General features: G+C 38.9%; 1 protein-coding gene across 5 annotated transcripts; it reads left to right on the forward strand.

The window, feature by feature from the left end:
• The first annotated feature begins 1,334 nt into the window (after window positions 1-1,334).
• On the forward strand, window positions 1,335-58,852 carry CYRIA (CYFIP related Rac1 interactor A). Of its 5 annotated transcripts, none has more exons than XR_012672875.1 (13): window positions 1,335-1,515; window positions 17,905-17,955; window positions 19,797-19,865; window positions 38,318-38,397; window positions 47,560-47,681; window positions 48,595-48,700; window positions 49,771-49,907; window positions 49,992-50,069; window positions 50,342-50,458; window positions 50,554-50,633; window positions 52,489-52,615; window positions 55,199-55,289; window positions 56,657-58,852. XR_012672875.1 is itself a non-coding variant. In XM_075145025.1 (13 exons), the coding sequence occupies exons 4-13, from the start codon at window positions 38,073-38,075 to the stop codon at window positions 56,718-56,720; spliced, it is 972 nt and encodes a 323-aa protein (XP_075001126.1). In that variant the 5' UTR covers window positions 1,335-1,515; window positions 17,905-17,955; window positions 19,797-19,865; window positions 38,063-38,072; the 3' UTR covers window positions 56,721-58,852. The 5 variants fall into 5 exon arrangements, 4 of the variants coding, with proteins under 4 accessions (XP_075001126.1, XP_075001124.1, XP_075001128.1 ...); XM_075145025.1 differs by lacking the exon at window positions 38,318-38,397 and adding an exon at window positions 38,063-38,142 and having other exon boundaries at window positions 55,219-55,289; XM_075145023.1 differs by having other exon boundaries at window positions 55,219-55,289.
• Window positions 58,853-72,089: the final 13,237 nt, after the last annotated feature.

A 72,089-nucleotide genomic window follows, 5' to 3' on the forward strand; every position in this document is an offset into this window, starting at 1 on the left:
TTTTCCATGTGACTGTTCTTCCCGCTTGAAAGTGGAGCAATGCTATTTACTTTTTTTAAAAGGTACTTTGAGACTTGTGGATAAAAAATGCAAACCAGCAGCTTCGTGTTCTACTACGCTGGGTGCTGTAAGTGTAACTATATTAAATATGTGCTACAGTAACATACACCAAGCCTTTTAATAGACTAAGTATGTCACTCAAATTATTTTCTAACGAGAAAATTTGGAATTTTCAGACCAAAGAAGAACAATTCAAGGACATCTGGGTACAGCCTAGGTAAAGGCAAGAAGTTAAAGCGTGTAAGTGATGCTGCGCTGGGACGCTGGCTCAGTGGGAGTGACAGGCCAGAGGGTCAAGCCAGCAGCAGACGCCATGTGCTCGCAGCTCTACCAAACCGCTCGGCTTCACAGCGCTTCAAAACCTGCCCTATTCATGAGAATCACACCTCTCGGTGCGCACAGGCCCTCTCTTCTACGCGTCTGCCCCAGGCAGAACGCAGCTGTGAACTCTCAGGGTCACTGGCACAGTGCTGTAATGGCTTTGTGGTCAGCATCACGGCTCCTCACATTTAAAGAGCTTGGCAAGCAAAACCCTGGTATGAACAAATAACTAGGTATTTCTATGCTATATTTCCAATATTGTTACTTGTAGGCTTTTTTCTTTTTTTTTTCTCCTTTCTTTCTTCCTGTAAATGACTCACAGGCTGGCTTTTGGGGAAGGGGGAAACCAAGCGCGGCATAGGCACTCTTGCAACTTTAACCTTATTTAACCCTCAAAACAGCAAGAGGAAGTACAAAGTATTTTCATGAGCTGTGAATGGGCTCAGATCTGGTTTTGACGTCTTGAGGAAGTACTGCCTTCTGCAAAGCCAGAAATGCAAAAAATGTATTTGCAGTCCCGCTGAACTCATTTACACACACACTGCCACCCCCCCCCCAAAAAAAAAAAATAAGAGCGCACCGGCGGGAGGAGGGGATGGGATCTCTGCGAAACGGGGCGGATTTGGGTCAGGGCCGATGTCGCCGGGCGCGGTGCAGCACGGGTGACAGCGGCACGTTTCCCTGCCCTTATTTCTAAGCAGACACCCCAGACGCCCCGCCCGCCGGGCTGGGGAGCCCGAGGGTCCCCGCGTAAGGTCTGTGGGGAGAGGGGGGACCCCCCCCTCCTGTTCCCCGCCGCCCCCTCTCCCCGTTCCCCCTGTCCCGAGCCGCGCCCCCCCTTCCCCATCCGCCACCGCCCCGGGGACCCCTCCTCCCGCTCCCGCCCCCGGCGGAGGGCGCCTCGCCCCCCTCAGCCCGCGGCGGCGGGAGGCGGGTCCGAGGGAGCCGCGCCCGCCCGCCCGGGGCCGGCCGCCGGCGGGAGCCGCACGCAGCCACCGCGGGGCGGGCCTGCGAGCGTCGCGCTGGGCCGGGTCGGGCTGGGCCGCGCCGCGCAGCGCAGCGCCGGCGGCTGTCTGTGAGGCGCGGGGGATGGACGAGGGTCCCTGCAGCGGCGAGCGGCGACGGGCGGCCCAGGTAAGCTGGGGGAGGCGCGGCAGGGCCGGGTGCCGCCGCCCGCCCGAGGGCTGCGCGGGGCGGGCGGGCTGAGCCGCCTCTGCCGCTCGCTCCCGCAGCGTCCCCCGCATCAGCCCCGCCGGCAGCGGGGCGGGGACGGGGCGCTGCAGCCCCTGGGCGTTCTCCGCCCGGAGGGCCCCCCGCGCCCCGCTGCCGTCTCCGCTGAGCCCTCGCAGCCGCCTTTGTGCCCGCTCCTCGGTCCCGGGTCACCCCTCCCCGGCCGGCCCGGGCCGCCGGCGGCGCGGCTGCCCTTGCCCCTCGCACCGCCGCCGCGGGGGCGGCCTGGCGGCGGGGCCAGCGTGGGCAGGCGGTGGCGGGGGGGACGCCGGGGGACGCGGCCAACTGTTGCCTGGGAAGGCGCTGGCCCCAGACCGTTGCCAGCTCGGTGAGCGCCGGGGGGGCTCGCTTCGCCTCGGTTACCGGCTGCCTTTGGAACGGCATCGGTTGCGGTGCGAGTCCTCGTGGAGATTCCCCCGTTGGCCTTGCCCCAGCAGGGGGAGACGCGTCCCCCGGGCCCGGGCCCCGCAGCGTGGAAGTCCCTGGGTTTCGTTGCCGGTCGGTGAATGCCGGAGCCGCCGCGGCTGCAGGGGAGGGCAGCGCTGGTGCGGGACCTGCCTCTGTCCGCGCCCGGGCCCGGGGGAGCCTGGCGTACCCCTAAGGCTGGCCGGGGGTACCGCCCGCCGCCCTGCCTTGCTGGGGCGAGTGCGCCTCTGCAGTGGGGGGAAAGAGGGGCGTTAAACTCACAACTTCGGTTATACCGAAAACTTGCTCTTCCCGCTGCTGGTGGCTGCTGGATGCAGGGTGCTGTAAACGCGGTGTTTGCAGAGGGATATACCTAGACACGGGATGAAAAACACGACCTGTAATACTGCATTCATCTCGCTGTTTGAATCTCTGTCCATGTTGAGATGTGTTCTAGTGAACAGTTACCACGCTTGCATCTGTTCTAACTATTATTATTTTTTCCCTAGTTTAATTTCAAGACGGTTTACCTTTAGGTTTATTTATCTGGGTTTTGTTAGGCTAAGGTCTCGGTCATACATGATGCCACTGTGTAAAATCGAATGCTCTGTAATTCACTGGCAGCACAGCAAGACTCTTAACTTCACATGCTTCCAGTGGTGTTGCTAATAACTTGCTGAGGGTGGTGATGTGAGTTGGTTTCCAGCTTGTTCCTGGTAGTCTTTGATTGCCATACAGCCAGTCTTTGCACTCTGTTTTTGTTTACCAGCTCCTAAAGGCACTTCGTGTGGGTATGGGGAAAGGGTAAGTTAAGGGGGATAGGGATGTTTTTGCTTTGCTTCTCCTGTTTTCACCATCTGCAAGGTCTGAAAAAAATGAAAACGACTTTGGCTGTGAACTCTTAGGTGGGGAGATCTGGAATGAAACGCTGTCGTGACATGAGGTTGCCTTGTGGGCAGAGAATTTCACATGCTCAGCACTGCTCTACAAAAATACCCCGACTCATATTACACAGGGAAGAACCAAGCTGATACTTCCCTTTTCTCTGTTATGCTAACTTTCATATTTTTATAACATGTAAGGAAGACTTATACATCAGCAATGTACTTATTTATTTTTTTTAAGGAACAAACTTTGTAATTTCTTGTGTTTGATTCTCCTTTCTACTCTTCTCTAATACCCCTACCCACCCACCCCACCAGGCCCGAATTAAAAACGAATGATAAAGCCCTGCTACTCACTAATTTAGCTTTCGTAGGATAGACTTTAAAAAAATGTTTTAAGGAAATAAAATTACAGATTATGGGAATAGCATGAAGGGTTTGACTTAAATTCATAAAAAGCATAAAGGGGCAAGAATAAAATTTGAACCACCATAGTATAGCTATCTGGTCCTTAAGGTTTACTTAAATGTAAACTATGGCAAGTATAAGAAAGGCTCTCTGTGTTATTTATATGGTTTCTTAATGACTGCCCAATATTTTATTGTATTCTGCTCTGTACTTTTTCACTACCCTCCTGTGCTGTTTTTGCAGCGACGCTTTGTTTTTTCCGTGAACTTCTGTTCTCTATTAAAAACAGAAAATAAACAAACCACAAGTGATTAAAAAGACAATGTATGCCAGTAATTAGAATAAAAAATACTTGGTTAATTCACAGAGGAAAAATGGTGATAATCTTGGATACTACTGCATAGTTACTGTCAGCAGATGTCATTTCGCCATACTAGTGAGTCTATTAGTGAATTTTATAGTGCTGGGAAGATAATTCATTGTTAGTGTGCTTAGCTTGTCTTCATGACATCATTTTTTGACACTGTTTTGTCAGGCTGAAATATCTTGTCCTCAGCAGTATGGTAGTCTCACAAAGACATTGAGGATTTGCATGTGCAGTATGTTGCAGATTTCCACGTTAGGTGTTACACAAAATGAGAGCTCAAAATGTGTGTCGAAAATTATAGTTGTCTTTTAGATGAATAACAATTCCATACTTTAACAGAAATCATATTTTGTAGGTGTACAGATACGATAAATAAGTAAGACCTCTTTAATCGATCATATTTATATGTATTTCCAAATACCCTTTTAATTAGAGTTTTTAGAGAAACTGTAAAGGAGTTTTGTAGAATCACTGGCATTCTTTAGCACTAGGTGCATAATGCATGCAGTAGCACATGAACTTGATCATTCAGTTCACATTTTATACAAAACAGAAAAATATCATTCTATATCCAAAACCTGTATGCAATCCAGACATCATTAGGTCTCCTATTTAAATCCCTGGAGACAAACTGAGCATGTCAATGTGACCTATAACATCAGTGGACAGGGGAATATGCATACTAATAATATATGTTGATTTGAAGGAGCCAGAGCCTCTTAGTGTTTCCTCCATACTGAATTCAGTACGTATTTGGATCTGTTTCAGTATTATCAATCATTCTTTTAGCAGTGCTTTCTACTCATGTTATCTAGGAATGCAAAACAGTAACATTAAATCAGAGAAAACAGTTTGAGAGGCATGAATTAAAATATTTAATATATGGGGCAGCTTGAGAGTTGCAAAAAATGCAGTCATAAATTTGAATTTTGTTGTTTAAATTAAAATTGTAATAGAAGCTGCTATGCACTCGTGTGAATGATGATGAGAGCAATGTGAATGATGTGAGAAGTACAGGTCCTAATTCTTGTGAAGTACTGAATTTACCATTCTTCTACTTTCACAGAATTCCAATTCAGACTTCCAATTAAAATGAGAAACGTGTCTTATTTTCTGTCTTTATATACTGCTTGATACAAGTTCTTGATTTAAACTGGTAGCAGTAGTTGCTTTACAGGAAAAATAACAGTAATAGATATAGGACAAATACCTTTTAGGACAGATATGACCTAGTGCGGCACTGACACCCAGGTGCTTGAAAGATTTTTATTTATTATTGTGGATTTTAAATGTTTAGAAATAATCTCATGGTTGGTATCTTCATGTTTACATTAAGTTAAATATCAGTCAGTCTTACCTTAATTCAGGAATGGCTACTTCGGCATGCTAACGGCTGAAATATTCTTGTCTAATTTATGAACTTGACAACCGACTACATAACCAATGCTCTATGGGACTTCTTTGTGCATTTTATCCTTTTTTTCCTGTCTGTGATAGTACTTGTGTAGGGCTGTTCATAGTGGCAGGTCAACAGGTTGACTTTTAACATTATGGTTTGGATGAACAGCAGTGCAAAAGGTGAAGCTAATGCGTAAGTCCGAGGCTTATTTTTCAGTAAATCTGTGTAAGGAATTTGTAAAGTCTGTAAAATGTGAAAAGTTCATTTTGAAGGTTCCAGTAGCCGTGCAACTTGTGGTGTTATGTGTGCCTATCACAAGTGCTAGTCTGGCTTGGTTGAAGTCTTAAGTTAATAAATGTGATTCATGAATATATGTCCCTCAGACCTGTTGAAGAGCATCAATACGGCATGGGAGTTGCCATGTGTAGAATATGGCATGGAGCATACTGGGATCTTGAGTTTGGTCCCCTGTTTGGGTGTGGTGAGCTCTGGATGACCGAGTCATATCTGGGCATTGGAGTTTGCACAATTTAATAACACTGTGGAGGTGGTTTGGTGTTTTTAAGGGGATGTGTAGACTTACACTGACATTTTAGATAACAGCCATTCTGTACTCTCCTATAGGTCTCTGATATACATAGGTTTAACTTAAAATTTAAGTAGTTGTTAGAAGCTTTTTTATATATAATTTATGGGATTTGGGGGGGGAAATCCTTCTCCCTGTTGAATTACAGCCTGAATTCATAAATTATTTGCATGCCCTATTTTACAATTAGATGCCTCAAAGCTGAGGTTGATGTTCTTAAAACTCATATCTGAAAGCACACTGTTGTCTCTATTTTTTACTGTAAAGAAAATCAGATGCACAGAGCTTCATTTCTTCATCCATCTAGAGCTGTTACCACCATGACCGTTCTGGAGAGTGGTATCTCTCTCCTGCCTAACTGCCTTTGGCATCTGGGGATGGGAATGTTCCCTCAAGATTTGAAAAGCTTGTTTTGCTAAGAAATAAGTAAGGGTAAGCTATTCACTCAAACTCGAGGAAGAAGCATTTGCAATGATGTTTATCTCTCTCCTTCTCCTTATATTTGATGGTGCATTAGTTACATCCCTCACCCGTGAAGTGTGAAGCTTGATTCTCTGTCCCCTTTTCAGCTTGAAGGAACTTGAGCTCACATCCCCCTCTTCCCAGGAGAGTGCAACCAGCAGCATGTCATAAGCTGTCCTTCATTTCACCTGCAACTACTGAAAGAAGTAATTAATTAGGCCAGAGGGAGAGTGACTCCTGCCCTGTGATCAAGGCATTCAGCTGAGTTGAGGGAAACCTGGTTTCTATGGGTGTTTCATTCTTTCATCCAGTAAATATTTTTCCATTTCATAGCTTCAGCAGGAATGGTTAGGACAGAGTATAGTCTGTGGGTTAGGGCACTACCCTGGCACGCAGAGATGTGGTTGTGAGCCAGCCTCTTCGCCTGGAAAGAGCCTACCACCCACTTTTACTTCTTCTGTGGTCGCTTTCCTGATGCTCTTAAATTGCGCGATGGTGCCTGGGGGCACGCTTCTGCCTGCTCATCTGAAACTTCAAAATTACATGACTCCTCATCAGCTTGTGAAAGGGATGACTTTGTACCTTGCTCCTGGGGAGGCCTGAATGGTTTACAACCCTTTTTAATAACATAGGTACCTCTTGAGCTTCTAGGATAGGTGATGTGTAAGGTACAGCTTCACAACTTTGTTTCCTATTAGGTTATATGGCTTCCTGCTTACTATTCCAGTTATTTTAATTGCTGTTATGTACCCAAATTTATTGTAGCCATGTTCAAAATTCTCCTGCGAGTCCATTTTGTGCTTCTAGTCTCATATGGACTAGTAAATCTAAGAAAAGTGTAGATTTTGGGGGGGATGAAGGCCAAACTTTGGGAAGACTGAGGTTCCCGGCAGGACAAAGCCTTTTTTTGGGGTTAGGACACAATTTGAGCCTGGTTTGATTCAGTTGTCCAACATAGGCATCTCATCTTTGCTGAGATGCTTTACGACATCCACTGCGCCTACGCTTGGCTTGCAGATGCAAGATGGCCAGAAGACCCATGTTCTGCTTGGAGTAGCGCCTGCTGGGAAGGTGGGGTATTTTGGGACAGCTTGGTACTATTTGCCTCTGCAACTGAACTGAGCCCAGTAGAGTCCTAAGACTATTGTTGTCTAGACTGAATGTGGTTAGACTGAGAAGCGGGAGGAAGGGGTTGTTTTCTTGTTTTTCAAAGACATTTCAAAGAAAACCTGCTTTCTCTTTTATTTTCTTTATTGCAAGTGTATTTGGTACCTAGCCCGATCATTATAATTTTCATTTTGTAGCCACCCCTGATTAAGTCTGGGAGGTTAGCTTGAGTTAATGGCTTTCTGGGAAAGGGGGGAGAAAGTTCGTCTTCCGGTTTCTCTCATGCATATTAATAGCGGTGTGGAGCTGTGGGGCAAAACTTCATTACTGTCGGTTGTTAGCTGGTACGGAAATGCTGAGTGATGGTGCCACTTACGGAGCTGAATTGGTTTTGGAGAATAAGGAAAATTCTTTGGTAACTGATGCATATGATCCTATCTCCAGTAAATTGATTCCAGAATTGTGCTTGAATAGCCTCCATGAGAGATGTGCAGTGGTATTTATCTGGTACAGATGATTTGCTGGTCCTAATTTTTCGGAGGGGGTTCATTTAATGCTGTGGAAATTGGGGGAGGGAGGCAGTGGTGAGGGGAAAATTTTATAATAATTTTCCTCAGAGTTGTTCAAACCTGTTTAGATTTTAGAAGGCTAGATTGTTAAATTTGTTACGTTTTATTTCCAGGAACAGTCTAATTTTGTCTCAGTTGTACTTTCTCCCACCCACATATACACGGTCTGCCTCCTTGTACTGTATGGCTTTGTAACTGCACAGTGGTTTGCTTCAAGGATCATCTGTCGACTGCTGGTGACTCCTTCAGATAAAGATTTCATGACGGATGTAGGCATCTTTGGAAGCTTCTGGAAAAAAGTCTGTAATCATCTCCCTAATAATTGATGGCGGCAGAGGAAATGGGAGCTGATATTCTGTAATCGTTTTTCCTATGTTTTTATTGTTAAAGCGTAAATGCGCTGTAGGACTGGAACACCTCCCTCGCCCTCTCACAAGGCTGTGCTGCAGCGGAGCTCTGTGATGCCAATTACTGCGGGGATGGTTTGCTGTTCCAAATGAGATCATGATGGGGATGCTGGAAAACGAGTCTCTCTCAAAATGTGTTTCATGCTCTGAATACTTGAGAGATTTTGTTAAGAGTGCGATACTTGGGTCTACGGGGTTCATTGTTTTTAATTAGAGAAAAATTAGTTTAAAAATCCACTTACTATTTTGTATCAACATCTCTTGTATTCAAGAGAAAAACAGAAAATATTTCCTGATCTTGAAGTATTCTCGGAATATGTTGCCTGTTGAACTGATTCGTATTTCTGCAACTAGATAATCTTACTACTTTTATTTATTTTATTTTTTTCCCAAAAGACAGGGAGAGAGCTCACATATTAGAGGCCTTAGAAGTATAGATAATCTGCTTGTCCATTTTTATACTGTGAGACAAAAAATGGTTGGGGTCTGACTACTTACGCCTTTGTTTTGCTGAGGTTTTGATTCATTATGGCACAGACAGTATCATGTTGTCCTTTACTGAACTAAAAGTAAATCCGCCAAAAAAAGTCCCCTTTTGTTCTGCTGCTGAGGAACACTGTGGGCTGCCAAATCCTGGCAGTCTGAGTCACCACAATCGTAATAAAGTGTTTGTACTTTTGCGGTTGCTGTTATTCAGTGTCTTCTAATTTATTCATAAGGCAAAGGGACACCTACAGGTTAAAATACTACTTTTTAAAGAAATATTCCATGTTTATACTGAAATAACATTTGTCAAAAGAGAATTACATACACACTGGTTACACTTCAAAGCTTCCAAGGAGCAAGTGGTAATCTTTAACAGTAAGAAATATATATACACATATATTTAACAAATTCCATTTTCTATGTAAGAGCAACGTTAGACTGCAAAAAATGATGGGATTATTTTAAACTCCTTACTGAACTCTGCTGTTTTGGCAGATCTGACCTGATAATGATCTGATAACCAGGGAGACTGTTTCCTTCCTTAAAAAAAAAAAAAATAATGTTTTAAGGACAGAGACTCTGACCCTGGAAATGCTTATCTGTATTTTAACTTTGATGCGTGGGCTGTGACCCAGCAAGCATAACCCACGTAATTGCATTCAGTTGTTTTCAGGATCGCTCCCAAACAAAGCAGTCAAAGTTGCAATATTCAGATAAAACTCAGAACGATTGCACGTAAGCGACGAGGGAAAGCAAGGTGGTTCTGAATCGGCGATGGGTCCCCGTGAGGCCGGCAGACAGGTTCCCCGACTCCGCAGACGCAGGGTGCGGCGTGCCGCGGGGGCTGCGGGCACCCCGCCGTGCGCTGGCTGATGCGCCGTCGCCCGTGCTGGGGCGGGAGGTGGGCCTTCCCACAAATTCTTGATCCCATCACCTGTGCATGGAGAGGAGGTGGGTTTCCTTATAATTTCTCAATTCTTTAGCTATTTATGGGTAGGATTCCTCACGATTTGGGCTTTTAACTCTAATACCGGTTATTGAGGCAGAAACAATGATTTCTTTCTTTCTGTTGATAAAAGAACAACAAGGCTTTTATTCCTTTTTTGCCTGATACATAGGGAATTCTGTATGTCATTTACCTTTCCCTGGTGTTAAGCTAATGAAATTTCCACAGTTCTCTCAAAAAAAGCCAAATTTGGTCAGTCAGATCATGAGTACCTCTCCCTGACTCTGCCCTGTAGAGCTGCTGAACAAAATGCAGGGGGACTGAGCTGGGTGTGGGTGGTGGGCACCAGGGTGCTGTGGGACACGTATGGAAATACATGAGGCAGAAAGTACTGTAATTTTAATTGCTGCTCTGAGTCATACTGTCATTACAGCTGTTTCCCAAAGAAGAGGTTCTCATGCGATCAACAGGGCATTCACACAAAGAAAGGAGATGGTAGATAAGCAAATGCTCTCTATCCTTTAGTTTTTAATGCATTCTCTAGTGACGAGCTCAGCGTGAGACGCTTGGTGACATGTAATTATATATGCATTAAGTAAATGGCAGTTGATTCATGGTATCCCTCTCTCAGGGTATATATTCTTAATGCACTGAGGTAGGGATGAGTGAGCAGTAGTACAGCTCTGAGCTTCTCGATGCATGTGGCAGTGCAGTCCCGCTCGGGGTGCTGACTTCCTTTCTCCTTTTTTTTTTTGCCCATAAAAGGTGAAAAGTGCTGCCATATGACTCGCTTTAGAGAGAATCACAAGACGAGGATTGGGGGGAGGTTATTCAGGTAGCTTTTTCTCTTGTACACGGTACGAGACATTCTGCTTTCTGTGTTTTATGTGGTATTACTAGCAGAGTATGTGGTAGTATTTCCTTCAGCTGACATTGAAGTAAAACATTTCATTCTTCTAATAATTTCTTTTTTTTTTTTTCTTTTTCTGTATGGATGAGAGATTCTGAAGGGGAGTTGTATATAAATGAGTTCGGAAAGAAGATAAAAAGCCCAGTTCTCGGGGATTAGGCTGTCCTCCAAACCTGCAGACACTTTCCTGGTGGTGGTTAAAGAATGAGTGTGTGTGGTGTTCTCCCTCCTTGAGCCAGTGACTGCAGGTAGGCATGCCTAAGTTTATTGCTTAATTTTGCACTCTTAAAAAAGTTTCATCTCCAGTTTCCCAGAAAACAGACTATTCAGGTGATTCTCTGAAGACTTGCCCAGAAATCAAACTGGGACATCTTGGTGCCTTTCCATGACTGGAGAAGTCCTTGTGCCCGCTTGCTCTGCAGTCTTACAGTGACTTTCAGTGTACAGTAAAGCCTAAAGAGTCACCTGACTTTCTTTACACACTCTGCCAAAAAGCATAGCCCTCCCACTGATGAGGGTCACATTTTCTTCATAGAGCAAAGGCCATTAACAGCTCTAAATAAGTCCCACCCAGCTTCTGCCGTGGGTTACTAGGTGGTGTTCGATGGGCTCCCGATTCGGCATCGGAATGTGCAGGATGGTCTCGAACTGTCAGCTTCAACCATGCTGCCTGCTGATGTCCTCCATGTGCGTTTAAAAGCATCTCTGAGTCAATAATAAGTATTGATCAGCTTGGCTTTAGTCAGCCTTGTACGTTCCCTTTACTTACTGATGCTGTGAAAAGATTTGAGATGAGGGCATGTAAATCAGCTGTCTCTCTTCTTGCCCAGTCCAACACAAGATTTTTAGAAATCGCAGCAGAATGGATCTGCCTGTAGAAACCAGACTTTTCTTCAACAACTGTGAAAAGTAAAGATCTTTGATCCAAACATTTACTTTCTTAGGAAATGAAGCATTTTGTCAAGGGGTCCAAAGGGAGTTGGAGAAAATGAAGATCTTAGTAATGAGCAGTCATCTCCTAGCGTCATCCTTTTCTAGTGTCACCATAGGTATCCTGGGAACAGAGCAAAAGGACCATACTAATTCTGGATCTAAAGTCACATTTTCTTTTCTTTCAAGCTGGTTTATTAATTTTTTTTTCCACACCAGAATAGGATGTAGGCCAAGATCTGTGAGACACAGATGTCTATCTCATGCCAGCAGCGTTATCATTGCTGGGATTTAATAAATTTGTTACTTCGCTCATGTGGGAGGGTTTTTGTTGTGCTGTAGGTTTTGGTTGTTTTTCTTGGCAGATCTTATAGCGAGTTTTCTAGTTAATTGCAGTGATGATCTTTAGGCGAGTGTTGATGTCATGTCACTGTTGGGGTAGATGTGCCATCTTTTCATCTTTTTGAAAGACAGAAAATGTACCTGTAGTTCAAGGGACTGCAATTAAAGTATTCCCAAGTAGCTGGGGTGTGGGAGTTCATCTGGGTCAGAGCAGATGGTTATCAGATGGACTATTAGATGGACTCACTGGACCAGATTGGCAGCCAATACTCCAACAGCTATAAATGATTGGTCAAAGTTTTACAGAATAATATGCAGTTTTGTCAATACTATTACATTTTTAAGACTACTTCAAGGTAAGCAGAGTTGGGAATGGAGAAGCATGTAGTAAGGTTATCTGTAGGTAGGCAGTTGTGAAAGGGATGTATGTTTTTACACTGTCAGTGTAATTTTTTGTTGCCCTGTGACACTGCATAACAAAAGTTTTTAACACAGTAATTCTTACTAATTATAATACTTACATCCAATTTGCCCCAGGGCAGTTGTGTTTTCCTTTGGGAATTTTTTATGTGCCTCTGTTGTGTTTACAAAGACTTATTGCTTGTGTTTCTTTTTGTGCAAATTAAGGGTAAATGTTTTTGATTCAGGTTTGCATGATTTTTTTTTTAAGTAAGTTGGGATTTTTGATTTAGAAGAAACAAACAAATTTGTGAAGACATAGATAAGTTTGTGAATTACTGAAAAAACACAGCAAATTTGTTCCTGAAACACTAATCTTGTAAAGTGTTTGAATTTCTTCCTTGCCCACCACCCCGGTGTGGGTAAAGTTTGGAGAAGTAGAGTCTCAGCTGCTGTGCATTGGGATGCTGTCAGTAGAGTTATGCCCGCTTTATACCAGCTGACAGTCTGGACTAATATTCTATTGGCAGCAATCCAGACTTGCTAAAATGAAGTAGTCAGATGCTCGTCTTCAGTCTGTCTGAACACATTAAAAAAGTCCAAAACCTAGAGAGTGCAAATTTTCACGTGGTGCATGTAATACGTGTAGAAACACAAATGCTCAACGGTTACACGTTTATTTGGTTCTGTTCTCATGATTTGAAAGAAACAATTGCCTAGGTAAGGATGTGATATTAAAGCCAGAAGCTATAATGCCTGGAAAAGGTGACCTGTTAATTCTGAAATGCATGGGCTACTTATGGAATTAACTTCTAAAAATGATGTTCTCCAGAAGCAACTGGGTACTATAATCGTGATGGATGTTCATAGCAGGAACTAACTAAGGAATGGATATGGCACGCGACTGTACTGTTACATTTTTGGTACTGTTTGTGACACAGTTTTGTCCCAGATAATGCCTAAGCGTAGTTCTGGGGTTAGGAGAGACGGTGGACCATTTCCAAAAGGCTGTTTGGATCTGGCCGTGCTGTTTTGGGGGGATAGGATTTTAGTTGTACAGCCATGAGCTGTACCATGCTCACTGGTTCCAAGCCCGGAGCGTGGCTGTGTGCCCTCGTCTGTTTTATTTTCTGACACATGTGTGGCCACAGATCCTGCTTTCCAGGAAGCTGGGATTCAGCAGCTTCTTTGGGAAGGCAACGGCAGGATTGTCTTTGTGTGCTTAGAAGGGTAGGAGGAAAAATTCTATCAAACCTGAAAGTGAGAAGCTTGTTTGGAAAGCTGGAAAAACAATCCAGAGCAACTTAAAATCATAGAATAACTGAGTTTCATATTGTTTTTATAAGAAAAGCCCCAGGGAATACATAGGTATAATTAGCCATTTTGAAAGTGCTAGTTTAAAAAAAAAAATTATGAAGAATCATGGCCTGGCATTTTAAATCAAAATGAATAAATTAAATGTAAGCAGATGGCATGTGCAGTGTCTTCAACCAGAGGATGTATATCCTGGCAGTAGTGTAAAATGTATCCCTGTCCTAAGCTTTGCCTTCTGTTAACTAAAGGAGCGGTAGCAACCTGCCAGTGCAAACCTAAGTTGGCATGATCTTTAGGTTTTCCCTGGGGAATCCCTGTCTCAAGCAGATGTTTCAGCCCTCTTCTAATTGCCTGATTGCCTCCTGTCAAGGAGGTGCAAGTCTAACTTTATATTTAGCAAAAACCGTAGGGCGTGAGGCTTTTTTTTGTGTGTGTGGTTTTTTTATTTTATTTTCTAAGTAGTGTTAAAGCTATTAGTATCCTAATGACTTAACAGAGTCTGGTTCAACAGACAACTCTAGTCCGTGGAGCACTTCCATCGGCCTCACAACCTCTCTTCTGCAGGAGATGAGGAATAGCTCTTGGGATGGCATAGGCTGCCTGCTGAACTGGCCACGTATCCCTCCACCTGGAAGTGGTCCCGCGGTCAGAAACTGAGCTCCCGGTCCCCACGCGGACAGTGACGGTCCAAGTGCCATTCCTGGGCTGGGAATTCCTGGTGTGGTTTGTGGTTTGAGGGCTGTGTGGGGAGAGAATCAAGACTCGGGTCAGGATGCTCTAAGGATGAACTGTCCTGAATTACCTGTATTACCATTAACATCTCTAGCATCTTTCCACACGATATTTAAATAGTACCAGCTTGGTAGTAAAAGCTTTAATGAGCCTGTGCTTTTTCAGTACATACATTGATAAGTGTGTTCTGCTGCTGTTCCTTTTTTTTTCTATATCTTAAATCAAAATACAGATTTGTAACTTCATTTTGGAACATGTACTTTCTACTTTTTGCGTAAAGGACTTCTAAAACATGAAATAATATTGCAGTTACATAGTTAGGATTCAGAGTCTGGCCTCTGACGCACACTTCATCTTATTCAACTCTTCTGTTTCGCCTTTGAACTACAACATTATGTAGTCCATTCTGTAATGCAACTTCACTTAACTCTTTATTTGCAAGTAGAATTAATTTTGCATCTTTGCTATTTACGCTTTATTGAATACTGATCATACAGCCTTAATTATTTCTTACGCAGCGGGAAACTTCCAAAGTAGCAGCTGTGTTTTGCCTGAAGTCAGATTGGTTCTGGACTACGACTGCTCAAATCCCTGAGTGGATAATCAGCTTTACTCCCAGCAGGTCCCCCAGACTCCTGGGCTAAGGGTACTGAACCGAGTTCTGTGTTGCATTGTATAAATGCATTTTAACTAGAGATCAATTGACTTACTGGATGTTACCAAAACAGTAAAAGAGAGTTTTCTCTTCTGCATTAATATGTGATAGCTTGCTTCCTTGTTGACATCCTTCCCTTAAAGCAGCATTAAGGTATTAAGGTTTTTGCTAAGGTTTCCAGAGTTTCTGTTTGTTTCTGTCCAGTTTTATCATGCTGGTGTTCAAGAAATTATCACTTTCCTTTCTTCCCAACTCATGAATTCTCCTGAGGAGAAGAGCATTTGCTCGTAAACATGTTTCTCCACCCTGTGTTTAGGTCAGTGTGTTGTAAGGAGTATCCTGATATTTAGTTATTTTATAGACATGTTAAAGTGTTGTCCCTGTTGATCTGCCCCCCCCCCCCGGCTTTCCTATGGAAGACTCTGACTGTTTATCTCCACTTTTAAAGGAATATTCTGCTTTAAAGACCCAAAACTGGAAATAATGAAGCTCTTCCAGTGGGAGTAGTTTATCTTCTCTCTCTCCCATGGCACTTGCTTTCGCACTCGATGGCATCTCTCTCGGTCCAAATGTCTGACCCCAGTGAGCTTGCCTTGCGCCCCTTCCACGCGGTTACTGCTTGCGGAACGAGAAGTGCTTCCTGGCATCTGTTTGCAGTCCTTTTTTAATGCCCCTTTCATACCCCTTTGTCATATTAAGCTCTGTGAATTGGACTGACGTCATTTTTACAACCCATTTGAGATTGTTTTAGTTTGATTCTGGTTTAGACTGAAAGAAATTCGGATATACGGGATAAGTTTTAAAAAAGGTTAAAAAGCAGACTTCCAGAATGTAATGCGTTATTTTGTTAAAAATCTAATTCAGTGCTAGCTACTACTTAAGTTGTGCTTAAGATAGCTATTCTGTATAAATTGCAAAGGTTTTGTCGTCTCATGATTCAGCTGAGCAGGAGATACTCATTGCTAGTAGCTGGGGTTTTGTTTCCAAAATTTAGTTTTTCTATATGAAAATGTGTTTTGACTTCCGGAGTAACTGTGTTACAGTCTACTTCCCAGCCACAGGCTGTAAGCTTTTTGTGAGTGCATTTTGCACCTCTCACGTGAGAGTTAGTCTTGCCAGCAGTGTTAATTTTCTCCAAATAAGCCAAGTTATGTACCGGAACAAACTAATCTAACACAAAAATATGGAAATTATGAATATAATTCAAGAAAATTCTCTTTTACCTTTCTTTGGGTCTATGTTAGATCTCAACATTTTTAATTAGTCTCGCTAGGCTTATATGCTCTGATGAACATACAGTTCTTTAAAACAATCCAGTTGTCTTGTTTTGCAATATACAAATTCTAAAGTTTCTATCAAATATATTTTATCTTCTCTTCTTGCATTTATTTCACAGCTTTTCTGCTATTTAATTTCTTACAGTAATCTTTCATTTTTATTCTGTAGAGTTTTAGCCTGGATTTTTTTCTGTCCCACTTGCAATCGGTTTAAAGGTTTCCGGCAATTTTTTACTATAATTAAACTAGTAAGTCTTGTTCTATAATTAATTAGTTTTCCTGAAAAACATTTCTGTTCAAAAACTTCTGTAGAATTTGGTGAGATATGTCCTGGGCACTTGAAGGGAATGTAGTAGTTGTTCACTCTCAAATTATGACCTTTGTAGTCATATTTCCATTTAATACTTCCAGAAAGAAGCGGAAAGTTAGTACCTTTTTTCCGTTACTAAGGTCTTTTTACTTCTGTTTTCTTTCTTATGATAATGGGTCATGAATTCAATTAAACTGCGTTGCCTGTGGCTTCAGTGACTAAAAACTTCTGATCTTCTCACATTGATGAACTCCTTCTGGAGTGGATCAAATAAACGGATCAAATCATGGCTCATATAAATACAGTTCTGCAGGTACCTGCTTTGGTATGAGATTTTTTAATTGATTAATTAATTAAAGGTGTTTAGCTAACAAATTCTTTCCTTTCTCAGACTGACTTAGGGTCCTATTTCATGTCGTGACGTTCTTCCAAAGCCAGCTGATGTTATGTGTCAGCCCAGTCTGCGCTAGACTTGCCCTTTCAAAGCTAAATTCCACCTTTTTCATTTCTGACGATCATCTAAATTTCACAGTCCTTTCTTTACCTGCACTGTTTCTGTTCTTTCCAGTCTCCTCTTCCCACCTGTGATCCCTGCTCATCGTTTTCACCTATTCTGTTCTAGCACCTTCACTTTCTCTCATTCCTGGTAGTGAATCTCTTTGCGTTCTGTTTAACGTGAGTCTTGCTGCGTTGTTGCTTAACCACTCTTTCCAGTTAACCTTAGTTACATGAAACTTGGAAAATACCTAACGCTTAGCAGCTTGGGAGTCAACATGGTCCAATAAGTGGGATACCCTCTTCGAAACGTTCTCGCAGATGCTCGTTTAATTAGTGCTGACGTTACTGAATCCTTCAGACTTGTCATTTTTGTTGTTCTTGGGTCAAGAGGAAGGGGTCATGTTTCATATACCTTCAACCAGTAAATGCTGTAGAAAATGATGGTGTCTAGTGCTGGGTTTTGCAACCCAGGAGGGCTGGAGGGTCAGAAGTTGTTTCTTACTACATCACCGCTCCATAGGAGATGGTGGTTTTCTGGGCTCTGTGAGGTGCTTCCAGTCCTTTCCTCGTCCCGAGGTGTTCCTGCTTTGCCCCTTCTCTGATGCCTCCTTCCTGGCTTCTCTCCCACGTAAGCTGCGTCCCTCTCTGGAGTTAACCAAGCATCCCAAACACGGTAACAGTAGTTCATTATCCTGATGCGCTGTACTATGAGATTAATTGACCTTTTGCTCTGGGCGTAACGCACAGCAGAAGACACCTTGCAGCAGTACTCATTACTTTAAAAAAACAAGGGAAATTACTATGTTTTGAAGGCATTTAAGTAACTTCTCTGATTTTTATTTAGTAATTAAACCAGTTTCATTAATAACAATTCTTTTAAACAAATTTTAAAATCCACAGATCGCAGCCTGTGTCTAAGTATCAGGAGGGCTCTGGATCATCTTCGACAAGGTAAGAGTCGACTCGGGTACGTTCTGTCTTGCACAGAACAGCTGTCCAGCAGATTCGAACGTCATAAATGAATACTCAGCCTCCCTTGAATGGCATCCTGTTATGTAGCTTTACTGTTGCACCTAACTGACGCTTTGAAAATGCTATCTGGGCATGATATTCTTGCCTTGAGGTTTTTATTTGTTTGCTTTTCTTATTGTAGAACAACAACTGAGAATTCTTCTTCCCATGTACTTTTTTCATTTACTCCACTGTTTGTTTTGAATCATTTCAGTGTTACTATTCTGGTCTATGTAAACCCTTGGGACAGAATTGGCCTAGGCAGAGAACGGGATTTGTTCTCATCCCTTTTGAAGTCCTAATTCTGTGATTTTTTTTTTTTTTTTTTTTAGGCCTTCTACTGCCATTTTTTTTTTCCAAATCTTGACCAGGTTCCCATCAAAGTCTCTGAAATATAAGTTCTAAACACCCTCTGTTGCTACAGAACGGGAGAGAATTTGCAGCCAGCAGCAAAATAAAGCAATGCTGAAAATAGGCTTTTTTTCCCCCTAGAGAAAGGGAGTTCCCTCACTTGACCAGCTACTAATTGGTACAAAGGTTTGTTTACACAGAGGAGCTATTCCTAATTAGTTCCCTATGTGGGTGCTCTACTTGAGAAATTAGTGTTACATTCTGATTTAATTTAATCTGCTTTTATAATGAATTGTTATAATTTGCAGTAAGGACCATATTTTTAGAAGAAAAAAAAAAATCTGCACCGCACCACCCCCGAGTTTCAAAAGATAATTCCTCTTTAGGCAGTGATCAAGCACTCTTATTACTTTGAAATGAAATGAATAGAAGTCCATCATTAGATTAGAACCAGTTTTTAGTCATATCTTTATAAATATAGCTGCAGAAGTACAACCATGCGTTTTTCAAAGCCAAAACTTAATTCAGCTGATTTATGGACCTGATGACTTGACCTCTGTTTTTCTGTAATCGTGAGGATAGTGAACCAGAATATTTGGGAAGAAGAGTGTTTGTGGAGTTATATTAGCATTGTTGAGGTTATGGTCGGAACAGAAATTCACCTCCAAGCTTTTCTGTAGCAGATTTCTTTTTCTTAAGTTGACTTCACCTTTTTTCTGGGAGCAAACTTGCGTTGCTATAAGCTCTTTTATTTAGAGAGTTGAAAAAGTGACGTTAAGAGCCAGACCTTAAGAACAGCTGTCCCTAAAAATCCTTGTGAAGGACCTGGTCCCCTTGTTTTTCTCTCAGCTTCCTCCCCCCAGCGCTTGCAGAATGAAATGATCGCTGTTAGGCATATAAATTACATTCTTTATTTCGGTAGCTTCAAAAGATTGGAATATTCATTTCTGAACTTATAACTGCTTTAACCAGACCTCTTTCAATGTAAATATTGTTTTAAATAAATGTAGCCATTATAATAAATTGCTAAATATTTTGGAAATGGGTTTGCATTTTCATTATTTCATTATTATTTCTTTTAATTCTTGATATAATGAATACCAGCACCAGTGAACGTTATTTCCTTTGGCTGTACCAGTCTTGGCAACAGCTAATTATAAAATCCAAATTAAATTGAATCTGTTCTGCAGAATTATATGGGATAAAAATTCAGTTTAAGTACCTGATCGTTTCAACTGGGCAGCATTTTTGGATGGTATTACTATAAAAGTTTTTGGAAGCTTCAAATTTCACGTTTAAAAGAATAATTACAGTTTTCCATGGATATAATCTGGTATATTTCCTTTTTAAGATAGAAAGTTTCATCTGAAAATTGAGAGAGGGAAAAGCACAATGATCCCAACTGTAATCTTGAATGTTTTTCGTGACAGACGGACGTTGAATGTTTAGCATCACCTCTTTGGATTTTTGAATGTGAATTGGAACCACTGTATTTCTAGGTAAGACATAACCAAGTGTGTGTGTGTTAAGTACCCTCTTTCTTTTATACAGGAATTGTGAGACAGCTAAAGCGTGCGATATGGTGGACTTTGCTTTGTACAGAGTGTTTATGTCTTTCTTGGATGACTCCAGTGTTATTTGGGATTTTAAACAGTAACAGTTCAGTTGTCCTAAATTTTAATATTCCCTGAGAGAAACCGCATCAGCAACTCTGCATGGTCTACCTACGTACGGGATTTAATTTTATGATCGAGTATGTAGTTGTTCGATTAGCCTGTCGCCATTCAAAGTGGTAGCTCAGTTCTGTCTGCCCCTTCTCTGGCGTCAGCACCTGTACCCATCGGGATGTGCTGGTTTAGGGAATTTGCTGCTGAAAATCTATGGGATTGCAAAGACTTCTTGGAGGATTGATTTTCTGTCAGTTTAGACCTCTGCATCAGCTCGCTGTGGACTCATCAAGTACTGGTGTCGACGCAAGGAAAGCAGTGCCAGTACTTGCAGCAACAAATTGTTGTATTGGCTTTAAGCATCTCACTTCTTTCTGCTCCAAGGAAAGGTCTGATACATGAGGAAGGCTGTGAAGGGGTTGTGAACAAGTGCAGCCTTCAATATCTGAGGAGGAAGCAGAGGGTGATAGAGAAGAGCTAGAAGGTTTTGATCTGTAGATGTAATTACAAGAGTAAATGTCACTGAAGATTACCTTCTTCCTCACAGTGAAATGCCACAGGTCGTGCCAGTTTGGCTACTCGTGTCACCACGTAGATAGGGAACAGAAGGGAGATCTCAGTGTCACACTTCACACGCGGCCAGGTTGCGGTCGGCATTGCGCTGGGGCTCCGAGGCTACAAGTCGCAGACGACGGTTCTGCTGGTCCTGGCCCAGAGGCGCTGCGGTTCACCAGCCCCTCCGGGGCGGAGGGGGGACGCGAGGCAGACGTGGCACTTGAGCTGGGTGGTCGCGGCATGTAACACTTAAAATCTGAAAGGGAATAATATCTGTCTTTATTGTGGGGAGTAAGGCGGTGCGAGATGGTAGCTTTCATCCTGTTGTTTCTCAGAGAGATGGAAGCCATCGGGTACGGAGAGGACTCTTTAAGCTAACCCTACGGTAACAGTGAACGCTGTCATTAATTCAGCTGCCACGAGAGGCATCCAACAAGCGATGCTGTGGGCAAACGACTACAAAAACTTCAATTTGTTGCAGGTAAAAAGAAGTCCAACATGGCAGCAGCCTGACTGGCTTTCTGTCAAAGCAGGTTCGCAGTACCCAAGTGGACCCAGGGATCTCAGTGGCCGTCTATCAAAGTAGAGGTGTTTGCTAATCACGTGGATGTTTGTTTGAAAGAAATAAAGCCACCTGCAGAGGAGTTTGGAAGGTGTAGAGATTCATTAATTTAAGGCCACAAAGGATTCTAGTGATTGTGGAACCGGCGCAGTTGAAAGACAGCGGTATTCCTGTTTCATTTCTCGGGATGGGTGAACAAACCCAGGTCCGAGGGCGGAGGTGGATGTGAGGGGTGGAAGGAAGACTTGTTAAAATTAAAGGCTATAATCATAGATTTGACAATTTCTGCAGTGTAGGAAATTACTCTTCTCTACCTTGTAAACTAGTGATGTGATACTTGTAAGGACTGTATACTTAACCAGTAAAGCTGCTTTGTGTATTTTATTTTTACACTTTATTTTCTCCTTTAAAAGGCCTTCCAGACTTCTATTTTGTTACAGTTGTATGGAATTTAAAATAGGAATTATGTATATGACATACCTATTAAATTTTATAAAGATAGCATTTCAACTAAAATTTAAGGCCCATTCTACTTTTTAAATGAAGGACAATCTTTCTGAGCTGGAGAGGATCTCAAAAATGAGTGCTCTGGATGGGCTTATCCACCCTCGTTGGGGGGACTGAGATGAGACAGGACAAGTAGAGTGAAAAGGAAGAGTAAGAGGAAAAATGGTAGGAATGGAGATGAACACTCTTAACGTGTCAGAGGAAACAGGAAATGATGAGAAACAAGGAGTGTGAAATGAGGAAAAGAGAGATTTGCTAAATTACGGATTCTTTTAAATTTAGTCCATAGGAAGTTGATAGTACTACAGTGTAGTTCACTGCTTTTATTAATTTCATTGGTAGGAAATAATAAACTGGTGGGAACTACAACTGGTAGGAAAATTTTTTAGTATTTTTTTTACCTGATATATTTTTGAAGTCCTGACTTCTTCTTAGAGACCTTTTACAGATATTAAGACAAATTATGTTTCCAAAATGAAGCCCTTAAATATGGCTTTAATGATTTTAAAGATTGACTCAGAAGACTATGACCAAATACGAACTGTAGAAGCATCTAAACATTTTTTTTCTAGAAGAAGAGGTTCTGAAAATCAAATCTTAATATGACAGTGACAAGCCAGTAATAATTTCCAAATACTAATGCAGCAGAAGCACAATTCTTTGTGCTCATAGCTGTGAGCTCATTGAGCTGTGCTGAAAGTCTTACGTGATAAGGTTTTTCATTTTTCTTAGTGTGAAGAGAAAGACTGAATCTCTTAGGCTGTTTTTAAAATGACCCTTACAACTGTTTTGAAAAGTATGACATGACATATTGTTTTAATTCTCCAGAACTTGAATTTTCTTATCAGATTAAATATTTGTATAACTGTGTGCAGAGATGGTTTTGTGTGTACATATGCATGTGTATGGTGATCTATTAATGTTGGTTTTTAAATTACCTTAGGGGGCAGGAGAACGTGGGTGGAAAGAGAGCAAGCTAGTTTTCATTTTCAATTTCCTGTTTTGTAAGAATAGATAGGAAAGTTTCTTAATTAAATAATATGATAGTAAACAGAAGTTGAAATATGAACTATGATGATATTATTCAGGTCTTCAGATGGTAAGTATATTCTTAAAATAGTAGCTGGTTGACAAGAATTAGGCATCATTTTCTACCAAAACTAGTGTGAGCTCTTCAGATAGCAATGCAGGGGGAGCAACATCAAACATTTAACCTGATTCAGGCAATTGAGTTGGATGCCATTTGGGAAGCTTCACTTACTGCATAAGGAGTCCGAATTGATGCTTAGGTGCCAGAATTAATATCTAAAGCTGGATCTCAGAGTGAATTTGCACTTCACTTCGAATGTGTCCTTGGGTATCACCTCAGGTATAGTAACTTTTACTAAGTTTTCAGCTACTGTGATAAAATGAGGACAGTGTGGTCATAGAAATTCAGAATGCATTTTAGAGATTTTTTAGAAAATAATTCAAAGTTCAGAAACAAGCTGATAATGTTTTACGTCTGCTACTGTGCAGTCTTTGAAAGATTGTTTTTTTATGGTCACAGATTATCTTGTACAGGCGTGTTCTGTACCGTTGCGAGGAGTACCATGTAATGAAGTTTTCAACACAGTTCACTAGTTAATTCATTGCCAGGTGTTCTACAGATCCAATGCATAAATGTGTTTCAGGGAGAAGTGCGAAGAAAGGTGCTGTGGTAACTGCAGTTTGTTGCCGTGCGTTGCTGGCCAGATGTGTTTTCCAAAGAAGTGGGCACGCTCTCAATCTGGAATTCAGCCTTAGGCCTGATTTTGGTCTGTAGTGGTAGACCGTGACTCAGTCAGAGCCTAAAATCAAAATGCTTTTCCTGAATTTTGCATCCTCAAAGGAGGAGGGTTTCCCGGCAGGTGTTAATGATGAGGTGTTTGCTAATTTACAGCAGTGAAACTTCATGAAGTTCTTGAAATTAAGGGTAGATTTTTTCAAAAGTAGCAAAAGAGACAGACTCTATTGACTTCTCCTGAAATAAAGGCTCTAATTTTTCACCAATAGCAAAAAGTAAGGCTTTGTATTATCTTTTTCTTTTAATAAAAAACTCTTTCAAAGAGATTTTTCTTTCATGTAAAAAAATTGCAAACTTTTTTTTTTTTGCAATGTTCACCTTCATTAACACAACTTGCTGACTTCCTTCCTCAGCTGCAGTTCTTCCTACACTCAGAGGTCAGAAAAGAGCAAGATCAACAAGCCACACATCTGGCTGTCTCTCTTTCCAACTGGAACAAAGAAACAATTTTTTTAATGGCTTTTTGAGTTAATTGTAAACAATTTGGTTTTGGAGTCGCTGACTTGCAGCAAATGTTTGTCGTAGGCGGATGTAGGGAAAAAGGACTATGTCCTAATGCAATTCCTCTGTGGCCAGCGAGGGGAAAAAAATTCACTTAAAAAAGGAATGTCTTGATCCTTCTAGCATTGAAGTATGCTCAGAATTTTGAGTGCCTGTGTAGGACATTTCACAAGCTTAAAATATATGCTTTGAAGAGGCAGAGAGTAGTAGTTGCTCATTTCATTTTCCTATAGTCTTTTACACAGTAATATTGATTTTTTTTTTTCCCCCCTTTATTTTCAGCAGCTGTTTACGTATGTACAAATTGACAGTGCTAAAAGACCAGGGACAAACAATAGGAATAGGGGGGACACGACTATTTTAAAATGAGAGTTCTGTTCTAATACTTTTTTCTTGTATTTATACTGTTCCTAAATGCTTTGCTCCAGTAAATGTTTCTCAAAACACTATATTCACAGTCATTAATCCTTAAGTAACATTTTGAAAACTAATTCTTAAATAATTAGTGAAACATAATACTTTTCTTACTTCCCCAATTATTGTAATTTTTTAAATGCCTTCTAGCATCATGTAGCATCAGTTTATCTAATCTGTCAGATTTACTTTTTTTTAAAGTGTTTACTCTAAAGTAAAGTAAACATCTGGTGTGACTTTTGGTACTTTCACACTTCACAACAGGAAATACTAGAATTGTTGAGGTACAGCACTTCTGAAACCCCAGTTACTTATAAAATAACTTATTATACCTTTATGTCTGTAATTTGAGCTCATATTACCCTGATATTTTGGTTGCTTTAAGATATCTGTCATGATAGTTTCATTTCTAACCTGACCATTCTGCTAAATATTTACAAATGTCTTGATGTGAAAAGTAAATTGGTAATGCTGGTTTACTAGCACATTTGACTGTTTGGAACGATGCCTAAATTTCTGACAAACTTGAATAAAATGAATCATCCAAAGAAAACGTTTTCCATCAATTTGTTTGTAGGAGGTAAAATGCACTGTACTATGATTATTTTTTGTCAAATTTAGGTGTTTGAGTTGATAATGCCGCTTAGTGGATAACAGCCTTAACTGCAGCCTTTTTTCAAAACCAAATCAGGTGGCAGACAGCTATCTTCATTTATATCGGAGTTCTCCTCCTAGTTAGAATACACTGATTGTGGCATGTTTTCAAAGAACTTTTTATTATCAACCCCATTTTAGGAAGTTTATGATAGCCAATTCAGTTTCTGGATGAAGCGTATTAAAATGTAGGAATCATTTATTACAGAATTTTAAACTTCTTATAGGAAAATAAGGATCTTATTTGCATATTTAATTTGATTGGAAAGGTAAAACAACAATCTTGGTCTTCTTGCACTGGTTCTTCAGGTTAATGAAACGTCATTGGTAGCATGGTGATAATTTTGGTGTTTTAGGCAATGCTTGGTTTTAGCACGTATGGTTGGAAGATTGGTGGCTGGGCAAACTCTGAACTAGAAGCAGCCGATTCTTCAAGAACTGAATTGAAGAGGACCCGATTGAAAGTAGTTGTGTGTTTTCTTGGATGGCGTTGTAGAGGGCATACACAAAGGGGAGTATAGGACTGGGCTGGGTCCTGCTTTAGTTGGACTTTTGTAGACTTCGAATGATTCTGCTTTGGAATATCAGAAAGGGGAGACAGATGCCAAATGTCTATTCCACCACTGTCATTTACAATTATTACTACTTGAATTTTTTTTTTTTATAAAAACTCTTCTTTGCTAAGTAGTTTGGATGGTAGTATTAATAACTTGGTGTATTTGATATAAAATTTAAATATATAAAAATTCAAACTATCTGAAACTAATGTATATATGCATATATATAGTTTATATTGTGTATATAAATACATTTTTTCTAATATCAGTGGATCAAAAAAAAAATCCATTCTATAATAAAAGAATACTATCCTCTGCAATTTAACATATGAAACATTGATTTAGGTCTTTCCATTCCTTTTCAGTCATTAAACTGTGTTCTTTGAACTTTTTTTTCGCTAAGTAAATTCCCATTACTTCCCATCAACCTCAATAATCTTCAGTCACTGAGCATTTTTTTACTTAATCTCTCAGGCTTTTCTGAAGTTTTCAGTAATGCCGTTTTCATTAGTAAGTCGGTTGAATAAACTGCACCTAAAATAATGATTGGCTCAGAGAAGAAGGAAGAAAATTCAATTTCCAGACATGTTTCAGGTCTGTATTACAAAATGGTTTTATTAATGATGAATATTAACACATTTTTTCAGAAAATTTCTATCTTCCAGTTGTTCATCATGGAAGTGGGAATAATTGAGGTGTTTTTCTGCCCCATCCCATCCTCCAGAGAGCTCACATCATCTAAGTCATGAGCTAAGAGGAATCCAAGTATTAAGACCCCATTAGCGCTGAAATCGCACAGGCGTTCTTCCACCCCCCAGCTCCGTACACCGTGCTGTTGTACAACGGCTTGTGCCTCCGGACACCTAGAGCAGATGGCTTTGAGTCAGCAAACAAAGTTTAGTGAAGTTGATGATTTTAAGCTTGATTTCTATTATCACGTTATAGTTTTAATCCTGACTCATGTATTTTTTTTTTCCTGTAACAAGCAACTATTTCTCAGTTCTTGGTTAAACATGCTGATGTGCAGCTCTCTGTGTACCTGTGTGACTGTACGTACGTTACGTACATTTGTGTGTGTGCATGTGTCATTTTTACACAGTTCAAGTTTTTTAACAAGTTACATGGCTGTTTCTAAAAATATTTTTAAATGAGCTATTTAAATAGTTGTTTATAATTTCAATTTTTGTTAGAAAGTAATGAATGATGCCTTTATCAGGGTTTATTTCTTTTACATTTGACTTAGATCACCTCTACTGAAGTGTGAGTGGGGAGTTAGTTACAACTGATAATGAAACCAAGGAGGCTCTTAGATCATTTTTATGTAAAAATAAAACTTAAATTTTGCTCTAGATCTAAATATGGTATCCGTTCTATAGTTTCTAGTTCTAAAAGGGTTGATTTGCCTTTCAAACAGGAGTATTCAACGGAGGTAATAAGAAAATACTGAATGTAACTATCTTGCGCCATTTTTCATGGCAGATAATTGGCATTTTAAAGCTAGCGTATCTCTTCCCGTGTATCTGGGTTTTAGTCAGAGACTACAAAAGGAAAACCAGGTTTCTTCTCTCTCAACTTTTAGTCTGCTGCTTAACTTCAAAAGAAATAATGCTAATCGAAACTTCTTGAATAAGGGCAAATAAAAAGGGTGTTTCTGTTCACATGGAGAAAACAGGACTGCTGCCAGGGGCTGACGTGCCTGCGTTAGGTGGGGATGGGATGCCCCGTGAAGAACGCTCACCAGCCCCGGGACTTCGCTCCCTGCTAAGCCTGGTTACCCATGCGCTGTCTAAAGTTCCAGCAGAAATGACGGTTTTCATAATTTCTGATGCAGTCACAGTTACTTTTGAACTAAATTCCAAGTTTCAGTGGGAGGAAAGGGAAGGCAATATAATTTTTTAAATATTGTTACTTGTTCTGAAATGTAGTTATTAAAATATTATCTAGGTTAGTTTGGCTTTAGTTAGAAGAGTAAGGATAAAGGAGAAACTTCTCTACTGATCTAGAGCAAAAATTCAGGTTGAAGCGCGCATCCCCTGCAGAAGTAAGTTACCGCTGGTGATTCACTGCGTAAACTAGTGGTTAGAGCTAGTCGCGGCATTTCACTTGGGCGTAGCGGTAACGAGCGTTTCAGGTAGTTCACCGGTCTTTATTCACAGCATAGCTTCCCCCGTCCTGTGTGTGAAAACCTCTGGCTCCTTCTTCGGTGGGCCGGGGCCGGGCCGGGCCGGGCGGGGGGCGAGCGCCGCCGGCCGGGTGGTGCCCGCGGCGGAGGCAGCCGGGCGGCAGCAGGGGGCGCCCCCGCCCCGCGCCCCCGCCCCGCCCGGCGAGCGCTGGTCTGTGGGAGTTCGGGGCGTCTCCTTCGCAGGAAGCGCAGCCGGCGGCGTGGTGGGGTTGTCAGAGCAGCTGTGCAGCGTCCGCCTGTGCGGGCGCTTAGCTTTGCTCACGTGGCCGCGCAGTACTCTGGTTTTCTTTGTAGGCTTGTGCATCTTGTCACGGGCAGGGAGCAAACTGTGTCGTAAATGGGCTTGTGATTAATCCCCATCCACATTTGTCAATTAGCTAAAAACAGATTTTATAGCAAAGTAGGAGTAGGATATAAAGCCACTACTGTGCATCAATTTTATTGTCTTAATAAAAAGTTATCGTGCAAATTTCATTGCTAAATTAGGGATCGCTTCCAGTAGTGATCTGAATTAATTACTGCGGAGCCTGTCAGGGTCAGTATGTTATTTTAATTTTCATTTACACTCACAAGAAAGCTAATTTTTAATTAAAAGGATGGTTTTAATTCAGCACCATCCACAGTACTCCTTCCTTATTTGTCATCTTAGGCAAATACCAGACGTGTTAATACACCAAAAAAAGTTGCAGTGTTTTTTAGCAGCTCATGTTGGGGCACAAAAGCTTGTTTGGCATTCTGTGTAAGTAAAACATTATTTGAAAATAGCTTTACTAGGGAATGCGCTTCTTAAAGTATTAGGCACTATGCAAAATGAAGAATCTCTTTATGTTTACATCATTAAGAGGGCTAATGTGCTTGTCTATTAACTGAATGCAATTTTCAAGGCAGGCTATTTTGCAGAAAAGTGCCATGGACCCAGTCTGCCCCTATACATTTTAATGAATTGAGTGTTTAATGTGAAAGAATAGGAATTAATAAAATAATATCAGAAGGGATTAAAAAATGACACAAAGCTAATTAAGAAAAAAGGAGGAGTTTTGCTGGAATTATACTTTTCTGTAACTCCTGCATAATTACAGATTAGACTAGTGTTTTGGAGAAAATCTATTCTTGTTCAGTATTCAGTCCCCTCATCCCTTAGCTTGACTGTGAGAGCAATCTTTGAAAAATTCTGGAGTTTAGCTACTTTCTAAACTGCTTTATGTTTAATTTATAGTCCAGTATAATGATTAAATATTTTTTCCCTCAGTCTTTCTGCTTACCAGTCCATCTGCATTTGTGGGATTGATTTGGTTTTTTCCTTGAGTGGAGTATTTTACATTTGTATTTACTGAGCTTCTTCTGGATAGTATCTCCAGTTTATCAAAGTGATTTTGAATTATGATCCTATTTTCCAGAATATTTTAATTCCCTTCTACCTTAGTGTGTATTTTAAAAGGGTATTTTCTTTTTCCTCTGTCACTAATTAAAAGTATTGAACAAAACCAGATCTATACAACAGATACTAGATACTGTTTGAAAATACCATCCTCTTTTTTCCCAGTAAACCAGTGACAACTACTTTTTCAGATTTTCAGTGTTGCAGCAAATTTATGGTATTAAGTAGCATTTTCTCTTTTCTCATCTCTAGTCATTTGTCAAAGCTCCCTCCTCTATATATTTCTTTACTTCCTTCAATTCTTCTGAATGCTTATACGGGCATATTGATTTCTAAGTCTCCATTTTGTCTATTTTGTCCATTGGAATAACCTGTTGTGTATTTTCTTAACTGTTGAGTTTCCTGTGCTCTCTTATCCAAGAGACCTGTTCTTCCAGATACCTGAGATTACTGAAACTGCTTTTTTGAAATCAGGATCATTAGTTTGCTGTTTTTTCCTTTTTTAGTAACCTCTGCTGTTTTTAATTCATTTCTCCTGTATTTCCATCCCTATATTCAGTTGATTCTCCCCGTAAGTATCCAACAAGTCTAAAACAGCCATATCTCTGGCAAACTCTTCTGTGTTCTAGAAAGAACATTTATCGTTCCAGGAGCCTGTACAGATACATGGTTGATTAACTCTCCTGAAGCTTCTTGCCCAATTCTGTTATTCAGGTACCTCCATAGTTCAGCAAAACCTTCTTTACCACTTTCTTGGGATTAGGTGGCTCTCAAATTGCTGTCTTGGGATGATACCAGTTTTTCTCCTTTACCCTCACCCAGAGACACGTAGGAAGGCTTTCTTTTACCTTTTTCTGAAATTTTAACTTACAGAAAAAGAAAGCATATATTATCCTCCAGTCTATTTACAGTGGTTTTTTGAATAATTTTTTTTCCTTAGTGGAACTCTTGCTATTTCCATCAACAGCATCGTGACGCAAATTGGTCAGCAAGTTTTCATATTTTGTGTAACGAGATATTAAATAAGACCACTATTACACAAATGGAAGTATTTTAAGCTAATAGCAACTAATCCCTACAAAGATCCACATTTCATCTTTAATTCCTCAAATCTTGAGCTATTTATACATATAGTCAGCCACAGCTATCTTAATTCCAGTAATGTCAACATGTTTCTTTGATCAGAATTAATTGTCTGCTTGGTATTTTAAGACATTGTTGGACTTCTCTCCCCTTTTCCAGAAAACAATACTTGTAAAGACTGCTACAGATCCATACCTTATAGATTATTACCCTCCAAACCAGAAATACAAATTTAGCCGGCAAAATGCATTATGTCCTACGTACTGACACATTCAGAGCAGATCACTAGCAAATACGCAATAAGAAATCCAGTCACTGTAGGATTTATGTCTGGCTTGACTGAGACTAGATGTACTGTTTTGGCATTTATGTATTAAAAAGAGAAGTAAAATAGATAAAGAACAAAGTTAACATGCAAAGACTTATCCCCATTATCAGCTGGCACAAGAAATAACTTGAAAATAAAATCACTCTGAGGAAAGTCTTTACCGTAGTTGCACAAAGAACTAGAATGTGATGGTTTTCATCTTGTTTTTTTTCAGACACTTGCATTGGATTTTCTGTGAGTATAGTACAAAATACTCTGTGTGGTATAGTCAGAAGGTTGAATAATTGACAGTCATTAACAGGCAGAAAGGACCAGCAACATTTTTTTTCTGTTTCTGATTTTTCACCTGAGAGTCCTGTTTCTGATTTTGTATCTAAGAATGTATGTGATCTAGAATAGATTTTTCACTCATATTCACAAATCTTGAAACCAGATGCCTTTTCAAATGCCCAAATCCCTAGATTTCCAAAACTGAGTGTGTTCCAAGATGGTTTATTTCCTTTTTCGCTATGATTTTGGTGAGAGAAGACAAGGAAACTTTAAGAGGAAGATAATGATGTGGCTGCTCTTCTCTTACAAGAGTTTGGAAGAACTAAGTCAAACTCGACCTGGAAAAAAATAAAGTGGTTTTGTTTTGAAGGAAGAAACACTTAAACTAGCCAAACCTGTTCTGTTTCTGTTAAAGTTATCTCTCTCCTGTGTGGCAGTTTGGTAAACATTAGTATCCTGCTTTGCTTACCTAGCAGCATCAATTGATAGAGGTTCCATTTATTGTGTACAGGGAAATTGTGTCCCTGTTTTGTGTATAAGCATCTGTGCATGCGATGCCATATTCAAACTAGGTTACTGTAGTTACTATGCACTCGGGTGGAAGGATCAAAGTGCCACAGTGTTTTCTTAATTTCAAATATAATTTTATTCTAACTACTTAATTGGCTTCCATTCTGCAGTTTTTGTTGGGGTTTGGATTTTTTTTTTTGTTATTATGACCTATGAATCAGAACCCAGATATTTTGGTTGCCTGGTTTTCATCCTTTCATGATGGCTCTTCTGACATTATGCACTTTGAAAATCTATAGGAGTTCTGTTCAAAGTATGTTCAGGTGTGAGGGTTGGCATATAGAAAAATCCCCCCCTTGAATAAGTTATAAGTTCATCTGAGGTAATCCTTTTTTTTTTTTTCCCCACCTTTTGATTTTAGTGAAACCACGAGCCAAGCTCTTTAATCCTTGGGGCTACGGGTACTAATATCGTTGGCCAGCTCTTTTAACATTTTATGATTAGTGAAAAATGTATTTGTCATTACAAACCATTTATTAACTCCCTTTGACTTGCCTCACCTTTTTTGTAGGTTTTCATTGTGTCCTGCAATCTGCATATCAGTTAACAGCAAAAGCTCTTGGCTTGAAGCATTGCTTATCTAGGAATTGTAATGAAATAATTGTTCAAAGCAGAAATGATTCTTTTATCTTGGGTTACTTTCACCTTGAGCAACTTTCATTTCTTATTCCACTTTTCACTTCTTTACATCTGTTTTTTGGGTTTGAGTTTTGTTGGGCTGGTTTTTGTCCGTTTATGCTTCACCTGCGTAAGGAATGTGTGGCACTGGTTGTAATTCGCTTGTGTGTGTAGGTTGCTTCTTGGTGCATCTTGTTATGTGAATATGTTACTTATGTTATGAAAATCTTGTAAATACAGTATTTGGAGGCCAACATTGGGGATAATTTGATTTTTTTTTCTGGTAAATGAGTATAGCTTGCCCTCTGAAAAGAACTTGGGTGTGTTTTTCCCTTATTCTGTGCCTTGTAGAGAATACTGTAGGTACTTCATTGTGAAATATCCTTGGTGGCTTTTTGCAGTTAGCATCTCAAACACAAATGTATGGCTATTTTTACATTTTTTTCCGTAATATAACAATACAGTCTTATGCTTATTTCTAAAATAAAGTCCATAGAGGAATAATAGCACTTTTCAAAACTAACATCTATTTGCACAACTGAGATAATTAAACATCAGTTGTTATATTTCTCTTCATCAATACAACTACAGTTTACAAAACTTAAACATTTACCAGTAAAACAACTGAAGATAATGATACTACCATATCCATGAAAATATTCTTAACTATAAGAAAATTGGAATGATGATTAAAAAAAAACCTACTGTGGAGATTGATGGGGATAAATATAAGGTCCTGTGTAGATGCAGGACTAATGAATTGCCAAAATGCAGAAAGGAAACCAATGGGTAAAATAAAAAGTGTGAATAATATTTGAGGGACAGTTTTCTGCAAGACACAATTCCTTCATTATATTTGGCACCATACTCTAATGCATTTGGAGCACCGTACCTAGAGTTGAGTGACCCGCTGGAATTTGGACCCCTTGGAGAGATTGCAGAGAAGGGCAGTGAGACTGGTCAGGTATCATAAAACATGAACTATCATGATTGAGCTTAAAGAGCTTTTTGAAGAGCTTTAAGAATAGTTTAGGCAAACATCTGTGCAGAATGACAGAGCTGCTGCCGTTCCTCTTCTGGGGTCTAGGTAACCTCACCCCTAACGCCAACGATTTTATGGCATTGCTGCGAACATGAATCAGGATCCTTCCTTGACTATTCCTGACTCCAGCACTGCACTTTTCACCACAATAATATTCCCAGTCTCTTACCTATGGTAGCGCCCGTCGTGTTGCATGAGCCTTGCAGAGCTCCATTCAGGTGCTGACGGTGAAAGGGAGAAGTAGGGGATGTGTGCGTGGGGCACCCCGTGAAAGTGCTCCCGTCTCTGCCTGTACCTTCTCCCCACGGATGACTCCAAGCACTGCAGCATTCCAGTTTACTTGCAGCTAGTCTCACACAAATACCCTAAGAGATTAGGTGGTTTTAATACGCTTATTGCATAGAAAAAAAGCAAAATTATTGGTAGTAGAGTTGGCAAATGCAATTAAAAATGATCTTTCATATCTATCTTCCTCTCCCAAACAAAAAACAGTGAGTGATACAGGGTTTCCTTCAGAAAACAAAGTAGATTATCATTGTTAAGAAACGTCTGCATTTTTTAATCTTTGTTCATTTATATTTTATTCCTTAATAGAATAAAACTGTTTTCTGAGTCTTGCACTTCTGCTATTTCCTTACAAACACCTCAGCAAACTTTATAGGTGAATATCAGAACAATTTGGAATTGTGCTTTTGATCTCGGAGATCTTCTTGGGTTCAGATGCTGGTGTTTTTTTGAAACCACGGTTAATTATTCATGCAGTAAGGTCCTTTCCACTGCTTTAATGATGCTAATATGCTTAGTACAGTACAGTTCCCTCAGGCTGTGGCCTGGATGCCTGTCTCTTCCCATGCAGATGTGCCATGAGAAGTTATCTTTCCTAACCATTCATTGGCACTCCTGAACTTGGGAGTCTCTGTTTCTCCTGAAACTCCCAGTGGAGCTGCTCATGAGAACACTCCCAGACCCACTTCGTTAGGATGATCTAAATGAGTTTAAGCAGTAGGTGTTTGCTGATCCATTTTGACAAAAGCCTTTTAGACCCTGTTTATGTAAGCAGGCAGATTTAGGAAATAGTATCTGGCAAAGGAGCACCCGTGAGCAGCAAAGGGTTGAGCTGGTGAATGTCTCCTTTTTCACTAATATGAGGTTTAAATACTTTGTCTGTTGTACCTTCGGTGTAGCTGTACTGGTGCTGATGGTTTTGAGTTGGTACTGATTAAATTAGTCCTGTAAAAGAAGAAGAAATAAATCAGTAATTCTCTAGCAATTTATATTGTACTATAGCTATCATTTAAAAATAATACAAAACTCCACACTTCAAAATTATGTAGTTGCTTAAAACAATGTGTAAACAAACATTTTAAAGAAGAGTTAAGTAGCAGGATATTTAGCTTTGGGCATGCAATATTTAGTTGATAATACCCAGTTTGTGAACACTTACTAAATTTTCAAAACATTCAGTATCTAATAAATATATATTTCAGTATATTTTCAGTATATGTATATAAAATCCATGTCAGATTTGAAGGGTTGCATTTTGATTTGTTTTGGAGGGGTAGTATTTTATTTATCACAATTCAAAAAGAAACATTGTTTAGTGGAGGAGGAGGAATTTATTTTCACATCCTAGATAATGCCTCTAGAATGTTAAAATTAAATTAATGAAATTTTAGGAACAAAGTGATGTGTTAGAAAACCAGCCTGCGTTATTGTGTTCAAAGCTCAACATTTTTAAATATGCGACTGGATAACGGTGTATAAACTGCAAAATGCTAAGTGTACCTTCTTGTTCATTACTAGTTTTAAGGTTTGTTTATGTCTGTGTGCCGCTAATAAAATGTTGAGCATCAAAAATCAACTAATGAGCTTTAAACTGTCCACAGTAGCTTAGAAACAGTAGCTTATTTTCTATATGCCTATGTAATATCTTAGACTAAACTTTAATGGTTTGGAAAACAGTGGAAAACATGAAACGGCGAACATCATTGTCATGTCAACATGTCATAGTTTTTAAAGCATACTGTTAAAAGCTGGAATTTTAAGGGTTTTGGACACTAAGGAGAAGCTGCTATCATTTAGGAGTGCTGCAACAGCAATATTTTTATATAAGCATTGGGTCTCATTTCAACATTTAAACTGATTTAACAGTAAGCTTTCCAGTTTAATGAAATGGAATTTTATGCTCGTAAGTTAAACCTTTCTGATTTGCTCCTGTGCATCAGCTGTTTATTTGCATATCTGTTGCAACTGCAGTATATATACTGGCCTGCTCAGGATTTATGTCATTAGTTACTTCGAAATATCATTAAAAATTATCCTGGAAGTCACTTGCAGTTCCTGAGGTTTGGAATATATTATTAGAGTTTCCAGGGAAAGACAGTTTGGAAGATCCAAGTACTGGGAAGCAGCAAGCTGTAAAGAAAAAAAATAATTCTGTTTGAGGCAAGGAAATATATTTGTTAGCACTTCCATTAAGGTGAAGGTTGGCCTTTTAATACAGAGCTAAAAACTTAGTGTTGAATGGTGAGTTACAGTTTAAAGTAAAAGTTTCTTGGAACTAGGTCTTGCTTTTAGTTTTGTTTTTTAGGAAACCGTAAAGAAATTATTTCAAATCATAAAGAAGTAAAGCATGTTTAGCAGCTGCCTGAACCATATCTTCTAGACGTTGATGTTGAATATCACTATTTTCTGGGTTGATGTACATTGGAAATAGTGTCAAACCAGTACCTTCGAGGTCACTGGAAAATGCAGGCTGACCATGAAAACGGGTAGAAAGTTTGTGGCAGGGTGGTTGTTTCATACCTGTGACCTGAACAGCTGGATCAGTTTCTACACAGGGATTGAAGGAGAGGGGGATAAAATGAAAAACAAGCTAAGAAATACAGTAAAAGTTCAGGAAAAATACTCATACTTAGAAATCTCCAGAGCCGTGATGTACTTCTGGAAGAAGGATCAGAAACCAGAGCTTGGGCACATGGCCTCAAGCTACTCAATGCAAATGAGGGAGCGTATCCTCAGGTTTTTGGCGAAGGGAGCAGCTTTCTCGCTGTCGGAAGCATGCTATCAACTCAACCAGGCTCTGGCTGCAGTGCTAACCTTGGCAGTAGAAGAAATGGTTGGATACTTTCTGAAGATTGAAGGCAATGAGGTAAGATACGGCTTAACACGAGTTGAAAGTGAAGAATCCAAACTGAGTCAGTAATTTAGATTGTGATAGTATTTCATAGTAATAGAAATTGTTTCTTTCAAGGTTATGAAAAGGAAAATAAGTGTATGCACATTATCTTGTCCCCCTTACGTGATGCTGATAAAGTGTATTATAGCAGTGTGATGAAAATGTGAAATTATTGAAAATCTATGTTTTAATGCTGTATAAAATGTATTTTGCTTTGTTTGCGTGTTTTTCCCCTTTGTGGGCTAATCAGAAAGTCAGACTCAGTTCATACAGTGCAGATCTTGTTCTGAAAGTAAAATTGTAAATTTTTTTCCTGCATATGAATGGATGTAACTTTATGAATAATGGAGAATGTTCCAATTGTGTATATGCAAGATGTTGCTAATTGTAAAGGGCTTGACAGTCTGCTCACTGGATTTGTTCTGGAGAGAAAATTTTGAAGAAGTATTTAATGCAAAGCAAAGCCATTTGTCTAACAAAAACCTGGTTTACATGAGCCTGCATGCTCTGAACGGATTATTGATCAAATTTATATCATTTTGTGGAATGACTATGACTGCTTTGAAATCCCCAAGCCTTAGATTACCTTCCTAGATTTTCCTGCTATAGAAATATATCCCTTACATGCATATAGAAATTAGGGTTGATGATACTTTTTATTCTGTAATGCTTGGGGGAAAATTTGAAAAAAACTTTGTCTCCTCATACGGAGTATCAGCCATGTACATTCTTAGAATAATTTTTTTGTGGTCTGATTTCTTAAGTGGGAAAAGAGTTAAACTGAAAAATAGATGAGCATCAGATGTAAGCCTCAAGAGCCGTGGTTTAGAGTACTGAGAACATTTATCTTTGAGGCAAAAATCAGTTTTCAATCTGAGTTTTAAATCTAAAATTACATTTTTCTACATCCCTCCAGGCAGACCTCTTTATCCTTATATGTGCTTTTCATGGTTTAATTTTTCTGTCTTCTGAGAAAAAGTTTAAGTTTGCCCAAGAAAGCTATACTTTTACATAGTTTTAGAATAATGTATCTTCCTAAGGACTGTACTGGTAAAAAAACTTTTCTTCTAATCTCCTTCCTTCTTGACTTCCATAAAGACTTGTTTTTTTGGTCACTTTTCCTTTTGGGAGTTTTTCATAACTTGAAATGCAAAGGTTTCCAAGATGATAAAAGATAGGAATAACAGAAAAAAAGATAAAGTTTGAACCTCCTCTTTTTTTTTTTCTTTCTTTTCTTTTTTTCAAAAATGCATACATACATTTTTAAAAGTTAAAAGGAGCAAGGTTTTCAGCTTTTCTTTCTGATAGATTTTATACTAATATTTTATAAAACCTTACTGATTAGAAACAATTAGATTTTTTTTTTCCTTAAATTGAGTTATTTTCATGAAATAACATGGATTTATGCTAAAGAATCCCAGTCAAGGATTAAGACCTCATTTTTTACTCTGGAATGTTATTCAGTAATCTTGGGTCCAGCAATTTAGAGGATTTACAAATACAGATACAGTTCTGATTTTGTTTCTCTTGCTAAGGAAATAAGCTCATAAATACCTGTCTGTACTTTGTGATGTTATACTGATGTTTAAATTCCATTTTGTTGAATAGAATTATTTCTGTATTTATCCAAGGTCTTACTTTCTCTGTCCCCATGCGTAAATATCACCGAATTGATCACCAAAATGTTTCCCATGGTCCAGAACTTGCTATAATGTTTGATATATGATGCAGACTGTCTGAAGCCCTTAGTTGCAGTATTCTAAGTTTACGTATATAACTGTTTACGATTTTGTTGCATTTACTAGGTTTGCTGGGATGGGTAATCTTCTTAAGGTCCTTACCAGGGAAATTGAAAACTATCCACATTTTTTCCTGGATTTTGAAAGTAAGTTCAAACAATTACAAGACACTGAGAGAATCTTTTCCCTGACTTAACAGCGAACCGAGGAGAAACTTTTCAAATCTGATTGCTTGCAGTGTGTATTTTCCAGCACAACCAGTCTGTCCTAAAATCATTTGTTCACTCAGGACTCCTTTTCTCTTCCTTTTCTATTTTTCAGGAACCAAATGGGAAATCTTTTAAAAGTTCTCACTTGCACAGAGCTTGATCAGGGGCCAAATTTTTTCCTTGACTTTGAAAGTGAGCAAAGCTTCTTGCCTGGCTTGCCTTCTTTGCTTATTAGTTCCTAATAAACTGCATGCGCTTACGCATCATAAAGCAACTCAAAAGGGATTTGCAAACAAATCAAATTACACTTCAGTTGAATATTGCTTTTTGATATTTATAAAACCATACGAAATTACTTAAATTCATTCTGAGCAGAGAAGGGGACAGAATGATAGATATGCAAGTAAAACCTTGCTTTGAATTAGTTTCAAAACATTTATGAACCATTGTTAAATTTACATATGGATGAACTTGACCTCAGCTTTCTTTAACAAATCAGGGTTAAAAAAAAATCTTTACGTTGCTTCCTTGAATGGAAATATATATTGGAAATAAAAATAAAAAGCTGAAAAAATATAAGCAGTGGAGGTGGCACTATTTTTGCCTGGTTCAGTGATGATTTAACTGGGATTATTATAGTTTCTAAAAAGCAGTGAAGTGGTCAAAGTGTATGTGCTTGATTGCATCTCTCTTAATTGCATGGTTATCAGTTTGCAAAACAGTGTTTCACATTCTAATTTCCTTGTCACTTCTATATCTGATTCAAAGCTATTTCACTTTTGCTGGTTACAGTTTCCCTGCATGTACTTCTAGACATTGTCTTGAGAACTGCTCATCAAATCCTTAAATACGGGTTTAATCTTACTCCACTACTTACGTGAAATGCTTTTTATTTAAAATGCTAACAGCGTGTGGTTTTGTCTCTTAATACCTTTATTCTAAAAAAAAAACAAAAAAAAAGTTTTGAGAAGCCAGTGTTTTTAAAATATCTTTGTTCTGAAGCATGGTTTAAGAGAGAATTTCAGGTGATTAGACACACATTTTATCACCTTGAAATAATTTTCTTGAATCATTTATTCCTGAATTATTTTTCTGAAAAAAAGTTGCTGACATGATGTGAGACTGTATGTGTGTTCGCACTCTGAAGCACTGGTTCAAAAAGTCATTTAAACACATACTTAAATCTCATGAAAGTGTTCAAACATGCTTTCTTGGATGAGAGCTAGAGTGTATGACTATAACTTTGCACATATCTTAATCTTCTCATCTAGATCTTATTTACCTCATTATGAAGAATCAGTTTTAAATGATGAAAAAAAGTTAATGGGTTAGTTTGGGTTTAGGAGAAGGAACTGCGAGCTGTGTATCCCTTTTTCTCTTCTGTCTATATCATTTGAAAATTTTATTGTAAACCCGGGATGTCAAACCTTTATCCAAACCACCACGTAATTTTTTTCTGTCCAACTTTTGAAGGCTTCAGTAGCGCTCTGTGGCTTTGCCAAGCTATTATGAAGGTTTTCAGCTGCTCTGAGCTTCCAGGTTTAATCAGCCCCATCATGTCCTGGATGATGAGGAAGTACTGCTGACCCAGGCTGCAGACTTGGCAGGAGAGAGGTGGTCTGGCAGTGGGAAGCCTTGGTGGAGCGGAGGTGGTGGTGAGAGAGGAAAATACCTGTTTTAATGCCTTGGCCGCGAAGGTGGTTGTTTTTTTTTTTCCAAAAGCGCATTGCCAAGAACTGAACGGGGTGAAGCACCCTCTGCCACGGGAGGTGACCAGTGGTTAGTGCAAGCACATGGGCATGCTGGTCAGGCACATCTACCTAGAGAGGAACCAAACTATCATCGCCAAATTTCAGTGAGTTTAATGCTCCTGAGCGAAAGGTTTTGCTTGTGAAATAAAGTCCTGGAGGTTTTTATAGCATGAAATCTGTATTGTGTCAAAGGCATGTGACTGAAGACGCCTGTAGTTGCGTGCTTTGGTCTCCTTTAATGAGCCATCGTAGGCTGTAAAAGGACACTCTTAGTGGACGTAGATAAGAGCCTGCTCACGTGCTCGCTGGACGTGTGACTTTGTGGCCTGAGTTTTCAGTTTGAGTTCGTGGATGAAAATGGTCACTACAGTTGGCCATTCAGAGGATGAGGGGTACGTTGAGTTGATATGTTTACTGTATTTCATTATTTGTATCAGCATATTGCTTTCCAGTTTTTGTGCATTTTTTCATTAGCCATAAGGTGAAATCTCAAAGTAAATCTGTCAGCACTACTTCTGAAATGTTTACAGAGTTGGATATTCCTGCCCTGATTTTTTTTTTGCTGCTTTTCATTTGGTATGTATTGTACCTGAAAGGAAGGTGTGTGACATACTTTTTCCTGCTATACGTACAATGTGCCACACAAATACTGCTTAAAAAACCAGAAAGAGCCTTTTTCCTCGTGCGCAGGAGGAGAACAGATGTCTGTCTCCGTGCCTCAAAAATCAGAGGCTTTATGGGCTGATGTTGATCAAAAGTAATACACGTGTTTATATAAAGAAAGTGGGAAAAGAACATTAAGGTGTTAACTTCATTTGACAGTCGATTTAATCTGTGGTGCTGCAAAGGGGTCATCCCACGGGTGATGCTCTGCCACATAGTCTCATATCCTTATGCTAGAATTGAAGTGTACGAACACAGGATTGCACCCATTGTCACTGACAGCCATGCGGGAAAATGAACTTGCTAAGAACTTCGCTGTTCAAAAAAACCCCACCAAACTACCACCTTCCCTCTCTCCCCCACCTCCTAAGTACTCTTTAGTCAGGTCAGGGAGGTGTGGGTGGTGGCGTGGTTGGAAGAGCCCCAGCAGTGGCACATGAAATGCAGGAGAGGATGGCAAGCAGTTGTACAGATTTAGATATCTTCGGTCAGTCACGAAGCTACACAGTAAGGTCAGCGGAGTAGGTTTTTATTTTATTGTTTTCCCTTATTATCCTTAATTAATACACATTTTATCGGCAATGTGTTGTAAAGATGAGTTGTTCCATGCAACAAAGATGAATCTATTTTCTTGTGAATTATTGTTCTCCAGGGCAGAATTCTGTTTTGATGAAAAATTTGAGGAGGACAATCTTGTACTGCATGTTTTGAAAAACTCCATTATGGATTTTTGTTTGTTTGTTTTAAAATATACTTAATTACAAGTTGCTTTTCATCAGTTGCATCCTCACTTTTCTCTTACATATTTTTCACCAACCTGATTTTTTCATATTTAGCCTTAGTCCCTCCAATACATCTCTTCTATGCAATTCTTGAGGTCTTGAGAAATGGGTGGGTAGAAACAGGAACACTTGGAAAAATTAAGTTTTCTCACCTAATTCAAAGTTGTGGGTTTTTTCAAATTCTGCCTTGTGCTATATTTGAAAATGGGAAAGAATCATGAAAGAAAAAGAAGTAAGTTTCAAAATTTCACCTTCCAGTTGTTTGTTTCTTTTTTAATAGGTATTTTAATTTTTCCCTAGAAAAGCTTAGGCTACAAAAAAAATTGTTTAAAAATCATCTCTTTTTCCCCCCTTTCGTGCAGCTGTCTGTATCATCAGTTGCAATTCTTATGATACCTTTTACTGTCATTATTCTTCATTCCAAACTGGGAACCAAGTTTCGTAAATCCATGGTCATACTTGAAAAAGCTTGAATCCAGCATTAATTTCAATTAATCTTGTTTAGCAAAAGCAGTTCTGTATGCTCTCCAGTAATCATTTTAGAGTCAGGCAGTTACTCTGGATCTGTGCAAGGAGAAGCAATTTGGAGATCCATTCAGTCCAGCCTTGAAAGCAAACAGGGGCAAATGGGAACTGTGGTAACTTCAGCGAGTGATATGGAGAGTAGTGTTCTCCTATGCACGTGAAAAAGCCTTTTCTTTGAGGTGAAATGCAAACTATATGCATTCAGCCACATTGTTCTTTTTTAAGGTCTACTGAAAGGTTTACGTAAAGAAAAAGAATCTCTTCATTCCTGGAAAGCAAACTGTATTGCTGTTTTACACTTGTATCTCGGTGTGGGTATTCTTATTCAAACTGCTACGTATTAGATTTGATTATATACCACTTACTTTGCTTTAATTCCTTCTTAGCTCTCAACTCGAAAATAGTGTTAGGCAGGGTGAGTGCATGGCAAGTCTTGAGTCTGGATTTCAGGATTTCACGAGCCCATAGGACAAATTCTCTTGAAATGGATTTTGTCAGTTCAAGAAATGTTTTGTTCTTTAGATGTTGACCTTGTTTAAGTTACCCAGAATTCATTTACCTGTGATTATTTGAGGCTCTTTCCATAGCAGCTTACGAGCACTCTTTTTTGCAGAAAATCTATTATCAAATTATTGCTGCCCTTAGAGGGCCTTTTTCAGGCCAAGGAAGCAAATATTTCCACGTGAATTCTTAGAAATAATTTGAAGGTTGAGGTAACAACAATTTGTTTTGAACCTAAAAGACTAAAGCTTATAGATTATTGGGAGGAGATGTCCTTAAGTGACACCTTCAGTCCCATCCTCTCCTCAGATACAAATACGTCTTATAAGACCAAACCCTCTAACCTTAACCTGAGCAGGTTCCCCATTTTCCTAAATGTTAGCTAGGTGGGCTCGTTACCTGATCCTAATTTAATCCCATCCTGCCAAGAATCGAGGACACTTGTTTTCTAGGATTCCTCCCCCAATCCCCAGAAAGATTCATGAAATTGTCAGTTATCAGTGTTCATGTATGATTAAAAGTGTCTGTTATTAGAACATACCTGGCAGCAGAGCAACTGCCCACTTTTATGTAATAGCACATTAATTAATACCCTCGCTCCACAGGCGGCAAGGCTGGAGGTGTAATCTGTATCCAGCCTCTGGGAGATGAAACTCTTGCCTCCCGTGCTGCCCAGCGTGCCCTAAGCAAGGAGCTACGGCTCCGTCGGAGAGAGGCAGTCCGCTCCGCGTCTGCCACGGCGCTGAGCCCTGGCACCCATACCCCTGGGACAGCACCATGCCCGTAGCAAGTATTAACAGTTTAGAGAGCCTCACTTTGTTCTGGCTAGTTTAGAAAGGACAAAATTCAAAAATCCAGTGTAGACTGGAATTTTGGCTTATATCATGGATAGGATACTGTTTCTACATAATACCATTCTTTTTAATGTATGGAATATAGTAGGTTCTGATACCCCCTGAAATGCTTTATTCACTGTAATTGTAATGCCTTTTATCTTTTCCAAGGGCATAAACTAGCTTTTCGTCTAATTGTGCCCCAGATTGGAATGGGAAAAATCATTATCATGGTGACAAACCTGAAACAGGACTTTTGCATGATACTGTAAAATATATATATACACACACACACACACTGCTCTCTAACTTGCTGTCAGTGGCTGGTGGAATTATTGGCCACGTTCAGCAGTGGACAGGACAGGAAAAGCTGAAAGCAGAGCTTCTAAGACACCTTGTTTTACTCACTATTATTTTGCTAGGCTGTTGAGGCCAGGTGATTATGATGTTGTTGACAAATACGATTCCACATTCAGTGAAATGCAAGCACTAACCAGCTTCAGTGGGAATCCTCTTAACTTGCCATCAGTTTCACTGGGGGTGGAATAAAATTCTGTGCTTTTGGTCTGCATTTCAGATACAGAAACGGTTGGCAGTGCTTCTTTTAGTAGTCTTGTTATGTCTTCATTAAAATTAATTATCTAATTAACAATTAGATATTGTTATAGTTCATAAAAAATAATTACTGAGATATTTTTATACTTGATTTTGCATTGGTAAAGGCTTCATACCCATTTTTTTTTTTATTTAATCTTGTGCTATGACTACTAATGTCTTACCTACATAGCAGTTTCTATGCTTTTTCTAATGCACACTTGGTGAAGAATAAGGTAGATACGTTGTACTATTAGGGTTTTTTTGAAACAAATGACAGGGATTTTTCTAAGAAAAAAAAAAAATTACGATTCCACCCTCCCACCCCACCATGCATCTGAAATATTTAGTGCATCCACAAATTGTAGTTGGTCCAGCTTTCCCATTTTTTTTATGAAATGTGAAGCTCTATCCAAAGCATGGAATAGACCATGTATAAAGATGAAAGAGCACTTGTTCATGGAATGGATGAATTATTATATCCTGGTTATTTCTGATGGAGCCAATGGAATTGCATTTCTCTCCAGAGCTAAAGTTTTTGCTTTCTGAATTAAAATTTGTTGGTAGACTCTGTATATGGAAGAGTCAAACCTGGTCTGACTCTTCAAATAATTTGATAGAGGATTCATTTAGTTGTCAGGTTTAGGGTTCGCATTGGAAACACTTGGGCAAAGGGAGGCAGAAGGGTTTCCAATTTTGTCTTATTAAAGACAGAGTACTCTGAATGCTAATCATGAGTACTCTAAAAACCCAGACTTGAAATGCAGTAAGTCTGGTGATTATGGTAACTTGTTATTGAGAGGGCTCGCATTCAGTGTGGATTAGTCAGTGGTTATGATTTTATTTATAAATGGGCTCAAAGTGCTTAAGCGTGTGCTGGTTCTCTGGCGGTAGGGGGATAAGAGGTGAGCGCTGCCAAGCAGTGATTCCACACTGTGATTCAGGAATGGCTTTTTTTTTTTTTTTTTAAACTCAGAACAGAGGAATGAGCTTTGGTATTGTTGGAATGGAAAACCAATTTAAAAAGCCAAAATGTGTCATGAAGAAGTCTGTATTCCTTTTTGTTGTTGTTGTTGCTATTGTTGTTGTTGTTGTTGACAGCAAGATGAAATGTTTTACAAAGTGATCGATTGCAGGTATTTTAGTTGACCATTTTTGGCAAGATCCTCATGTAAAATCTCTTTTGAAACATGGCCATGGCCTTATCGGAACATGTGTTTGCATAACATATATTTCATAAGTAAGATGCATGTTTTTTTAAAAAAAGCCTGAATCATCCTCCCTACCTTTATTTTGAAGCTAAACACTTTCAGCATAAATATAAACCGCTTCTGCAAATGCAAGCTAAGCCTGTTGCTCTGTAGCCTTTGCAGCCCTCTTCTTCTCCCTTCCCTTTCTTTCCCTCTTCCACCCACCTACCTTCCTCCTACTCCTGCTTCCCCAGGTGCTGGGATACTTACAGAAACCTCGGTGGGTTTCAAATATTCAACCTTCCCCCAACTTCTAGAAGATGAATTGGGAAAATTTGCAAAAGACTAACAATAAAGGGTGTTACTAAAGGCCATTTTTAAGTCCCAAAGTGCTGAGCAGTCTATAGTGTTCACATTTCTATTAGGGGCTATTATATTTTAAAGCAAATAAATTGTAAAAAGTAACATAGAAGTACCTTGTTAACCAACCCATGCTTCAGGTGACCTGGACATGCAAATTTTACACTTGTGAACTGTACTACTAAATTACTTATTCTCTTTTGTGTCTTAATATTTACTGAAAATGTTATTTCAATTAACTTTTATTTAACTATTAAAATGTAGATATTGATTTATAGGTGACTCCTACCTTCCCCCTACTCTGTTGTTCTGTGATATGTAACTGTTTAGCAAGATTACCACTTTCTTCGTTAAACTCAGAAGTGTTTACTGTTTTGTTTCTTTATTACAAGGTGACAGACCCCTTACGGTGTATACCTGAGATTTCTTGCAGCTTGGGGAAAGAACCAGTCAGTAACACTGTAAACTTAATGTGGCTAATAGGTCGGTTCAACAGCCGCGTCCCAGCTGGGATTTTCCTGTTTGGGATAAGTTTTTCCCTTTGGTGCTACTTTCCCTTGCTTTTTGGAGGATAGTGGAATTTTTTAGTTTCGTGAAGTATTTTGGATATAAAGCCCAGCTGAGTAAGCCCAGCTTATTTTTACTTCCCCTCATTCTCTCTTTTAAACAAGATTAGGGAAAGCTTCCAGAATGAAAGGAAAGTCAAATCAGTATTGTTTCATGTGCCCAGTCTCATGGGACTCATGGTGACATAGGAATATAGAAAAGATTTTAAGTATTAGTTGCTTCAGAGCTACGGACATGTAAATCTCAGCCATTCGTGTCTGGTTGGTGCAAGGTCCATGGATAACTTGACACATTTAAACAAATGATCCTAACCTGAAATGTCATGGAGAAAGGCTTTGAGAACGCCCACTCTTCCCATACTCTTCAAGGTGAACTGCTTCATTTGTTTCTAATGGGGGGTGGGTGAATGAATCCTGCACTGATACATGGGTGGAGAACTGCGTCTCATCTCTTAAGGAGAGTGAGAAGACTAAAGAGAAAAAGTATTTTTAATATTTATTGTCTATTAATGTAGAGATGTGTACAGTAGCTCTTCCTAATCAGTGAGGTTTGAACTGAAGGTATCTCATTGCTTTTAATTCAAGCAAGTAGTCCTTAAGTCCTAAGATTGACCTTCAAAGTGTTTTCTTCTTCCATAAAAATTAAAATTTTATCTTTACAAGCTAATACAAATGTAAGGGGAAAAAAAAAAGTTGTGCCTCTGTAGAAATCTGCTGGGACAATGCGATTGTCTCTACAAATACCGACTACAGTTCTGTATATAGGTCATCCAGCCTTTAGTCAGTGCCAGTCATCTTCATGTTTTAAAGCAAAAAAAGGCAGAAGATCTCTGCCTTGTCTGACATGTCGATATTCTAGGATAACATCATTCCCTGGTATCACACTGCTGTGAAAATCCCATTGGATGGGATTTGAATGGGAAAATTGATCTACTTCCAAATGCCATTTCTCTGAACAACAAAGGTCTACAGGTCACTCCCACCCTGCAAACAAACTGATCATTGACAGAATGGATTTATTTTAGTAGCAGGAATGATCTCTGACATACATAAGAAAAATGTTTATTTTTAACAGTACTGTATCTGTGTTTTACAAAAGGAGAAATGAATTACCCTGCTTAAGGAAGCCTGGAGGAAAGTCAAAGTGGCGTAATATCCCACTGCTCCATCCACTGAAAAGCCTGATTTTATCCCCAAGCTGCAAGAAAAGTGAACAATCCTTTGTAATCGAGCTGTGGAGCTCATGAGAGAGAGAATCATTTTTACTAAAGGACTGATGCATTATCCTATTTTCTAATAACATTGCTTTATGATACTGCTTCTCTTTAAAATGCTGCCTTTTGAGAAGAGGCATTATGAGCCAGAGCGTACAAAAGCTGTACTGTTTTTCCTTTCTTGCTATAGAAAGCAAAAACTTGGGTGTTAGCAGAATGGCAGTGCAGTATAATTGTGTATTTTAAAAAAACACATCAGAATGGAGTTACACATAGTCAAGCTGGATATAATGTTGTTAAGTAGAACTGAGTAATCTTGCCGTTTGTCTTGCAGCTACCTTTTGACTTTGTGCATTTTGCTTTTCTGTTTCTTAGATGCACAGCCCACAGATGGAGAAAGGGAGGTATGGAATCAGATCAGTGCAGTTTTACAGGACTCGGAAAGTATGCTTGCAGACCTTCAGGCTTACAAAGGAGCTGGTCAAGAAATTAGAGATGTATGTTTGTTAATGACAGTTCTTTGGAAGCAAAATCAAGCAAAACTCAATGTGTTCCTTGCTTCTGTTCTGTATCCAGGCACATTCTATGAAACAATATGAAAATCTTCATTACAATTGTATTTAGGAAATACGTTACAGGTTAGGTGTGACGTTGAACATAAAGCCCTAATGTAATATCATTAAATGATGGCTGTTGGAACTTCTTTACGTTTACTATTGGTAATTAGTAATTTTCTTTCACTTTAAGAAACACCATTTCATATACCTCATTTCGTATAGTCAAAGTTGAGGACATAGAAGAAATAATACTCAGATGTCAGAAATACACTATAAAGAAAAGTTGAAGATAGTTGTTCTTCTGTTAAGTGAAATAATGAAACATAGTAAATTATAGCCTTACATCCACTTTGCAGGCATCTTACTCTATGAAACTGGACCCAAAGTACAGTTCCAAACTGTAGCTTAGAATTTGGCTCAACTGACCAAACCTTTCCCTGCATCAGCTTTGCAGTTACGGTTAGTGTGAGCTGTTGGTTACTTAAGAACCTGAATATGTTGAAGATTTCAAAAGCATCAGAATCTTAAAAAAGCTATTTCTGTAACCAGTAATCATACAAAAGGTCTTCCCTGACGTTTCTGCTGTATTTTCTCCCCAAATAATGTGATAAAACATATTGCTTTATGTCAGTGGTGCATTTAAATGAATAATTTTAAATAACTATGTTACAGGGGGAGAGAGAAGGTGGAAAAAATGGTATTTTTTGGACTCGCTAATTTCCTATTCCTGTGCAATGTAATTTCTTGTAATTGTTTACAATACTTTCTAAAACAGTGAACTAGAAAACTTCCAAACCGTCTTTTGCTAGTTATTCATGGATCACAGTTCTTTACAGTAATATTTTCGTTTCAGGCAATACAAAACCCCAATGATATCCAGTTGCAAGAAAAAGCATGGAATTCAGTATGTCCTCTGGTTGTAAGGCTGAAGCGCTTCTATGAGTTTTCACTCAGATTAGGTGAGCCCTGTTTTAGTGTGTCTGTTTATTAGGCCACTTTATATATAAAGAAATAGGAAGTTTCTTTTTCCACGAACTTTTAAAGGGTTATTTATCTTTCTGTTTGATATCAGCAGACATTTAACTGCGATTATATTTATCGAGGCATATTTTTAATCTTCATTTAATTTCAAAATTATCATAGTTTGTTAGTTTGTCACTTACAATAAATCTGCATTATCTAAATAGAGTACAAGCAAAGAACATGATAAAACTATATAAAGTTTTTCTCTGGTTCCTGCCACTCTTCTGCACTTCACTGGTCCATATTGTACTAATGCAATTTATTTTTGTAATTTGGATTCTTCAGAGTTTTAAAAGAAATGTAAACCTATAATATTTTGAGACTTTTTAAAAACAGGGATAATAGGAAGAGAAGGGTATCAATAAACTCTCTCACAGGTTGAAAATCCAAAGTTGGGCGTGTTTTACACTGTCTTTGTCGTCCCTAGAAACCAAAAAAATTATGTGATTAATCCTTGAATTAGGACTCCGGAAGAGAACCAGTGTGCAAAAATTTATGTATAAATTGGGAAAGCTCCCAATGCAAGGGAATTCTTCCACACTGTCCTGCTTACTAAGTCTTCCACTTTTTGAGTTATGCTAGTAATTACAGCCGCGGGAGCTGAATTACATTGCTATCAGTGCCTAAGAGTACACTTTTAGTAACAGAGATGCCAGAATAATCTCTATACTGAGCTGATGGCTAATTGGGGAAGATGAAACAGTTGAATATCTGAATGCCAGAAAAGTGCTTTCTCTAGAATTTTTGATTGGGAACCCAGATAAAGAGAGATAAAAAGGGAAAAGAGCTCAGTGATACAAGATGGAGAGATAATGGCAGAGAGCCTGCAGAGGCAGGTGTCTTTGACTAATGTTTCTCACCTTACAAAAGTAAGAAAAAGCATTTCTGTTGGGGCTCTGCATGTTCAGAGGGTTCCTTCCCTTCAAGCAAAGTATATTTAGATACTTACTTAAAACTTTGTCATAATGTGGACTGAATAGAATTTGTGCTTCTGATTTTTATTCAGAGAAAGCCCTACAGAGCTTATTGGAGTCCTTGACGTGCCCACCTTATACTCCAACTCAGCACCTGGAACGGGAACAGGCTCTAGCGAAAGAGTTTGCAGAAATCTTACATTTTACTCTTCGTTTTGATGAACTTAAGGTTAATAAAATCTTTTAATACGTGCTGATTTTTTCCGTGTATTTTGAACCGAAACTGATTATTTATTATTTGTCTTCCTCTAAGATGAGAAACCCAGCAATTCAGAATGACTTCAGTTATTATAGGCGGACAATAAGTCGCAACAGAATAAACAACATGCATGTAAGTAAACAAAATCTGATCTACTGTTCACACTGAGGTATTTATCAGTGTGCATTTATACCATTTGTGGTCATGGCTTTTCTTTTGATTCGCTAGCTGTCATGTTCTCTCCTTCCCACCAAGAGTTAACCAGCAGTCCGGATGAGGTGATTAGAGTGCAACTATTCATGCAACAATCTGCTTGCTGACATGAGCATGCACTGTATCTTTTTCTTGCTGCCGGCAAGATTTTTAAGAGTTTTACTGACTATTTTTTTTCATGTTTTCATCAGCTAGACATTGAGAACGAAGTAAACAATGAAATGGCCAATAGGATGTCCCTGTTTTATGCAGAAGCCACACCAATGCTGAAAACACTCAGTAATGCAACTACACATTTTGTATCAGAAGTAGGTAACGGGGGAGAAAAGATCTAATACAGACATTCTTGATTTTAATTTTACAAGATCGTTTACTGAACAATGGCTCTTTTTAACCCTTCTAGAACAAAACATTACCAATTGAAAATACAACGGACTGTCTAAGTACTATGGCTAGTGTATGTAAAGTCATGTTGGAAACACCGTAAGTTTTACCTTAAATCTTGTTTTTCTTGTATGAGAGAATTTGTATTGTATTTTAAGTAGCCACCTGGGATAAACACCTTTTTTTCCAAATTAATTTCTCTGTTTGCCGTAAGTTGTTATCACATTTGTATACAAAGCATGACCTGGTATTAGAAAGCCTTGCCTCCTATTTTAACCACGTTGTGATATTCTTTATGAATCAGCATTGAGTTTTGTTAGGGAGAGCTTACGTGGTCAGCCTGTATTGCAACAAAAGGTTAAAATACAAGTGTAATCTTATGCACTCATAGACTTCAGTGCCTGTGTCTTGTCTAACCAGGGCCATAGGCCCCTGCTGTCTCTCGATTGCCCGTGCTGCTCAGTTATTAGCACACTTAGGGGCAAGATTTTGGCTTTGCCAAATAGCGCTTTCACAAATGATACACAGGGACTATTTTGAGGATCATTTGAGTAAATCTTTTTTGGATCTGACTCTGAATATGAGAAACTTCAGCTGTATGGAAACTGTACAGTATTTTTCTTAGCTGCTAACATAGCTATAGCCAGTGGGGTTACTGTTGTTTAGCTATGCATTTAGTTAAGTATTTTTTTAGGTTAGATGTTTCTTTGAGTGGAAAACACATACAAGATAGAGTCAAGGTAGTCCTCCTGTCTTTGATTTGTTTGTTCACGGTGCCATGGAAAGGGTAGAATTCCTGAGGTTGCTGTGTTTGTTTATGAAAATTCTGGAAAAGTGTATGTAGGTGGTGGGACTCGCCTCACAATCCTGGGACATCATAGGAGTAGTCATTGAAAAGTAACCTTAGGTGTCAGCTCATTTTTTGGTAAAAGTAGAGGAACAGAAAGTGCTGAGTCATCTACCAGAAGGTTATCTGATCTTTAGTTCTAATTGTGGGATAATCAAGCATTTTCACATCAAAATGTCTGTAGCCTTTAAATCTGTTTATGTTATGCTGTGTTATTTAAACAGAAGAATAGAAGTTAAAGTTACTGTGAACTGAGAGGTAGTATAGTAGAGATTTTAGTATTTTTAATGATACGTTTAAGTGAAAAAATCAAGTTTTATATTGAAAAACAATGAATGACAGTAGACAAATCTATGTATTATCTACTCAAAATAATATTTGTTAGAAAAATTGTGATAGTTTATGTTTTTCAGGATTTCTGTTCTTCTCTACTGTAGTTCATTTTTCATTTCCTGATGATGGTTTCAGGGATTAGAGACGATAGGAGCTGTCTTAACTGTTCCATCCATATTCTTATTTTGGAATTGAAAAGTAAAGAAAACCTCTTTGGAATGAGTTCAGTCCAGTCCTATCCTTCCACATTTTAGGTGCTCAGTGAACCTGGGTTGTTGAAGTTGCCTGTGCACTTAGAAGAGAGGGAGGGAGAGCAATGACTATGATCTGCCTAAGTGAAGCCCTAAACTTACTAGCTGCTGAAGTTAGATCCCACTTAAATGTTAACTGTTTCAAAATAGGAATTTAAGCAAAAAGAGTAGCTTTCCTTTGAGTTCCTGATATGTGGTGTTTCTAAGATTAAACAGAACTACGATCCGTCCCCATCATTTTTCATGAATATGGAAGTCTTCTGTGAAGCCATCATCTGAGACATTTTGCTGAAGTCAGGATCTGAACTGTGAAGGGGTGTTAGAAGTGGTTTACTTATCTTTATTTGCTTTCTAACCTTCCTTCTAAATTGACAAGGACTTACGCAATTCAAAGATCTTTAAAATCTTACTAAGATTCATCTTCAGCCTTAAAGTACAATGTTCAGATTTAATGCGCTCATAGTCTAGTTTGCAAAATTGTCCAGTAAAAAGTCAAGACTGTTTCTTTTGTTCTGTTTTCCAGAGAGTACAGGAGTAGATTCACCAGTGAAGAGACCCTTATGTTCTGCATGCGAGTAATGGTGGGAGTTATTATTCTGTACGATCACGTTCATCCTGTGGGAGCTTTCTCAAAGACATCAAAGATTGATGTAAGAGTGACTTTTCTTTAATAGTCTGTAGGTTTGAGAATACTGGTCTGCAGCTTTTTTTTCAGCCCAAGCTTATGACTTTGTATAAATCATTTTAATTACTTTTGAATGGCAAAATTCAGAATTTATCTTCACCTGCGCACTTTAATATATCAGCTTGTTTGAAACTAAAATAAGGATCAGTCTTTTTTTCTTTATATTTTCTTCCAGACACAGATACTCACTTGTCTTTGTTAGCTCTGCTTTCCTGACGACTGTATGGTTACACTAAAATAATTTTGTATTACACCTACCCTGGAATAAGTTCTGTGGTCATAATTTTTTATTAATCATGTAATTTATTTATGCTGAAATGCTCATCTTTGGCAGTAGTTCTGTTGTAAATAAGCAGATATTTGACATTGTCTCTGCTTTGTCTGAGATCTGAAGTAGCAGAACTGAAATGTTATTGTTGTAATGTTGATAATGAGCCTTCAGTTTTAGCTTTGGCATGACCAGTCACAGGGAAATCAACCTGATTTTTTCATCTGAGGTATTGCAAGCACACACAAAAAAAACCTCTTACTTTTCCCTCATGTTTTTACAAACCTAAATCTCATGTGCCACGTCTTTCAGCAGAAATAAGCTGTAATTAATGAAAAAAAGATGCTAAGTCTTTCCCTTTACAAGAGACACTACTTCAAAAGAAAAGAAAAAAAATATATATATTATTGCGCCCATGACAGTGAGTCTTTGTTAGTATTTTTCATCTGCAGATACCAGTATTTTACCACATCTCCTCTTTGACTCTGTTACAGAGGGAAAGATATGTCACAAAGAGGTGAATTGATTTGCTCAAGGTCATGCAGCAGATAGAGCCTGGGAATTGAACGCAGACTTCCTGACTTCTAATTCAGTCTCTTGCCTACAGAGACAACACAAGTAAAATTTTGATAGGACCAAATATACAATGTGTGTACTTTGTTTCTCACATTTATCCTAAAGCCCAGTAATGTTACAGGATAATTAAATGGGAGGCAGGAGATATATGACTCAGTTTTTAAAAATGAGTACATGGTCCCAAATCTTAATTTGCCTAATTAGTTTAGTGATTCTTCTCTGATAAAAAAATCTTACAATATTTCAGATGATGAGTTTGTTTTACTGTGAAAAACAATTCTTTTCTCCAAACTAGTCACTTCTTGGGAGCCATGCCAAGAGAATTTCAGGGACAGTGGAACAAATTACCCTTTCCTTACTCTTTCAGGACGGGAGACTGTATTTCAAGCTGTTAATTACAGGCTCCTAGCTTAGACATCCTAACAGCTCTTCTTTTTTGACTGTTTTAGGAATTCTGATTTTAGTAAAAACAGAAAAGAATGGTTTGAATTTTCATACCCGTTTGTGTGATCTGACGGGGCATGTAAACCTGTACTGAGTGATGTGAATATAGTCTTGAGTTTCTGTAGTTCAGGAAGAGTAACACGTGCTGCTACCCTGAGAATTTCATCTGATCTGCTATTTGCAAAGCCAGTTTTATCTTCCGGGTAGAAATGAGCCAACAGAGCAGTGATCGGTGGTTGTTAGGCTGGTCATTGTGCAGGAGGCTGTGACACTTTCCGAATCATTTTTATTGGCAAATACATGGACCCTGACTTCAGTTAAGTATTTCATCATCCGCTTCCATAATAAGGCAGAGTTGCTCTTTAGCTGCAAAGAAAATACTGGCATATAGATTTAGCACTGTAATGTGACTTGGAAAATTAGAAGATTCAGATCTTGACTCTGCCATGTCTTTATCTGTCATTTTAAATAAGATGGAATTCATCTAGACTAATTTCTGGATAGCTTTTAGATGTCTTCATAGCAATGGGAAGAAGTAGGTACTTCCGGAGCACGATCCACTACATATGAAAGTATGTTCTGAATAGGTTAGAGGAATTTCCTATTTCTCTCTATTGACTGGATAGGGAGTCTGTATAGCGGGTCAAATGAGTTCTACCTCTGCTTTCTCTGCTTTGTTTCCCCTTTTGTAAATTTGGACGGAGTTTCAGCCTGTTTTTTACAGTCTCCACGAAGGTGTTCGTTCAGTGTGGTGTTTAAAATCAACATCATGGACTTCTTGTCTCGGATTAAATTTGTAAGCACTAGATACAAAACAAATCGTAAGTTATCACCAGTTAGGTTTACAACTAAAAACTGAATACTGAGAATGACTTCCTTGTGTGCAAGCATAAAAATAAAAGTCAAAGTTGACACATCTCTTCTGATTGGAACTCTCTTCCAAAATCTCTTTTTTTTTTTTTTTTTTAGCTTTTATCAGCTGTTCTTGATTTTTTTTTTAAGTTGGAATTGGAGAAATCATGTGCAAGTTAAAATATATACACTTGATATATAATTCACTATCTACAAACGCTTATTAAAGTAGATGTTGTTTTCTCAAAAGATAGATTTTTAACTTAAGATAATTTTTAGTAAGTTGTAATGCTTTTATTGTGTCATATAAAGCAGCATTAACACTCTGTAGGAAAAAAAACCTGCCTGTCTTTGGTGAAATTTTTCCTGGTTTTCAGCTAGTGCAATTCATATGTTATTGTTCAATAGTGGCATGCTTCTGTTCCCAGATGAAGGGATGCATAAAAGTTTTAAAGGAACAACCACCGGACACTGTGGAAGGACTTCTGAATGCTCTCAGGTACGTGTGGAATCATTGTTTGATTCAGCCTTAACAAATGCCTCTTATTTTTCTCCCAATCTCTTTACATTTAAGACTTTTCACCTTACAAGCTTGATTGATTAAGAAAATTGTCCTGTCAGGCTTGCCTTCATCACCTGGGGTTTTCTTAAGTAATACTCATTTCTTTCAGTTCCGTTTCACTTTGATAAGCAATGACTATTAACATTGGAAGTCATAATGTCCTTCTTCAGAGTTGCTTAAGGTTTGTTTTATTGCTTAAAACTTAGACATATAAAAGGTAAACAATGTGTCTAAGCTAAGATTTGTTATATAAAATACCCCAGCAACTAGAATATTTTAGAAGCGAAGAGTAGAATTTGTATTTCTCAGACCCTTGATACTTCCCTCCTCTCTTTCCCTGTGATTTAATAAGACTTTCTTTTGTTTTAAATTTTGCTAAATGATACAACTTCAAGAAAACAGCAACCTCAGTCCCAACCCTGTAGCCGAGTGTTTATGGTGCTGTCTTGGGAAGCAAGGCACAATGGTCTGACACTTCTCTGAAGCTGAGGAGGGAGTCTTAGTACCAAGTTTTTCAGAGCTGTATTGAATTCTGTAGCTGTTGAATGCTTGGATAGTGTGAGAACTGCAGTCATAACCACCTCCGTATTTGCTTATCATGTCTTTTGAATTAAAATTGGTGTGGAGTTAAATCCTACAGGTATCAGGTGTGTTCTGAGTTTATGTGATCTCCCTGCAAACATAAGCAGTGGAGAGTGTTTGGGTTTAAATGGAAAAAAACACACTAAAGCTCTTCAGTCCTCTCAAGATATTCCCAAAAGCGTAACTCAGCACCAAACAAACTCTGCTGATTACAAAATCCAAAAAAATAGAAAACCTTCTATGTCATGGTACATTATAAGATGTAAAGGTGCAGGACATTTAAGAAAGCTGCTTAAAATTAGACTTACTGATTATGCCAAAATTCAATCTAGATTCCTAAATCCTTTTTGTATTTACCCTAATTCTTATGTCTTTTCATGTCTTCCCATGTGTTTTACTTCCTTTGAGGCTTTTAACTGGAAAAAAAAAAAGAGATAATTTTGACCCAAAATTACGACAGTCATGGCAAACAGTATTTAGCCAGGATTTAGCCACAATTCTCCACCTGTTAACAGGGAATAATTTATTGCGAGGGGTATTTAGAAGATAAAGAGCACCAGACTATTAGCAGTTAAATTCCAGTGATGGGTGACTAGAGGAACATGTAAGTTCCTCCTTTGTGTAATCGAACTGCACTGATTTCAAAAACAGGTGCTGAAGTTTTTGGACTTTTCTAATCCCTGTTCATTTTATAAAATACTGTTTTAACTTGTTATTTCTAGGTTCACTACCAAACACCTGAATGATGAATCTACTTCAAAACAAATTCGAGCTATGCTGCAGTAGTATCCTGAGACACGTAGATGTTTGTATTGATCACAGAAGATGTGTATGTTTACATAATTTAATACAGTTTGATGTTAATACTTGTGTGTATTTACATAACCATTTTCTTCACATTGCTAAAATATATGAATCTGTTCATAATCTGACTGACTTTATATAGTGCAGCCTAAGTTTTTATGCTAGCCTTTATCTTTTGACTTTTAAAATACTTTTTTACTTAGATACTTCAGCTACGACAGTTTATCTGTGCATTTTAATCCTTAAACACCTTCTCTATCAGAAGTAAGTAGTAATGAAGACAAAACGGAAATCAAATAAACTGAAATGTCAAAGATACCACAGAAAAACTTTAAACAAGGAGAAAGTTAATATAAGAGAAAGTAAAATTCACTGGATATGTTTTAAGAACACGTGCACTGTTTTTTAGTCAGTTGGTTTTAGGGTCTCATCAAACTCATATGAATAAAAGAATACCTGAATGTTCATCACACTCATAAAATTCGTTGTCTTTCCTGTAATAAGTGGAGATCCACCTAATTTTAAGGATTATGTGCTGGCTGACATCCAAAAATGTATTGCAAAGAGGTCATTTTACCTCTTCTATTAAGTATAACCTGTACCTTTCAACCATTGAGGAAATTAATATCCTTTTTCAGATTCAATATAAATAAAAAGAAAATGTGTTTTAAGACCATTGCTAGATTTTGAAAATTCGGTATGATTTTACTAGATTTAGAAAGGAAAGGGAAAATATTAATGCCTTGACTTAACTAGAAAGGGTTTGTCAATGTAAATATATTATGATGAACATTCTCTCTCAGACAGCTCTACCCGGTAAGTAATGTTTTTACTGATATAAACTGGCATAAAGCAGAACACGCTTCTGTAGCAGCAAACTTCCCTAGTGTCAAATTGGCCTCATCAGACCAGGGATGATATAAATAAGTTTTAAGAGCTGAGCTGTTCTTAGGCACTCCGTCAAGTTCCTTGATAGTATTATTCATTAGATGATTCGGAGTCAGCACAGAAATATGTATCAGCTGACTGTTCTTCATTGGTTTTTGAGATGTGATTGATGCTTCAAGGAGTTGAGTTCCTTGCTGAGTTGTTTGGTCTTACTTTCTAGTAATTTTTCCAGTAAATGGAATAGAAATACTTCGCCAAAAGCAGCAAAGTGCTCATGCTCTGTTAAGTGTGTCTTCTGGGTGGTCTGCAGTTGCTGTACATACTCTTGCAGAGGTCACGTTCTGAAAATGTGTTCGATTTTGTGTACTTTGCTTGCATGTATGTGTGAAAACTCCAATGTTTGCGCACAGATTCAGATTTGTATTTGCTTATTCCTGTGTACATATATCAGGGTTTGTGTGCTCTCACTGGAATTTTCATGCATATGACTTCTAAAAACATTACCTTAAGACTTTGAAGATGCATTTGGTCTGCTGAAACTCGGCTGCACTGTGACAAATTTGGTCGTTGAACTCAGTCCTTAAACAGTATTAATATCATGAGTTCTTTGGAGTAGGAATTGCCTTAGAGTTTATTTCTGAGCAGAACGACCACTATGAGGTTTCTCAAGCCTGATCAGAACCTATAGGCACCAATGTTATATGTGTCGTGATACTGGACAGCACCGCAACTCCAGCATTCGTGTCACACATCTGCAGTTGTAGCAGCAGATCGCTATGTTGTCAGGAACAGAATTGGAAATCACGCTAGTTTTTTTTCTTTTTCTGGAAGCAGTGATCACACACTGCTTTTTCACAGTAGTAAATCCACTGTTTACAAACTCCATTTTTAATGGGGGGACATACACAAATGCGTATTAGGGGAAATCCTGCTTTCTTCATAGTCACTTCCAGTTAGGTAAATCTAGGTGGATGACAGATCATTCTGTTGAGCTTTGGTAACTGAAGTTAATACATGCTTTACCTGCGATTATTTGTCAAACAATGAAGTCTTATCTTTAGGTAGCCCAGAGGAAAGCTATTTGTCACTTGTATAATAAAAATGTAAACCTTAAAGCATTCTGTGGGTTGTCATGTGCTGTTTGCCGAAGTCACTGAATTTCTTTGCCTGCTATGATGTTTTTGTACAGAAGTTTGTTTGAAATAATAAAAAGTTTGGTACAGTAAGCATTGGGACTGTCTGTATTTAGAGACAACATAAACAGATTGAGAAGTATCTCATTTAAAGTTTTGGATCTGAGATATAGTAGGCTCACCTTTATGTATCCAGTTTACAGTTTATTTAAAAAGCATTTAAACTGTTTCACTTGTATGCTGTAACAATATAACCTCATGTCACTTAAACAATTCCTGGGTTTTTCTGATGATTCTTGGCACTTGTCTGTCATCTTGACCAGGGGAAATTGTTGATACTGCTTTACAGAGTAGCGGACGTGAATCCCTTCTATGACTTTTATATCTTCACATTAGTCATCCTAGCTATGGTGGCCATCTCAGGTTGCGTTTATAATCAATAAGGTCACCAGGGGATGATTCATTTAATCTTAAGATAAGTGCAAATGAATTGCTTTAGGAAGACCACTACATAGACTAATCGTCAAAGTTATTGATCTCCATTTTGTCAGTGTTTCCTCTTATTTTGGCTCATCATTGTGTAAGAATACCTGTTTGTAGTATGATAAATATTTAAACCTCATAATGACAGCATTTCAGAATGTGCATAAATGAGTGTGACTAGTTTGGGTCAGAACAGCCCTAAAAAAATTTGCTTGTTTTGTGGTGGAAGAAAGTATTATTTTAGGGTGGTATGAATTTGAAAGACTAGAATTTGCTGCTGCAAACAAATGAATAGGTTTGAAACATAATTTATGACTTCTAAGCTTTCTGCTGCTACTAAGTGGCTGTCATGAAGGATAGTTACTAAGATTATGTTTACTGGTATGTGATAGATCACATCACTCAAATAAATTATCTAATGTTTTCCATGTCTACTAAAATTTACAAAGCAACAAAAAGTCTTTTCCATGTTGCTTTCTGTGTTGTATTGCAGCTAAATTTAAACTGAAAGCAAGACGGAAGTAGTGTATAAGATGACCTGCGTTCTTACATTTACTCTGAATTAAACAAAGTAGGACATAAATTCTTCATATGAAATTATCTCTCTTCCCCGTCCCCCATTTACTTCTTGAGGAGTTTAATGGAATCAGTATATTCCTATGAAAATACAGTGCCAGTCAGGTGGATGCACATTTGGGAAATGCTGCGTCATTTTTTCATGCCACATCTGGTTTTGGCCAAAACCAGTACAGATTCTTGTCTGTCCAATTCTCAGTCTGTCAAGGTCCCTCTGAATGGCAGCACAACCTTCTGGTGTATCAACAACTCCTCCCAGTTTTGCATCATCTGCAAAATTCCTGTGGGTGTGTTCTGTCTCACCCTGCAATGAAGAAGTTAAACAGTATTGGTCCCAGTATCAACCACTGGGGTATGCCACTAGTGACTGGCCTCCAGATGGATTTTGTGCTGCTAATCACAACCCCTTTGAGCCTGGCAGTTCAGCCAGTTCTCAGCGTACCTCACTGCCTGCTTATCTCATCCATATTTCATCAGTTTGTCTATGAGGATGTTACGGGAGGCAGTGTCAAAAGCCTTGCTAAAGATAAACAAGCCTTTGGAGACATCGGCCAGAGCACTCTCAGCGTTTGTGGCCCATCCCGTCAGGTCCCATAGACTTGTGTATGTCCAGTTTGTCTAAATGTTCCCTAACCTGATCCTTCTCCGCCAAGAGCAAGGCTTCCTTGCTCCAGACTTTCTCTCTGGTCTCACGGACCTGGGAGTCTTGAAGGCAAATCCTACCCTTAAAGCCTGAGGCAAAGAAGGCACTTAGTTCCTCGACCTTTTCTGCGTTCTTTGTCACCAGGTCCCATACCCCTTTTAGCAGCAGGCACACATTTTCCATAGCTTCCCTGTTGCTGCCAATATACCTGTAGAAGCCCTTTTTGTTGGCCTTCACATCCTTCACCAGATTTAACTTCAGAAGGGCTTTGGCTTTCCTAACCGCAACCATGCATGCTCAGACAGTGTCTTTATATTCTTCTTGGGTCTCTTGTCCCTGCTGCCACTTGCTGCATGCTGCTTCTTTATGTCTGAGTTTCGTCAGGAGCTCTGTATTCCTCCATGGAGGCCTCCTGCCATCTTTGCTTGGTTTCATGCTTATCAGGAAGGACCATTCTTGAGCTTGGAGGAGGTGATCCTTGAAAATAGACCAGCTCTCCTGGGCTCCTCTTCTCTCTGTATCCCATGCAATTCTTTCAGCCAGATCCCTGAAAAAGCCAAATTAATATTTGCAAATTAAATCTTTCCTGTAAATCCTCTTGTGGCTCTATAGTCAGGAATACGCTTTTAAAATTGCATGTGTTCTAGGACTATTAGAAGTGCATGATTCTATGAACATCAAAAGACAAGAAATATAAAATCTTACATGTCCAATAGTTTGTTAATAGTTGTGAATAGTTGGAAGAGATGGTTTTTTGTTTGTTTGTTTTCTTTAAAAAGTAGGACACAAATTACTATTCTCTTGCCTCAGATGAATTCTCTAGTGCAAAATTACAGAGTCGATGAATTCACACAGTGAAGCAGATTAGGTAACGCAATGGAAGCCAGTGAGCTCTGATTCGCCAATAAAAGAATAAAACCCATTTTGGTTAAAAAGCTGATATAGCACACCTAGTATTTTAACTTAGTAGCGTGTAATGCTTCCTGCTGCAGATTAATAAAGGGGGATTCCTGACTGCCACATAATCCAAATTCTGCAAACACAGAATTCTCTTTCACGCTCATTTGACACAAATATAACTCAATTGATTTCAGTAGAGCTGTTTCTGACTGACACGAGTGTAAACAATACCCTTTGTCTTTTGTCAGTCGTGGCCTTTGACCTATTTGCTTATTACTGAGCAAATTGAGTCTTTTGCTAGTGCAGATCAATGACGTAACATGATCATCGTGCAGAGATCTCTTGCACTTGACTGCTTTGAAATTAAAACTAAAATGAACAGTGCAGTAGGTGTTCTAGAAAATCAGTAAGTATATAGTTAAAAAGTAGACCAATCGAGTGCTAATCCCTAGTTTAAGAGGAAGATGTACCATGATTTTTCAACAGATCTTAATTTGGGGTCCAGCTGGAATTAATGTAACTCTCTTCTCTTGGATATTTTGGCTGTGACAAATAGGTAGACTTGGGTATTAAGAACTTGACATACCTCTTAACATTTTAAAACTACTAACAACTTAAAGGTTAGAATATTTGTATGTGGCTTGGATCAAAATTGCTATTACGGCTCACGATTGTTCTCATTCTGATTCTGCATTCACTTCAGTGAAATCCTAGGGTTTAAAGACATTTTCCATGGATTTTAGTGATGTGTCAAACAGCTACTCTCTTACTGCCTTGGAAATTGTGGAAGAGTGTGTCTGTCTTTTCTAGACACACAAAAAAGTTGGAAGAGGACAGTGGAAGATGATCAACCTCAACTGGTTTAGCTCTTCCATAATGAGAAGAGGACAAAGCATGACACTTGGCATGGATGCAGTCACCGTGCAGTTCAGAAATTACCCTGTCCTGTGGGTTGTGTGACACGGCAGTGTCTGAAGGTCGGATGATGTTAGATGGACAGGGAACTTCTGAAGGGCTTTGACCAGGAAAGGATTCTACCCACAGTGAAGAAACTTGTCTCTTTACAGTCATGATTTTAGGATGCCGTGGTAGGAGGAAGCTTAAGGGCTCTTACTAACCTTACCTCCCTTTCCGTGGCAGCAGCACAGCACTCTGCAGAGCCTCAGTTTCCACTCCGGTTGCTCCCTGAGGGCCCGCCTCAGGCTGTAACCTCTCTTCTTTGATGCTTGGCTTTATCCTGTAATGTAAAGCTGCATGTTGAGGGAATGCGAGGTGGCTCACCTTAGCTCACCTGCATGCAGCCTCCATCTGCCTTCTGCTCTTGTAAATGGAGTCTTCCCAGCAAATTCAGACAGATGGGTGCTGAACCTCATTTGGTAACGTTTCTGAGAAGGTTATTGAAAAAAGTGATCTTATGCTCGTTTTTCAACAGTATTAATATTTGACGATTTCAGATATATTTCTGAATCAAATGCTATGGTTTTATATAATTTTAATTTTTTTCTGCTAGAATTTTCTATGCAGTTCCTACTTGTGTCTTTATAAATTCATAATAAAGAAAGGTCTGACAGTGAAATACGGCAGTTCCATGATCTTTAGTGTTTGATTTAGTTTAGGGTGGCTGGGAAAAAAATGTTAAAATCCATTTCGTGTCTTTTTTTTTTCGTATTCCACACAAGGCTGTGATTAATTATAGGCACTTTAATTATTAAACTCAGACTTAAATAGCATGCAGCATCAGAGCTCAAAGGCTCTTTAATAGAAACCTTCCCAAACAAGATTCCTTACAGTGGACTTGAATTAGGATTCTTAGATGATCTTCACCAAACAGGTATACATAGTCCTACTTACTGAGATACTGAATATATCAATATAAGACTGAACCAGGTATTACGTTTCTATGAAAATTTTTGATTTGGGGAAAGAAAAGATGTGTTATCTAGCCAACCTAATTAAAGGTTTTTGTGGAGATTTTTGTTATGTGTATCAGATGAAAGGTACATATTTGTTCTTCTGATTAATTTTGGATTACGCCTACTCAGGTATACATTCATAATAATATCTATGGTATTTATACAACGAAAGATTATTTGTAACCACTGACTTCGCCCATTCTTTGCAGCTGTGTTTTAAAACTACAGGGTGAATGCCATATTTGTTTTACACAGCCTGTCAAAGTGACATTTGCTTTATTAGATTTGGAAGCTTAAAAAGCTAATGAAGATTCCTTTTGTTCAGTGGTTTCGCATTCACATTGAGACCCACTGTTCTGATTATATGTTGTACAACTGTAATTACTTTAATTGAGATATGCAAATAAGACCAATTTTTTTTGCTTTATTTTTGTCATTCATGATATAATTGGCGAGATTTTTAAATAATACAATCCAGTACAGGTTAAATGAAGTCAGCAATAGTACTCAAAGGCATGCTATCTGAAAATTAGTTTAAATTATTTTGTTGAAAAATATTACTTCTGAGACAAGATTATTTTTCAAACAAGTATCAGTAGTCCTCCTTCTTATACGTATTTTCCAAATAGAAACTGGGGTTTTACTATTACAGATATTACCTGAGTATGCAAGTAGTTTGAATCAAGAGGCACGGTGTAACTGAGCTGAGAAAAGACAGAACAATTTTGATAGAGTTTGACACAGGTGCCCAAGCCACTGATCACTGTTCATGTTAGAAAGTTTGAGATTCCTCAGTTCTTTCATACTTTTGAAATTCAAAAAAAAAAAAAAGCCTGTTCTCTCTGACCCCAAGAACAATTTGCAATGCCATACTTAATAAAAATCAGCCAAATCAAGACTAACAAGCAAACATTTGTGGTTTTTAGCTCTGAGAGGTACAGGCTTCAATTTAATTCCGATTATTTTCATGCCAGGTAGTAGTGGGGCCATTTCTGTGTAAAACAGAAGGCCCATGAAATAGCAAGGGTTTGGCCTCATGTGGAAAGTCAGTCTGGGATTTTGTGTGTATTTGGAAAGTTCATTTCTCCTGGGGTGTTCATTCAATTGTATCAATTGTATAGAAACTTCTGCTGGAAGAGTTCTCTGAGACATCTTTTATTGACTTCATGGGTCAAGAAGCATACAATGAAAGATAGCATTCTAGACTTTGCAGTGACGGGTCATTTACCTCCGTGATCTTGAAAACAGAACGAAAATAATTCATGGTCAGAGTACTGGCATCGGAGCTGTGAAAAGGACATCCTCTCACCTTCTTTTTAATGGCATTATTTTTTTCTTTTTTCAAATCATCTCTTTTCAAAATTATAAAAAATATTTTTGCCTCCATTTGAAGCAGATGAATTCTTCCACAGCTTTGTTCATCTTGACCTCGTATGCTATTTGAAGCATAGACTTTTGAGTCCTGCTTGCCACAGACATCTTGAAAATACAGGTGGCGGGTGTTATAACCTTAGTTTCGTTTGGCATTTCAAGGACATCACTTGCAACAGCCGCGGGCTTTACCTGAGGTAGCAAATCATGTCCTCCTATGTGCAGTCCTCCAAAGACTATGGAAAGACAGACCACTGAAGACCCTCATTCTTTCTTCAACTCCTGTGTTAGGGTGGACTCAATCACCCCCAGAAATGCCTCTGTCTCCCCACTGTGGAGATCCTGGATTATTGCCTTGGAGGAAATGCCGACTCTTACACTGATCCTCAGGAGAGGCAACTGCACATCTAAGGTTTCCCAGTGTCTGAAAGTTTTTGGTTTGCGCAGTGTCTACTGCTATTCTGTGCTGGGATTTCTGCAACAGCAAAAGAGAGGCAACAGAAGCAGCAATATAAAATAAATGACTTGGGTTTCATTCTCATTTAGTTTATCTTTGAGGATCGGATTCAAAGCCTGTTTAAGTCATTAGCCTTCAAATTGCCAAGCTGAAAACAAACCAAAAAAAAAAACCCCAAACAAAACCTTCATTCTTACAAGTTGTAACTTCTTCTTCATGTGCGCTAATAAATCATCTTTTCTGTCTAGTAGCACTCAGCTACCTGACAGCATCACCGGCGATGCTAATTTCCACAACAGGGTTCAGCAGTTCAACCTTACTGGGTTACTAGGAACTCCTTTTGACTTGCTCTCTCTGGTCTCTTCCATCTGTATCCACTTCGAATAAACGTCTTCCAAATACCATGTTTTAAGACATGTTACCTTACATTTGCCAAAACACGACTTTCGTGCTCTGCCACAGTAGTGGAGTTACCCAAAATTTCCTTGGTAACCTCTGGGTGTGAATCTGCAAGCTCCTTGTACCTTGTAATTACAAGAATCTTCACAGTTATCTTTTATTACCATAAGTAACTTCAATTGGAAATATTCAACAGATATTCAAAGAAAGCATTTACATCAGCAACGTATGCAACACCTAATAAAATCACAGAGCTGTTTTATCACATACATTCTAAAAAAAGTCTCTACTTTCAAAACTGCAGCATTTACTAAAAGAAAACCTAAGAATAAATAAACCCTAAATAATACATATTTATATTATCATATTCTGGGGGTTTGTTTGCATTTTAAAATAAACGTCTCCATGATTTTATGGCCATTAATGTTTTTGCTTGCTTTGAGGTACGAGGAGTGTTTGCTGGTAGGGTATGTGTGTTCCAGAGCACACAGAAGAAAGATCTGCTCCTGAAACCACTCCAAAAGTTTTGCTCATCCAAGCAAAGACTAATAAACATTCACCTCAGCTGGAGATCTCAGCATCAGAACAAACCACTGTTCAATAACAGCTTTCAAAGACATGTTGATATTTTGCATTTGAACCCATTGAAGAAAATTACAAACTACTGATGGGCAAAAAACTAACATAAAGGAATTCAAATTCAAATTGAGCTCCAACTTGAACTGCATTCAGTAAAAAGACTGCATGATTCTTGGCCGACTTGGGATCAGGTTTAAACTGACTTTTAATGATTATCTTTATTTCGAAGACAGATCAAAAGCAAGTAAAGTTATAGCTCTTTCTCATTTAAAGGTTATTGTGATGGTACGAGTGAGAATTTGTCTGAGTAAAATCGAGGGACTGGGTCATTTACCAAGACTGAATTTGCTTTCATTGTTTGTATTTTCCCCTGAGTTAGACTTGGTTACTATAAATTGTTTTGACCTGCAAACATTCTGAAAACCAGGGGCAAAAAAGTCTCTGGCATAACCCTATTAATACAAGTGCCCTAGACATATCTTTTTATCACAGATAAGGTATGTTGCATGAGGCAGAAGTCTGTAATGTGCTATTTTTACATCATCAAATCCAAGACAGCATAGGGAAGGACAGAATTTGGCCCTTAGTTTAATCTTGTTAGGCATTTTAATTTTTCTTGGTTTTCATTGCGAGGCAGATTTCTCCTTTATTACCAGTGCTACTCTGGCAACTTTTTTTCCCTGTACTTATATTTCATACATTTTTTTTTACTTCTAGTCAGATCTGCTTTTGTCTTATAGGGAAAGAAAATAAAAAGGCCAGTCTGTTATCTCACATTTCAGTTAAGTCTAACATATATTTGCTTAGGGGTAAAAAAGGTTGAAGAAAAAAGGGAAATGTCAAAAATGAATAATAAATGGCATATAAACAGAAGCAGATTTTCTGTGATATGTTACCCCTGATAAACTTGATAATGTTTCCCAAATGTGTTGCCTTGGTTCAGATCCAAATCTACTGGTCAGGTTTTATGTGCTATTTTTAATTTTACTGCTTAAAAAACTTTACATCATCTTGTAGGAATTCCCTCCTACTGCATAGCTGTATCTAGTTATTTGTAGGTTAAAATTCATCTTAATACAGATTCATATAAAACATGTGTTACCACAGAGGCAGCAAAAAGACAGATCTGGGTGGGTAAAACAAGCTGGATTTGCAAGGAAACTCTTTTTTCTTTTTAATGAAATATGTTTTCCTTTGAGGTCACTCCGCTGTTTGATATTGTAGACTCCAAGGTCTTTCCATTCAGTAAACTTTCCTTGCCCTTTAAACAGTGAAATCAGAACGTGAGAGGCGAATACAAACAACTGGGGCCAGGAGGACCTGGAAATGTTTAGGATCCACAAAAAGCCTCTAGAACTAGGCAATGAAATCAAGAGGCATTGCAAAGCAATTCAGCTCTTTGGAATGCTTAAAAGCAGAAGTTGTCTCCTGTAGGTACTGCTGCACGGACTTAGTGGAGTTACTCTAGATTGATATTGGTGGAGATATTTTCAGAGAAAGAATCTTTCTCAACATCAAGTATTAAAGATGTGGAAGCATTAAAATGGACTGACGAAAGGAATGATACTTCCAATGGCGCATAGCACTGACAATACTGATAGGAGAAAACGCAACCCTAGTAATGGCAAAGCTTTGCAGTGTTACTGGCTGATCAGTCCCTGAGCTGGCGTTTTTTCACCATTATCCCGCAGCAAGTAGTAGATATGCTGGAAGTAATATCCTTAAATATCGAGTTCATGCTTCAGTGCCCCAGCCTTAGCTAAATTCAATATTTTGGAGTAGGTTGGGCCTGATGAACTTCATCATAAGGTATTTGATGAACTGGCTTAGCACAGACTGTAGTTATATGTGGTTACTTCCAAAGGGGAGGTTAGGCAAGTGCCTGCCCTTAAAAATCAGGAAGGGGTGTGAAAATAAGGGCCCAGTTAGACAACGGACATGTCAGACTATGTCAAAGCAGTATAGTTTCCTTAACAGAGAGGAAGAAGTAGCAGAGGAGAAGCAGCAATATCAAGTTGTTTGCCTCTGTGAGGCTTTTGATACTACTCCACACTGATTGCCTGCAAGTAGCTAAAGAAATGTGGTCTGGATAAATCTGTTAGAGGGTGAATAAAAGCCCTTTCTCGAACGCAGACACTCCAGCTGTACAACTGTATGGGGCCAGGGCACAGTGTGAGCGCCCAGAGTCCCTCGGTGCCTGGCATGCCTCAGTCCCACCCCATACCCCCGTACGTAGAAGGTCCACCTACAGCTCGAGCCTTTGCTCCGTCAGTTGTGACAATCCTGTTTTTGAGGCAGAGTAAGAAGAAGGGTATGGCTGTAGCCAGATCACACCAGTCAGCCCACCGGCCAGAGGCTAGACCTGTTCAATTTGTTAGTAGCGATGTAGTCTTTTTATGTAGGCATTTTGAATCTTACCCCAGATAACTGTGGTTCAAGAAGACAGAGATGTTGGGTGGGGAAAAGAATGGTTCATCAGACATTTCTTTTGTATTACATTATACCTTTTGTGTAGTTATTCCTTTAAACAAATAGCAAAATATGTTCATTTGTATTAAGGAAAATGTTCAGTTTTATTAAGTGGTATTATATAAAACTGTAGCCAGCTGATGAAATACCAACTCTGCTGTGCAGTCGAAAATATCAGGGACTTACATGTCATCTCTCATCCCCTGCTGAAACACCGTAATTGATTTCAAATGTAAGAATTTATCCTGATTGAAGTTTGTGAACATTAAGGTAAAATAGTAACACTCTAACAATAATATTTTTAAAGCTTCAATGGAAATTAATGGATAAGATATCCTTGCACTGGCTCTCACTAGGAAAGCCACCTTTTTGCCTTTGTTTACCAGTTCATATACAGGGATAATTATGCAAGGCTAGATCATTTAATCAGTGGGTTAACAGGGCTTGCATGAGTACACTGGAGATGGAGATTGCATTTGTTTTTCTTCCTTATTTGAGTGCCCTTTAACTATAAGAGTGGTTTGCTGAAGCCATGAGTTATAATTAATATAATCTGAGAAAGGTGAAGTGTAGCATAATTAAATATGGGTAAAATGTTACTCTCGCTCTCTTATTCCTGCTATATAATTATTATCAGCAGGTAGTCAAAATAAGTAAGAAAAGAACAAAAGAAAATCTAATAGTTATGGATTTAATAACCATGGGTGCCAAACAACAGCTGAATTTTGCGAACCGTTCTCTATCTCCGTTCCATCACTCCTTGATCTTACCTGGGGAAGAAAAGACCCTTCTCTCTTCTCAGCGTAAGCTGTTGAGCACAATGTTTTGGAAGCAAACTTGAATCCAGTATTACGTGGTTTGTGTTTTCTTTGGGGTTTTTTTTATATGCCTGTAGAGTAAAACCAGGGGTGTGTGAGTTACTGCTGACATAGGCTAAACGCTGAGCCACGGACTTCCCCACCCTGGGGTTCACTTTGCTGCCAGAAGCCGAGGCTCTCAGGATCTGTTTAGAGAAGCTCCCGGTCCCCGGCCGGGGCTGATGTAACGGTGCGTTCCTGCGGACTGCAGGCTGTTTTAAGAGAGAGGTACTGTTCGTGTGCTGAGAGGTGGGAGTCCGAGCTCTGCTACATCCTGCAAAGAGGCCGAAGAAGGAAGCAGGACACAGCAGCAGTAAGAATAAAAAGAGAAAAATGGGCTGTGTATAGGATTGGGGGGGGGAAGGCAGCAAAAACACAAAAAGCCCTCTGAGTGAGTTGGAAGAGGGAACAATACAGCTTTACAAACCACGCTCCATGGAGAATGATGTGTGTGCGGCTCAGAAAAAGGGTTTCCTCGCTCAGATGCCTATGTAAACATGGCTTAGGAGCCCGAACCTCTTCTTTTGCATATTGTTTATATTCTAGTTTAATTCCATTAGTTTAAATGACATTGGAAGGTAATTCTTTAAAAAAAAAAAAAAGGCTTTCCTTTAATCTAAATGCTAGTAAAAGAAATAATTATGCCTCTGGTAAAAGCCTAAGAAAAGAAATCTCATATGTTAGGTATACATAATATTGCTCCATTCATAGTGGGAAGGTAACGAGGGCAATATAGGAAACTATATAGGTCTTGTACCCTGTTGAAGTATAGAAGGGCACAGGCACATCTTTGGGGTGCCTGTCTATAAAAGCAGATTAATATAAAGCCTAAATGTAAGACAGAATGGTATCTAGAGAAGGCAGCTGAGATCTCTGGTGAGTGAACCTTCCACAAGGTTTCCACCTGAGTAAGGACTACTTGAAGACTGAGGAACGACCTCAGTGTTGGGTTTAACTGGATATACAACATGAGAGACATGAAGCCTTCTAACCGTATTATTTAAGTTGTGATTTCTGCGTGTGAGAGCAGACTTTTTGTTTGTTTTGTCTCCTGCCTTGTTTGAAAAGGCAGAAACTGGAGGCTGTAGGTGAAACTATTGTAGGACACAAGGATTACTACAAACGTTATCTGCAGTAAGCATTGGCAGCCGGTTGAGTATCGGCTCACCGACTTGTAGAACAGCCTTTTCTCTGGTTTGCCCTAATACTTAATCATAACCAAACTGGAAAGGCAATCCAAAATTCACATAGGTAGCACAGAGGCACAGGATCAAGATGGTGCACTCAGAAGTCAGTGTGGAAATAAAATAAACTTCAAAGGGGGAACTGCAATCTTGTAAGCCACCTACAATGGCCATCTACATTACTTAAGTACAGTACTTTGCTCCTATCCCATTTAATCCTATTTTCAGTGACTTTCCCATTTGTGGGATTATGTTGAACTCTGTTTCTGGCCTTCAGTGTATTATGGGGGTTCAATTGCAGGGTCCCTTTAGAATGTCTGTGGCTGAAAAGGGCATCTCCCCCACCCACGCCCAGCTCTGTTCACGCATCCCCACCCTATTCCTTGTTCTGAGCCAGGTGTCACGTCACTTCGCAGTCTACAATATACAGTTAAAAACTAATCCTTTGAGGGGGTTTTGGTCAGGTTAGTTCCCACCGCTATGTGAATGATTGTGTTTGAGGAAAAGAGTGGCCTGAGGAAAATGGGACCATTTTTCAGTAGCAAGCTGTACCTGAGTCTTTTTTTTGCACTCTCAGTTCTTCCCACATTTGTATTACCTACAAATGTAATGGAAGTATTATCTAGCCCATTGTCCATGACTTCTGGAAGTATACTGAAAAACACTGGGCATTAGGACAGGCCTTTGCAAATCTCCTTTTGATACATACCTTCCTTCTGGCAATGAACTACTGATGACTCTAAGTATATACTTTCCTGTATGAGGTTCATTTAAGTGAATTATTTTGGATTAACCTGGATATTTTTTTCCATTTTTATAGACAGGTTTGTCGATACAATCATGTTCGTGCTAAGTTGGTAGTCTGTAAGGTCTCTACTAGATGAATGGATTTTAAATAAATACTTCCCCTTGGACATCCAGATGTTAGACTAGGGAGGTAATTCTTAAGCCTTCACTCCTATCTGGAATTAATGCTCCTGATATGGAAAAGTATAGGATGTGCAGTTTTAGAGTGTCCATCGACAAGAGTTCTATAGATGCAGAGATTTTAAATCAAGAAATTCTCTGTACCAAATACGAGGAAAATATTCCTTCATCAGTCTTCAAGGATGCTGTGTCTAATTTTGGGGAACTTTTTCTTTCATATCAAACCATCTTCTGAATTGGCACAAATCAGAATAGCTCTATTTAATAAGCAACTCTAATCTATCCAAGTAGTAGATGTGGCCTTACCAAGAACTGCATTCTGACGCAAAATACTGGCAATATACACTTGAGCCCTGTTTAACTACGTTGTCTGTGTAGAAATATAGGCTCCTATTTTTGGTGTTCAGTTATAAAACTAAAAAAAAAAAAGGCAAAAATAGTAGAAGACAGGGAAGAGTTCAGTGTGAGCTGAGGATAAAAGGCAATTTTTACCTAATAGAAAGGCCACGGCACCTACAGAACTGCCAACGCTAGAAGCAATGATGACTGGGACCCCTGGGCATCAGCAGCAT

This window comes from Calonectris borealis, chromosome 3 (assembly GCF_964195595.1).
Source record: "Calonectris borealis chromosome 3, bCalBor7.hap1.2, whole genome shotgun sequence".
NCBI classification, from domain to species: Eukaryota; Metazoa; Chordata; class Aves; order Procellariiformes; family Procellariidae; genus Calonectris; species Calonectris borealis.

Bases quoted from the DNA above. Each gene is read 5' to 3' on its own strand.
- CYRIA (XM_075145023.1), top strand. From the start codon at position 38,325: ATGGGAAATCTTTTAAAAGTTCTCACTTGCACAGAGCTTGATCAGGGG. The intron at 50,070-50,341 runs GTAAGTAAACAA...TGTTTTCATCAG, and splicing joins ACAGAATAAACAACATGCAT to CTAGACATTGAGAACGAAGT. The intron at 52,616-55,218 runs GTAAGAGTGACT...TTCTGTTCCCAG, and splicing joins CAAAGACATCAAAGATTGAT to ATGAAGGGATGCATAAAAGT.